Genomic DNA, 72089 nt, shown 5'->3' with positions numbered 1-72089 from the left:
TGCCACCGACTCGGCTGTTCGGCTCAAACTTCTCTTCTCGAGGGTCGCCCCAAAAGTTTATTCGTTCATCAGGGACATATCCACCTACGAGGAGGCGCTTGCCGCCCTCCGAAGACAGTACCTGCGGCCAGTAAATCCAGTTTATGCACGGCACCGCTTGGCCACGCGAAAACAGCGGCCTACGGAGTCGACTGCTGAATTTCTTCGCGAGTTACTGATACTCGCGCGGGACTGTGACTGCAAAGCGCTCACAGCGGAACAGCATAAGGAACTCTTGGTCCGAGACGCTTTTGTGACTGGGGTTCGGTCAGTGTGTATCCGCCAGCGGCTACTGGAAAAAGCTGATCTTACCTTACGCTCCGCGATAGAGTCGGCCGATTCGATAGAGGCTGCGCAACTGTACGCCGAAGAAGTCCAGCCGCGCGATTCCCCGGTTCCGAGCAAATTCGCCAACGCCGCAGCCAGTCGCGGTATCTCAAACCCCACGAATTCGCCAGGTATGAGACTCTGTTACTTTTGTGGGCTTCGGAAACATGCCCGGGAAAGCTGTCCGGCGCGCGAAGCGACTTGTTCCCGCTGTGGGAAGAAGGGCCATTTCGCCAAGGTCTGTAAATCTAAACCGCGCCCGGGGTCGAGCAGCGCCGCGTCTGAGACCTGGGGGCCGCCATTTTGCATGACCGGATGTGGACAACCATCTTTGCCGGCGTCACCTGGCCCCGCCCCTACCTACCCGTGTGCGACCTGGGAGCCGCCATCTTGCATGCCCGGATGTGAGCGGCCATCTTTGCCGGCGTCACCAGGCCCCGCCCCCGCCTCGCCATCTTGCATGCCCGGATGTGAGCGGCCATCTTTGCCGGCGTCACCAGGCCCCGCCCCCGACACGCCCCGTTCAACGCTGGCTTCCGTGACCCTCGATCAAAGCGCCCCGCACCAGCTCGCAAGGTCGATGATGGACATCCTGGTGGAGGGGCACAGGACTAGCTGCCTGTTTGACACGGGCAGCACTGAGAGTTTTATTGACCCGGCCACAGTGAAACGCTGCGGACTCGTTACACGGCCGGTCCGTCAGAAGATCACCTTGGCTTCAGGGTCGCATTCCACAGACATCCGGGTGGGTTGTGTAGCGACATTGGTGGTGCAGGGCACAGAGTATCGGAACTTTGCGTTCCTGGTCATGCCTCGGCTGTGCGCACCTGTGCTATTGGGGCTGGACTTCCAGAGCCATCTCGAAAGTGTGACTATGGCATATGACGGGCCCCACCCACCACTCACTGTCAGGAATCCTCAGTTTGGTGGGACTTCGCCATATACTCCGTTACCACACGCACAAGCCATAGTGGAAGCTATTCGGCACTGGAGGCACTATCTCGCCGGCAGAAGGTTCACCTTGCTGACCGACCAGCGCTCGGTTGCGTTCATGTTCAGCAGCCAACAGCGGGGCAAAATCAAAAATGATAAAATTTTGCGATGGAGAATAGAACTCTCCACCTATACTTACGATATCCTGTACCGGCCTGGCAGGCTCAATGAACCGTCTGATGCCCTATCCCGGGGACCGTGTGCTAGTGCCCAGCTCGACTAGCTGTATGCCCTTCATGCCCAACTTTGCCACCCGGGGGTCACCCGGTTTTATCACTTCATTAAAGCCCGGAACCTGCCGTACTCCCTGGAGGACATCAGGACGATGACCAGGGACTGCCAGATCTGCGCTGAGTGCAAACCGCACTTCTACCGTCCTGACACTGCGCAGCTTGTCAAGGCCACCCGCCCTTTTGAGCGACTGAGTATTGACTTTAAGGGCCCCCTTCCCTCCACCGACCGCAATGTCTACTTTCTCAGTATTATTGACGAGTACTCGCGATTCCCCTTTGCCGTTCCCTGCCCCGACACTACTACCACGTCGGTCATCAAAGTCCTGCGCCAGCTCTTCACACTGTTCGGATATCCCTGCTATGTCCACAGTGATAGAGGGTCCTCCTTTATGAGTGACGAGTTGCGCCGGTTCCTGCTTGCTAGGGGCATAGCTACTAGTCGCACCACGAGTTATAATCCCCGGGGGAATGGCCAGGTGGAGAGGGAGAATGCCACAGTGTGGAAGGCCATACTTTTAGCCCTTAAGTCACAAGGGTTGCCGGTCTCCCGATGGCAGGAGGTCCTCCCTGAGGCACTCCACTCTATCCGCTCCCTGTTGTGTACGTCCACTAATGCCACCCCTCACGAACGCTTATTCTCTTTTCCCAGGAAGTCTGTCACTGGGACCACCCTGCCAGTTTGGCTGACGTCCCCGGGGCCAGTGCTGCTGCGTAAACATGTGAGGAGTAATAAGTACTCACCACTGGTCGAGAAGGTTCACCTCCTGCATGCTAATCCCCAGTATGCCTACGTGGTCTTGCCTGATGGGCGGGAGGACACGGTCTCTGTCCGCGACCTGGCGCCCGCCGGGGCACCAGACCACTACCCCGAGCAGTCCCCGGTAACTATGCACCCTGTACCCGAGGTGACTCCACACGCACCGTATGCGTCTGTTCCAGGGCCCTCGCTCACACGCGAGGGGTCCCTGACACCTCCTGTTGGGACAGAATTAACCCACTCTCCGCCTTCGGAGCACACACCACCTCCGGCACCTGTGCCGTCATCACCTCCGGCTCCTGTGCAATTGCAGCCGGAGCTACGTAGATCGCAGCGAACGATTCGACCACCTGATCGACTTAACCTGTAAATATGCTTGGGAATTTTTTTAAACAAAGGGGGGGTGAATGTGGTGAACTAGATATACCTGTCTGACTGCTCCTGTGGCTCCTCCCAAGACCCTGCTGACTACCCCTGTGGCTCCTCCCACAGACCCCTGTATAAAGGCGACTGTGGCCTGCTGCTCTCCCTCATTTTCCCCAGGATGTAGTGTTGTTCTTCAGTCAATAAAAGCCGATATGTCACTTCCTAAGTCTCGGCGTGAGTTATTGATGGTGCATCAGGGCCCAACACCTCACCCCCAATCAAATCATTGTCTGGACCTATCAGAATCAGGTTTATTATCACCGGCATGTGTCAGCTGCATCCCTTCACCCCATCCGTATGTTGTCTATCCCACTCAGTATGGGACAAACCATGACATTCTCTCTCTTCCCTCTTCCCATTGGGCAGAAAGCACACACTACCAGGCTCAAGGATGGCATCTGTCTTGCTGTTATTAGACAATTGTGTGGTCCACAGTACGAGAGGATGGACTTAAACTCACAATCTTAACTCATTTTGGCCCTTATGCATCCTAAGGCATTCTGCAATCAGTAATGACTTCAGGACTAAATGTTCCTGCATTACTTTCATGATATCAGCAAAGCTCATTTTGGCTTATTTGGTTGTTGCAGTTGAATTTCTGGGAATACTGCTTTTTCATCCAATGTGCTCAGCAAAACTGGTACTTGTTTCTCATTGGTATTTCCTTCTGCTTTAAAATACTGCTCATTTCGCTGTGTATACATGAGCCAGCTATCAAATGTGCCAAGCATTCTGATGTAGCCGGCCGTTTCTTCTATTTTTAAATTTATTTATGATTATTATTGCCTGGTAGTCACTGTTCATGACCAATGAATTTGTCTGTTTTCAGCCTTTTGTTTGACTTGACCTTTTCTATCTCCTTCTCTGAAGAAGCATGTACTGTGCTTTTATTTTACTTAACTTTTTCTCACAGTCCTGGCTAAGATCCCCATTTCTAACTTGGATCTTGACCTCAATCAGGCCTAGGTTTAGGCTCTCCCCCCTTGCAGCACTCCTGCCCACTCCTTTTGGTGAGTGCATCTGGTACTGGTGAGTGCTGGGATAAGCCTCTCTAGTGACTGGTTGCCATGGCAACAGTGCTGTGATGTAGGCGTGGAGAGGCCCAAAACAGAGCGGTGGATATCTGAGCTCCCAGGGACTCCTACAGGATGTGCTTGATTGCAAAGGATGTTGATGAGGGTTAGAATGCAGAGTATGGAATCCAATGTCATGCCCACTACCAAGACCTGGGAACACTTCAGAACTGCAAACTTCCTCACTAACAAGACATTAGACTCCAGCAGCAACCCAATACAATTCAAAACGAGGACCTGGATTAGGCCTCTGATAAAATGGCCACATGATCACAGTCCAAAGGCAGTTTTGAGCACAAATGCAGAATGATCCCTCGCTGGATACCCTCAAGAGGATGGGCCATAGATGACAGAGATAGGTAGGGCAATATCAGTTTGTGGCAGGTCATATCCTACGAGAGAGGACAGAGGTTAAAATGTCCAAACAAAAGAAAATTATTCCAGAATTCCCACAAATGGATTGTGGGTTTTGACACATGGATATGGAGATGGGATCTGTGCAGAGTACTTTCAGTGTGGCTCTGATCTAGGGATAGAGAGTTGGGAACAGTGCATGGTGTGACTGAAGGACAAAGAGATTGGAACTGTGCATGGTCCTCCTTGTGTTGGTCTGATCCAGCCCTTTCTGGATTGAACCTACATTTGACAATCCCACTGCCCAACAATTAGTACCTGTAACGGATAATCCATGGGCGCATATGTCCCTTCTGTTTTCTTCAATGGTATGTGGAGCATAGGGGATTTCGGGTATGGTACAATGGCTTGTTTCAGTTCACTGCTGCTCATCCTTGGGAACTCCATATGGACAATCTGATGTACAGCATCAATGGAAATCCTGTGGGATGAGATTACAAAGTAGCTGAATTGTTACACTGACCATGACTGTGCCTCTGGTGTGTTTTGACTAGGAATATTGGGTCTGGAACTCTGCACGGTTTTCTTAGGTACACAGGTTTGGCATTTTGGCGGGGGGGGGGGGGGGTGGTTCCTGCTTTATCTCAAGACCCACAGGGGAAGATGAAAGAAAAACATAAGGGGAATATATAACTGCAGAAGTAAAATGATTGAGTTACAGTTATCGGTTGTAGGTGAGTCGGGCAGGATTTCTTGCCTGAAAATATGTTGAATCTATGGATAATTCAATCCCTGTCTGTCATTCAGGGATGTTGTACCGTGATGTTGTACCAAAGTAAATTAAACTACAGTAAATAAACACCTATCTAAATTATTTCTTGTGCCCGAACAGTGTCCATATCCCTGCATTATCTTCATATTCATACACTTGTCTAAGCATTTTCTTAACCACCCCTATGGTATCTGCCTCCACCTTCACCCAAGGTCATACATACCAAGCACCAGTTGTAGATATTAAAAAAAAACTTGCCCCACACGTCACCTCTCACCTCTATAGTATCTGGTATTAGACAATTCCACCTTAGGGGAGAAAGACTCCATACCTTTCAGAATATTATGATTTTCTATTAGGTATCCCCTCAGCATTTATCACTCTTGAAAAAACAACCCAGTTGGTCCATCATCTTGGGGATTATACCTCTTATCCTGACAACATCCTGCTGAATGTTTTCTACATTGTCTACTTTGCCTCTACATTCTACTTACAATGGTGTGACCAGAACTTGGTCCAGCTGGGCAGTGGGATGTGAATATATCAATATTTTGTGGTTTTTATGGTAAGAGACTTTGAGACATTTAGATGTGCAGAGAGTGAAGAGGTGGGCATTGTGTAGGAAAAAGTGATTAGTTTATTTAGACATTTAATGACTAGTTTAGCTAGTTCATTTTAGGCTGATGGGCTTGTCCTGTGCTGTACTCTGTTCTGTATTATATACTCTCGTCTCCCTCTGTCCCATAACTATCCCTTCTCCCCCTTGCTCTCAGTAATTCTCTTCCATTTCCTGCTCCCCTATCTGACTCCTGCTCTTCCTCCCTTCCCTAATTCCAATTCCCACCTTTTTGCTCTTCTCTGGGGTGTCACATGGAGTGTGGATGTCCTGTTTATGTGTTTTAGTCGTCATCCATTGCCACATCAGCACCTTCTCCATCCAATGGGAATACTCTGCAGGGCTGACATTTCTGTACACCATGACAGTCTGCCTCGGTTTGCCAGGTAGGGACATGATTGTGTTTGGAGATACATATTTTGTTTCAGAATCAGAATCAGGTTTAATATCACTGGCTTATGTCATGAAATTGGTTAACATGATGGCAGCAGTGCAATGAAATACGTGATAAACAGAGGAAAAAAACTGAATTACAGTACGTGTATATATACATCACTGCAGTGCTGATTATCATGGGGCATACCTATTGCCTTGATCTTAGCCACCACTTCTCTCTGATGCCCTTGGGATGGGGAGAGGAGAATTACCCACTTCCTACCCTGACCCCTCACTTCTCTCATTCTTTCTGGGGAGTGATGGAGCAATACTTGGTCCTGAGTGAGAGGTGGTGAAGAGGGAGGGTGCAGGAGTGAGGGTGGAGGGGTACCAAAGAAATGATGGGGAGTAAGGTTGGTGCACAGTGGGAGGAATGGGATTGAGGGAAATGTTGCTGTGGGAGGTGAGGTAAAGTTATAAGCCTGCTAAACCCTGAGACAGCAAGGCTGTTTTCTCTAAACAATCACTTTATTGCTAATTACTTGAGTTCTCTGTGTCCCATATTCTTCTCCATCCCATCTCCCTATCTATTCCTTCTCTCTCCTTCCTCTCCCTATCCCTTCCTGCTGTCTTTCCCCTTTGCATCACCATCACCACTTCCTCTCTGGATAGACAGGAAAGTTACAAGTCCACTGAATCTTCATACACAAGGTGAGGCTGTTCTTTCCAAGCAATCATTTTATTGTTTAATATGGAAGATCTACATCTTCTCTCTCCATTCACCTTACTGCCTCCTCTCCCTTTTCCCTGACACTCCTGCTCCCTCCCCTCAGAATCTTAACTACAGCCTTTTCCCTTCTCCCTCCCCTCTCCATCAGCACCTCCAATTCCTGCCCATGCACCCCCTTAAGATCCACACAAGGTTACTAGGAATAGAGACATTGGAGGAGCCTCGTACTAGGTCATGAACTTGGCTGACTCTGGTTTGAGTCAGGGCCTGACATTGACACTTCACTCTCCAATTGGCAAACTCCCTTTTTTGTGCATAACAGCCTCCTCATGACCTGATCCACACAGGGTCACTAAGAATAAAAAGTAGCCTTGTACCAGGCGGACTGTGGTCACAGATAGGGCTTGACTCTGATGCTTCGCTCTCCAGTCCCTCATCAGTCCTACACTGATCTCTAGACAGTCCTATTCTTCTTTCTGTGGGACAGCCTCCTCATGACACAATCTTGTGACCTTCTGGTCTTGGCTACCTGCCACAGGGCTGCAACCTTGAGCTAGTGCACTCTCAGCGGACTCTGAAAATCCTCCATTACTCTGACGAGATAGAAGGATGCCCTGTAATCTGGATTGTTATGGGGTTTGCACACTGGGTGGCTGTTCAGGAGCGAAGAGGGAGGAGAAGCCTGCTCTGTCTGCAGCCATCTCAGAGGTGCTTCTGCGACTTGATTGTGACCTGGGCCGGATAGTTTGCCCCATCTCATTTCTGACTTGGGTCATTTTTTATATCATTCCTGGGTATAGGCCCTCTCACCTCAGTGAGTCCTTTCCTATCGGACAGGAGGTGCCAATGATGGGCGCTGTCCTGGGCTCAGAAGCAGAAGAGCATGCCTTTCTGGTGGCCAGCATCTTGATGAGCCTCTTCAACATCCTCTCCTTAGCCTCCACATTCTACCAATAATGGAGTGACCAGAACTGAATGCAATGCTTCAGTCAAACACGAGGAAATCTGCAGATGCTGGAAATTCAAGCAACACACATAAAATGCTGGTGGAACACAACAGGTCAGGCAGCCTCTATAGGGAGAAGCGTTGTCGACGTTTCAGGCTGAGACCCTTCGTCAGGTCTTGGTCCGAAACGTCGATAGCGCTTCTCCCTATAGATGATGCCTGACCTGCTGCGTTCCACCAGCCTTTTGTGTGTGTTGCAATGCTTCAGTTGTGTCCAAAGTAGAAATTCATGCAGCTGCACTGTAACCTTTAGACTATTGAACTCGAGGACATGATGAACAAATGCAAGGATGTTTGTGTCTTCTTTACCTCCCTCAGTCTGTATCCACAGTAGGGTTCGGGGATGATCAGAAGTGTAGAGAGTGGAGCAGAGGGAATGGGCAGATGTTCAGGATCCTTGAGTTCTCTCATTTCTGACAAGGTTTAATCCTGGTGGCAAACCCACTGACACTCATGAACAGTAATTTAGAATTATTTTCAGTGCATCGAAAGCTGAAGTGACAGGTTGATCCATTCGTTCTACGCATGTCCTGTTCTTTACAGTGTGGGACAGGAACAGAAAGAACTTCACTGTCAGATACTGCAACTGTGATGCGATATTTTGGAGGGAGCTTTCCTCTGTGTATCTGGCCCTCAGAGTCAGAGATGGGATATTATACAGGGAGCTTCACTCTATATCTGCTCTCAGGAGGGTTTAATGGGACAGTGCTGAGGAGCTTTGCTCTGTCTGACCCAGGGAGTGTTCATTGGATGAACATAGCTGATAATACAGAATCTGAGGCCACAAACCAGGCACGCCCAGGATCCTCTTCAGTTTGCGTATAAGGAGAAGGTGGGAGTGGAGGATGCTATCACGTATTTGCTGCACAAATCACTCTCTCACCTAGAGGGGGTCAGTTGTGCTGTGAGGATTACATTCCTTGACTTCTCTAGTGCCTTTAACACCATCCAGCCCAAGATCTTAAGGCACAAACTAACGGAGATGGGAGTAGACTCTCACATGGTGGATTGGATAGTGGACTACTTGACAGATAGACCTCAGTATGTGTGGTTGGGAGACTGTAGGTCTGACACGGTGGTCAGCAGCACAGGGGCGCCGCAGGGAACCGTACTCTCTCCGGTCCTGTTCACCCTGTACACATCAGACTTCCAATATAACTCGGAGTCCTGCCATGTGCAGAAGTTCGCTGATGACACGGCCATAGTGGGGTGTGTCAGGAATGGACAGGAGGAGGAGTATAGGAAACTGATACAGGACTTTGTGATATGGTGCAACTCAAACTACCTGCGTCTCAATATCACCAAGACCAAGGAGATGGTGGTGGACTTTAGGAGATCTAGGCCTCATATGGAGCCAGTGATCATTAATGGAGAATGTGTGGAGCAGGTTAAGACCTACAAGTATCTGGGAGTACAGTTAGACGAGAAGCTAGACTGGACTGCCAACACAGATGCCTTGTGCAGGAAGGCACAGAGTCGACTGTACTTCCTAAGAAGGTTGGCGTCATTCAATGTCTGTAGTGAGATGCTGAAGATGTTCTATAGGTCAGTTGTGGAGAGCGCCCTCTTCTTTGTGGTGGCATGTTGGGGAGGAAGCATTAAGAAGAGGGACGCCTCACGTCTTAATAAGCTGGTAAGGAAGGCGGGCTCTGTCGTGGGCAAAGTACTGGAGAGTTTAACATCGGTAGCTGAGCGAAGGGCGCTGAGTAGGCTACGGTCAATTATGGGTAACTCTGAACATCCTCTACATAGCACCATCCAGAGACAGAGAAGCAGTTTCAGCGACAGGTTACTATCGATGCAATGCTCCTCAGACAGGATGAAGAGGTCAATACTCCCCAATGCCATTAGGCTTTACAATTCTACCGCCAGGACTTAAGAACTTTTTAAAAGCTATTATTAATGCTTTTTGAGATAGTGATTTAGATGCATATCATATTTTTTTACTGAGTTAAGTATTGTATGTAATTAGTTTTGCTACAACAAGTGTATGGGACATTGGAAAAAAGTTGAATTTCCCCATGGGGATGAATAAAGTATCTATCTATCTATCTATCTATCTATCTATCTTCACACAAAAAACACTTCTATGGTATGGGAGAGCACTGTGTGTCCCAGAGATAGTGGAGAGGATGGTGAGAACTCACTGGCAAATAGCTTGAACAGTAAAAGAGGATTTTACTTAGTGCGTTGAAGAATAAAGTGACATGTGAACGGATCTGTTGTCTTCCTGAATTACTTGTTTGACGCAGTGTCTTTTTCAGTCTAATAAAGGCACAGTCATTTATCTTTGAATTTCCAAGATGGACTTAGTGGTGTGCTAGACTGAGAGAGGCTCTCAAATGCTCCATTCTGAGCATAGCCTGGAAATATCTGTCCTCAACATCAATTCACTGTCTGTAGCCATGGCAGGGCAGGGCAGCTGTGTGATGTCACGGTGGGGAGATTGAAGAAAGGGGCCCAACACCTCACCTCTTCCCTTTAAATCATTGTCTGGACCTGCCATTTGCTCCAACCACATCTTCCACCCCATTCAGTTCGCGACAAGCCATGTTATTCTCCCTTCTCATTGTGCAGACGATAACATCTCCTGAAAGCACATAGTACCAGGCTCAAGGACAGCATCTACCTTGCTGTTATTAGACTATTGAATGGTCCTCAGTACGAGAGTATGGATGACTTTACAACCTATCTCATTATGGCCCTTATACATCCTAAGGTGTTGTGGAATCAGCAATAATTTTGGTTCTAAATCTTACTGCATTACTTTCATGATATCAGCAAAGCTGATTTCAACTCGTTTCTTTGAAGCAAGCTATGCTTTTCCACCCAATGCACTCAGCAATTCACTTAGTACTTGTTTCTCATGAGATATTCCATTTCTTTAAAATACTGCTTAATTTGCTCCATATACATGAGTCAGCTATCGAATGTACAGTATTTAGCGTTCTGATGTAACCAACCATTTCTGCTATTTTTAAATTTATTTAAGATTATTATCATCCAGTATTTGTTTATGGACTGATGAATTTGTCCGTTTTTGACCTTTTTTAAAATTTGACCGTGTATCTTCATTTCTAAAGAAGCATAAGTTGCATTTTTATTTTACTTGACTGTTTTTTGCTGCACTTTTTTTAAAACTTGGAAGAGCTCACTGCATTTCAACAGGTAGGTGGTCGTCTTGGTACATCTCAGAGGCTGCTCGTGCCACACAAGATGTTGGAGAGTATTTGGCCCATATTGTTTGGCACATCTCGTTAAAGGGTACAGCAAACCTCCTCCCACCCTCCGCTTATCCTGGAACAAAATTAAAACTCGTGGCCCTTATCCTAATGCCCTGCCAGGGGATGTAGAGACTAGTTCTCGTAGCCTGGCTTTCCAGATGACCCATATTGAGACGAACACCCTCCCATGTCTTGGCTAAGATCCCTGTTGCTGACTTGGGTCTTCACCTTACTCAGGTCTGGGTTTAGGTCCTTCCCCTTGCACCACAGAGGGGAGGACTACCTCCTCATCTCCTATTGGACAGGAGACTCCAATGGTGAGTGCTGTCCGAGTCCCAGATGTGGAGGGTCTGGTTGCCATCGTAATGGAGGTCTGGTGTAGGAATGGCAAGCCCTGAATCACAATTGTGATATCTGAACACCAGGGACTCCTGTGGAATGTGTTTGCATGGTTGTAAGGAATGTAAATGAGGGTTAGGATGCAAGTGATGTAGTCCATTGTTTTGCTCACCGGTAAGACTTGGGAGTATTGGAGAATAAAGTTGCATCGTTTGCAGTGTGGCCAGAACTATGTGGCCAGCCTTGTGTTTGCTATTTGCTATGTATCCAATTTATTGGCCAGAATGTAATCTCTGTATTGCCTCTGTACTATTGAACGCATCAGTGCCTTAAGAATGTAGCTAACAGTGAAAGTAAGCATGTAGAGATAACGGTGGTAGACAGGATCGTGTGATGGTATGAAAACCAGTCAAGGCCGGGAAGGGGGACACGTGTTCCAAGGAGTAGACTAGAACAAGTATAAGCTACTAAACAAAAATATTGGTGGTGAATCGAGAAGCTAATGTACTGGTGATAAGCGGTTGCAAGCAGATAGGGCATGCTAATGTAACTGAGATAAATTACTAAAAAGAATACTGTGTATTAGGCTTGGCAGGCAATTAGTGACACGTTCATTAATTGTCTCAGCTTTTGTTTGCAAATAAAGGCTTAAATTTCTTGAAGAATCTTCTGCATCTCCTGGTTATTTCAAGAAACCACGACAAAATTGGTGATTGCGGCAGGACCGGAAAGAGACCCGCGGAAAGGAAACGGCAGATTGGGGACATTTCCTGGTCCTCTAGGGACCCCCATGGGGCTAACAGAATTAAAGGTGCACCCAAACGAAAGGTAAGCGCTTTTTGCGACAATTTGGACTAAGAATTCTGTTGGTTTTGGGGAGGTCTCGGGGACTCAGAAGTGTGGCACCTCTGCCGAAGGGTCTCTCCGGTCCAAAAAGTCTGGCAGAATTGGGGGTTAACAGGAGGCTCAGAGGATTGATCAAGAACACTGCAGTGGGGGTAAGTACAAATAAGCTAATAAGAAGTTAAGTGAAGAAAAATTCCACGTGGTGTTGGTAAGTCCCTGTGGATACGGCTTCGTATGAAACGAAGGTCTGAACGGGCAGGGAAAGGGAAAATAGAGAAAATCCCTGTGGATACCGCTTCGTACGAAATGAAGGTCTGAACGGGCAGGGAAAGGAAAAATAGAAAAATCCTCGTGGATACCGCCTTAAGAGATAATCTGAATAGACGAGGTGCAAAGAGAAAGTTTTGTGGATACCGCCCTAGGTAGGGGTCTGCACGGGCAGAATGGAATAGGAAACAAGGACAATCCAATAAATAGTTTAAAGTGCTGGTAGATAGACGATAGACTAGGCATAAGAATGAGAGTAAATAGTATTATCCAGTAAACGAACTGTGAGTCTCTGAAAATACTTTAAAGAGAGAACAACATGACAGATAAAGGAACGGCAGTAGAGATTCTAAGCAAAAAATTCCCGGTAAGTTATAAGTGAGATCACAAAAACTTCAGAAAAATGGGAAAAAAGAACCAAGAACCTGGTCACAAAATGGCCAAGAGAAGGAACATTTTATGTAAACTTGTGCGAAGAAATGGAGGCGCTAATTAAAAATTACAAACCAAAAGATAAATCTAAGAAAAGAGACCAAAAAAAAGAATGAGAAATGGAAGTGCTAAAACTTTTCAAAGCGGAGAGAGAGAGGCTGAGGAGGACAGGTAGAATATTGATTACAAGCGAGGAAGACTCTAAGGTGCTGGAGAAATAGCCTGTTAGAGAGAGAGGAAGATACAGTGAGAAGCTGGCTTCAGCTCCATACCCGGATGTGAAAGAAGCAGAAAGGCCCCCTCTCTATTATGAAGAAAGAACCCCTAAGCAGTGCCCCATGCTGACAGGTACAGAAAACATGCAAGAAGTACAAGTTTGGGATAATGAGGAGGAAAAAAGACAATACGAGAAGAAAAAAGCGGTGATATGAAAGGAGATACAGGCAGAAAGGATAAAGGTGTGGAACAGGCAAAGAGAGAAATGAGAGAAGAGATTGAACGGATGAAATACTTGAGAGAGGAAAAGGAGTATGAGGAGTACCGGTTATACTATAGAAATGAACAGACTAGAAAGGAAAGTGGCTCATCAGGGCAGGAAGAGCTGAGGGATTCAAGAGGAAGTGGAAAGAAGGTAGGAGACGAGAGGCTTGGAGAAACACAAGAGAAAAGGGAATCAAGCACGAGTGAGGATCATGAGGAGTCCCTGCCACATGTGTACAGACACGGACAGGAAGAAAGAGAAGGTGACTCATTGGAAGAGCAAGAGTTAAGTGGTGAGAGAGAGGATGCGAGAATTTGTGGGGAAGAGGTAGGAGGCAGAAGCCTAGAAGAGCAGAAGGAGGTGGTAGGGAAGCGACTAGCAGAAGTAGAGAGAGAGCTTGAGAAGTTACTGAGAGGGAATTGCCAGAGGAGATGTGAAAAGTACTTCAGGGGCCGACCAAGTATTGAATCAGGACAGAAAGGAAGGACTCCACAGGGAGACGGAGGGAAGAAGAGGACCCCGGAGAAATTTGTGTGGGAGGCAGTAAAGACATACCCAGAGACGGATGAGGAGTCAGGCGAGGAGGAGAGCCAGGGCAGGTGGGAAGAAGGAGGAAGAATGATGCCGTTGTTAGTAAAAGGATCAGGACAAGTGCAGTATATCCCTTGGGGATCCCAGGACCTAGAAGGGCTGAAAAACACTCTGCCCAGTCTACATGAAGGAGCAGGGAAATGGATTAGAGCCTTTGAAGAAGAAACGGCGGGACAATTATTGTCTATGGGAGATTTAAAGGCACTATTGATCAGGTTGATGGGAACCTCCAAATTTAATGAACTAATGGAAATGGCTGGCATAATAAACCTGAACGACCCGAGAACTAATGGAGACGGGTTTGACAGAGTGAGGCAGAGGGTATGGCAGGCCCTCAGGAAGCTTTATCCACCCAAAGTGGACCCCAAAGCCTTAAAGGGGGAACCACTGGGAGACACTGAATGCCCAGCAGCCTATGTAGAAAACCAGTTGAAAAGGTGGAGACCGGAGACTGAGCAAGAGGTGGAAAATAGCTTATTTATGACCTCACTGTTCGGACATAGCATTTTGGATGCAATGCCTCCGCAAGTTAAATCCAAACTGGAGGAAGTGGTTGGGCTGACGTTAATGACCCCACAAGAATTCAGAGACCATGTAGTCCATGCGGTTGAGAAATACCAGAAAGACAAACGAAGGTTGGCTGAGCAGCAAGAAGAGGTGCAAAGAAAGTTGATACAAATGCAGCTTGAAGAACTCAAAAAGAAGGAAAAAGAGAAAAGCAAAAAGATGCTGCCAGCAGCTACCGGTCCGAGTACAGCCATCGAACTGGATGAAGCACCGCTATATGGAGGAACTGATCACACTGTAAGACAGGGGCCGGAAAACCCCATGCCAATAATCAACGTCTTTGGAGGAGCATTCCCACAAATGCCCTATCAGGAACAGACTAAATTCGAACAGCCCAGACAGGACTGGAAGTCCCAAGAGGAGGACAGAGGAACTATGGGGAGAGGGGACCAGTGAGAAAACAGGGGGAAAGAGAGGTAGAGAGATTGTGCTGGGGATGTAATCAGCCAGGTCACATGAGAAGAGATTGTCCGTTTACACCATGGCCTGTCACACACCAGGAGGAACCGATAAGAGGGGAACTACAGTTTAGCCAAGGACCAGCCCCCACAGGCCCAAGTGGACCTGTGAACCCCTATGCAAGGTATTAGGGGTGCCCCGAGAACTCGAGTGGGAAGGGACATTACCCAATGATAACAAGGGAAGCAAAAGAGAAACCCATTGTTCAGGTTATTTTAGAAGGGCAACTGACACCTATGATGATAAATACTGGAGCCACATACACTTGTGTACAGCCACAGTATGTCCTTCACCTTCCCATGTCAGGAAAGCTTATTAAGACGGTAGGGTTCTTGGGGAAAACACAGTTGACACAGTGCATGGCTCCAGTGCAGTTGAGAATGGGAAATAAAGGAATTGTTTTGCCAGTGCTAGTATCTAAAGGAACTCTGATTAATTTGTTAGGCAGAGATGCCTTATTGAAACTGGAATTAAAATTAGAATACACCAGAAATGGACTGAGTGTGGAAAGTGCAGGTGCTCAATCGATATTGCGAGAAGACAAGAAAGCTAATGTCTTTTGGATAGGAGGAGCAGATCAGATTCAGGAAACCTGGGGAAAATGGAGAAAGGGCGTGCAGGCTATATTACCCAGGGCTGTAACACCCAAATCTGAGCTACATTGTACAGTGATTTTTGACAAGACTCAGAACAGGGAGTTAGAGGAGAGATGGCACGTGGAGGCATGTACCCAACAGCACCTGGAAGGGGAGGCTGTGATACTTGGAAAGCAAGGGGCAGCTTTGCAAGTTAAGTGGAACACCTTTTTAGAAAAATGGTACAGGATACCGGAGGCTGCACCCCACGTAATGTTGTTGGTAAACAAGGGATATCAGTCTAAAGACTTAGGACCCTTAGTTAAGAGTGCTGAAACCGTAATAGTGTGGAGGAAAATCACGCCGGAGGTGTGGATATCAGAAGACAACAATTGCATTAAAATAATGATAAGTGTAGATATGGTAGGGACAATGAAAGAGGTCGAAATAACTCCCCAACCACACATGCCATTGCTGGGAAAGGAGAGAGGCCAGCAGAAAGATAGAAGGTTAGATGAGTTGCCATCTATTCTGTGGTCACAGCATGACACGGACGTAGGGAAAATAAAAACAGCTAATCTGGTAGAAATAAGGCTGAAAAAGGGAGCAATTCCACCCTGGAGACCACAATACCCTCTTAAGACCAGAAGCAGAAGAGGGAATAGCATCAACAGTGCAGGGGTTGCTTGAAGCAGGAGTGCTTAAAAGAACAAACAGTCCATGCAATACCCCATTGCTGCCGGTCTTAAAAGCAGATAAATCTAAATGGAGATTGGTGCATGATTTGCGAGCGGTAAATGACGTGGTGGAGGACTGGCCAGTGGTAGTCCCCAACCCACACAAGCTTTTGACTAATGTTCCGCCAGAAGCAAGTTACTTTTTAGTGAATGATTTGTGTTCGGCTTTCTTCAGCATTCCTCTGGCCGACCAGTGTCAGTATCTGTTTGCATTTACTTACAGAGGTGCTCAGTATACCTATACCAGAATGCCGCAAGAGTTTAAACATTCACCACGTGTTTTTAATCAGGTGTTAAAGGCAGACCTAGAGGGCATACCATTGGAAAGTACATTGTTACAGTATGTGGATGACCTGTTGATTTGCTCCCACAGCGAGGAACATTGTGAGCAGGACATTATAACTCTGTTGGAGAAGCTGGTGCATGGAGGACATAAAGTATCCAAAAAGAAACTGCAATTTTGCAAGCAGCAAGTGGAATACTTAGGCAGGGTAATATCCAAGGGAGTGAAGGCGATAGCACCAGATCAGATTGAGGCAATAACTAAGGCCCCAAAACCCCAGACAGTAGGGCAGATGATGACGTTTTTGGGAATGGCAGGGTACAGTTCAGATTGGATAGGAGAATATGCTGAGATTGTGGCACCTTTGAGAAAGATGATGAAAGAAGCAGGACATACAAATTTGAAGAATGGCTTACAGTGGAATGAAGAGGTGGAGATAGCAGGAATTAAGCAGGAATTGCAGTCTCAGCACCAGCATTAGCTTTGCCTGACTATGAGAAGGTTTTTCATTTGTATGTATCCAACCGACAGGAAGGTTATGTCACAGCGGTTCTAACACAAGAGACAGGCACAGGAAAAGCAAAGCAGCCGATAGCATACTACAGTATGAGACTAGATGAGGTGGCTCAGGGGTATCCACCCTGTTATCAGGGATTGGCGGTGCTGTACTATGTGTATGAAAAGGCATCATCTGTAACCCTGGGCTATACTGTGACTCTGTACACACACCACAAAGTAGCAGAATTGCTGGAAAGAGGGAAATTTGTGCTGACGCCAGCCAGGATAGCAGCGTATCAGATGCTATTGACATTTCCAGACATAACCATACAGAGATGCACTACCAGTAATATAGCCGATTTTGTCCCTTTGGGCTATGAAGGAGAACCCCATGACTGTGTAGGGAAGATGATGGCATTTGCCAAATTGAGAGCAGATTTACGGTCAGAACCACTAGAGGATGCAGATAAAAAAGTTCTGTTCGTAGATGGCTCTTGTTATAGGGATTATGATGGAAATCATGCAGGGTTCTCAGTAGTGCAGCAGGATCAGTCGAGCTTTAAGATTATTAGGATGGAGTCCTGCCCCCAACCGTGTTCCGCCCAACTAGCGGAAATCAAAGCCCTGACAGCTGCGTGTGAAATGATGGAAGGTGAGAAAGTAGACATTTATACTGATTCGGCATATGCTCATGGAGTATGCCATTTGTTCGGGGCAGTGTGGAAACAGAGAGGGTTTAAGAAAAGCAGTGGAGATCCCATACAACATTGTCAGCAAATTCTAGACTTAAAAGCGATGATGAAACCTAAAGCATTGGCTATAGTAAAATGCCAGGCACATAAAAAGGGAAATGATGTAATAAAGGGAAATCAAACTGTGGACGAGGCAGCCAGAAAAGCGTCTGGATGTACATCAGCTGTCATTGCCCCCCAGGTAAGCCTAGCTCCAGAACCTATGGTAGAGGACCTAATTGAAATACAAGGTAAGGCAACTTTGGCAGAACTGACAATGTGGAGATGAAGGGGGGCCAAGCAGAACCCGGAAGGCTTGTGGAGCATGGAAGACGGTTTGCTGGTAGTGCCCACCCCTCTACTGACGATTTTGATTTCAGAAGCGCATGGGATTGACCATTGTGCAAGGGGGGAAGTGATAAAGAAAATAACGAAGGATGGTTTTTGGTCGCCTTATTTACAGGCTTCAGTGGACTTTGTCTTGTCACAGTGCGAGGTATGCGCACAGAATACTGTTTGGAAGGGAATTACAACCCAAATAGGTCACATTCCCGTACCTGAAGGACCATTTAAACATCTAGTGATAGATTACGTAGATATGGTAAAGACAGTGAGAGGGAAAAGATACATGCTGGTAGTAATTGATCGATTTAGCAGATGGGTGGAGGTGGTACCTTCGAAAGATCAAGGGGCAAAGACAGTGGTAGAATTTCTGACAAATGAAGTGATCCCAAGGTTTGGAAGTTAGCTCAGACAATGGTTCAGCTTTTATCCAGAAAGTGGTCAAATTGGTACTACAAGCGCTGAGGATAAACCAAAGATTTGGATGTGTATACCACCCTCAGTCGCAGGGCATGGTAGAGAGAATTAATGGAACCTTGAAAGCCAAACTGAACAAAATCTGTGCAGACACTAAACTTAATTGGGTCGATGCTTTACCGCTAGCATTGATGAGTTACCGCATGCAAACTAATCAATGGACATGCCTGACACTGCATGAGATGCTCACTGGGAGGCCCATGCCAGTGCCCCAGTGGAGAGGGCCGTATAAAGGACCTAGTTTGGAACAATTGGAAATAGAATTGAAACAATACATGCAGCAGCTAACTATGATACATAGGTCTATTTATGCCCAGGAAAAACAGAAAGAGCCGGAGACCGTACAAGGGGAAGGACCGATCAAACCAGGAGACCAGGTTTACGTGCGAGTTTTTCGGAGAAAGTGGAATGAGCCGAGAATGGAAGGACCCTTTACGGTGACCAAGGCATCACCCACCGCAGTTCAGGTAGAAGGACGCTCCACCTGGTACCATCTGAACCACTGCACAAGGGCAGTCCCGCAAGGACAGTCAGGTGAGGAGTCTGAGGTAAGTGATGCGGAGGAGCAGTTAGCAGGAGACAGACAGGAGGAACAAGAAGCTGACACTGCACCTCAGGAGTTTGATCAATTAGTAAGGGAAATTTTTGGTCCTGAGGACAGGCCCGAAGACCCTCAGGATGTGGCGGTGGATAGTAGTGCTTCTTCAGATAATGGGGATGACCTTGGAATGACCAGTTGTGCCCCTGGGGACAAAGCACCCACATACTCCAGTGCAGACTTGGAAACCATTAGTTTGGCAGATATGGAATGGGACTGTTCAGTCCCCACAGAACCTACAGAAAAGAAGTAAGAGGAGCACAACACTTACCTCCTCGCCATGGTTACAGACACATACTAATCAGTGGTATCAATGGGCAACTTACACAGCAGGAATGATGAAGAGACAGAATTGCTACCTGTGCTCAAGGGCAAGCCCTGCGCACCATGTAGTTCCCATGCCTTATAACTCTTCCACTTGCACGCGGTGGTGAAGAGAGTATAGGGAGCGATGTGAACGACAGTGTCCAGGTTCGATTAAGGCTTGTTTCCTAAAGCTTTGAGTTAAAACAGATCCCTGCTATCAAAGCTGTATGAGAAACGCACCAATGTGCCCATATTGGTGTATGTTAAATCAGGCTTCCCCGCAGTTTGATCAACGCAAGCTTGCCTCTGACTGAAACTACAGCAGACCATGGGCTATAAACAAAAGAAGCCAGACACCTACACTGGAACAGCTTTTAATGCAATATCAGTTGAGCTGTGAATGTTTTACGCGGACAGGTGCTCATCCAGTGGGTCATTTCAGAGGTAGCTGCACTCAGATGTGGAATGTGACCCCAGGCGAAAGACACGTAGTAGGTTCCCCTCCACTCGAAGGTGCATTGGACGCCCAGACCATCCCCTTAGCAGACACCTGGTGGCTGTGTGGTGAGGAAGGGGGTCTGAGATCCACGCTTCCCCTCAATTGGGCAGGTACGTGTACACGTGTTATGCTACTTAAAGAAGTTATAGTATCCCCTGAAGTACACTTCAACACTGATATCTCTGAACAGCAGACACTATTGTGGAAAAGGAGAAAATATGAACCCAACTCGACGATTTGGATAGATAGTATAGGACAGCCAAGAGATATACCTAACAAATTTAAGGCGAGGAATGAGATTGCTGCATGCTTCGAAGCACTTATACTCTTGATAGGAACTATTAAGAATGTTGAATGGATAAATTATATATATTACAATCAGCAAAGATTCATCAACTACACCGATGATGCATTGGAGGCCTTGGGACAACAGTTAGATGCAACAAGCAAAATGGCGTGGCAGAAAAAGGAGAAGTTTGTGTGATGTTTGGAGAGCAGTGCTGTACTTTTATACCAAATAACACTAGTCCAGAAGGATCGTTTACTAAGGCAATGTATAAGTTGAAAAGTCTCAGAAAGGAAGTTAAACAGAATGCAGAGTTCGGACATCAGAAATTTGACTGGTTAGAAAGTAGACTCAGAGGATGGGGAGTATGGCTGACTAAGATGGCAATGACTGTCAGTATTGTATTGCTGAGCTGTGCGCTTGTTCTGTGCTGTTTTCTTCTTTGGCTCAAGTCTCTTGTAGTGCGTGCTGCAACCAAACAATTTCCGATGCTCGTGGCGATTACTGAACCAAGCTTAGTGGAGAAAGAAGCACTGAAGAAGTATTGTTACAGCCTACCATGCCTGCAGGATGAACAAGAGCAAAACGACTGTGTGGGAGTAGATTGTAAGGGCTTCTGAGTTTTTTTCCCTGTCTCAGATACAAAGGGACAGGTTTTTGACTCAGTGGCCTAGGGTAACAGGGAGAGAATACTTTGAGGTCTTGGCGCAGAAAATTATAGTTTAACCCGAGATTTGGGAATAAGTGCTGGACTTTATTGGGGCTTTTGTGGGCGGACTCTTAGTCTTTCTCTGTGTGAGACCGTATGGGTCTCAAAGGGGGGATTATATTGGAGAATAAAGTTGCATCGTTTGCAGTGTGGCCAGAACTATGTGGCCAGCCTTGTGTTTGCTATTTGCTATGTATCCAATTTATTGGCCAGAATGTAATCTGTGTATTGCCTCTGTACTATTGAACGCATCAGTGCCTTAAGAATGTAGCTAACAGTGAAAGTAAGCATGTAGAGATAACGGTGGTAGACAGGATCGTGTGATGGTATGAAAACCATTCAAGGCCGGGAAGGGGGACACGTGTTCCAAGGAGTAGACTAGACAGGATCGTGCGATGGTGTGATGGTATGAAAACCAGTCAAGGCCGGGAAGGGGGACACGTGTTCCAAGGAGTAGACTAGAACAAGTATAAGCTACTAAACAAAAATATTGGTGGTGAATCGCGAAGCTAATGTGCTGGTGATAAGCGGTTGCAAGCGGATAGGGCATGCTAATGTAACTGAGATAAGAGACAAGGGTATGCTAATGTAACTGAGATAAGAAATTACTATAAAGAATACTGTGTATTAGGCTCGGCGGGCAATTAGTGACACGTTCATTAATTGTCTCAGCTTTTGTTTGCAAATAAAGGCTTAAATTTCTCGAAGAATCTTCTGCGTCTCCTGGTTATTTCAAGAAACCACGACAGGAGCACTTCAGAACCACCGACCTCCCCATCAACAAGACCTGTGACGCCAGCAGCACCACAATCGAATTTAAAACCAGGTCCTGACTATGGCCTCTGACAAAATGACCACACAAGCACAGCCCAATAGGATCATTGAGTGCAGTTGCAGAGTGATCCCTTGCTGGGTACCCCTGTGAAGATGGGCCACGGCTGACAGATAGAGGCAGAGCATTATTGATGCGTAGCATGTTGTATCTTAGAAGAGGAGATAGAGTTTAGAATGACGAAACAAAAAAATATTTCAGATTCCCACATGTGATTGGTGCTCTCTTTGTGGATTTGACCCAATAGATATGGAGATGGGATCTGTGCACAGTGCTCCCAGTGTGGTTCAGATCCAAGGATATAGAGTTGGGAACCATGTGCAGGACTCAAAAGTATTAGTGTGACTAAAGGATATTGGGATTGGTACTGTAAGCTCTTGACTATTGAACTCAAAGACACGACGAGCAAAGGCAAAGATGTGTGTGTCTTCTTTACTGCCCTCAAACTGTGCAGCCATAGTAGGGTTGGAGGATGATCAGAGGTGCAGAGAGCAGAGCAGGGGGTCGGTGGGGGGGTGGGGTGGGGTTTGAAGTTGTTTTCCTCTCCCATGAAGTTTAGTCCTGGTGGCATGGTAGCATAGAATTTTCCTTAGTACATCAAAATTGAAGCAACAGGTGAAGTGATGTTGATTCATTCCAAGTGTTTCATGTTCTTTACTGTGTGAGAGGAACAGAACGAACTTTACTCTCTGTCTGAACCTGTAACAATGTGTTGAGATATTGTGGTGTGAGTTTCATTCTGTGTCTCACTCCAGGAATGTGTGATGGAATGGTGTTGAGGGAGCTTTGCTCTGTTTGACCCACCTTGTGTGAGGGAGTGAGTGAGAGAGAGAAAAAGAACGAAAGGAAAAAAACCATAGCTGTTCTCCTCATACAGAAAACACCAGTGTCTTTTGGGACAGGACTGTGTGTCCCAGCAATGTTGGAGAGGATGGTGTCTCCAGTGACTGATCCCAGAGATAGGGGAGTGGACAGTTTAGTCTTGGTGACTCACCGCCCAGTAGCACGAACAGTAAAAAAGAATTAATGTGTTGAAGAATGAAGTGACATGTGAAGGGATCTGTTGTCTTCATGAATCACTCGTTCATTGTACACATCTGATTTCTGCTGTCAGATGTTTTCTAATCTGGGATTACCCCAGAAATGTCTGTCTGTCCTGAATTTCAGCTACCTACCTGCCTGCATTCAGGGCCGGGCTGCTGTGTGATGTCACAGAAGAGGGTGGGTGCTTGTTTGGAGGATGGGATGATTGAAGAAGTGGTCCCAACACCTCTCCCTCCCTTCTTAAATCATTGTCTGAACCTGACCTTTGCTTCCCAACCACATGCCCCGCCCCATCCAAGTGTTGTCCACCCCACTCAGTACTGAACAAGGCTTGTTATTCCCACTTCTCCCTCCTCCCATTAGGCAGAAGATAAAAATTCCTGAAAGCATGTATTCTCTGGTTCAAGAACTGCTTTATCTTGCTGTTATTGGACTATTGAATGGTGTCCAATACAGTCTGACCACCAGATATGTGGAATGATAGGGGCCTGTGCAGTGCCAGATTAGTTATTTTGCTGAAACATAGGTGGTTCAGTTAGGATAAAATAAATGAACTCTTCTAAACTACTGGATGATCACCTCACCCGACCTTTAAAGCACCCTGTAAATAGTACAAGTTGGGTAATAAAGAATAACAAAACAACAAATGAAAAGTCAGTGCCTTTTATTGAAGTATGGTGCAATGTATCTGTATTTACTTACATCAGAAGGTTGGTTATTGCCACGTCCAAAGTAAAGAGTTGGATTGTAGAAATAAGTGGTTATATCTTACATGTCTGAAAGTTGGAGTCGTCAGGATTGTCTCGTGTTTCATCTGGAAAGATGATTGAATCTTCATGACGGTTCTTCACCTTCGCTTATGTGGAGTTTAAACCATTTTATGAGAACTTTATCTAATTGTGAACTAGATAAAAATTGTGATCTAGTTGTAAACTGAAAGAGCCAAATTGCATATGCTTTTCACAGACACACTACTTACTGCATAGGTAAAGTATGGTGTTTGCATTTTACACCAGAAGTACTTCTTTTATTCAATGAAGATGTGACTGAGGCTAGATAAGCACAGGTTATAAAAATAAATGCAGCATTAACACAGAGGAACAACTTGCTTCTTTTAAAGACTGTGCCAACAGCTGATTCTGCAACATGATTGCTGCTGCAACATCTGGAGTGGAGACCATTAACTTCTTGTTTCGATGTTCCAATCTTTCAAGTCGCTTTTCCAGGTCCCCCTCTTGAGGACCCACAGGTTTCTACTCTCTATCAAAAGAGAGAGAGATCGCTTGAGTACAGAGGCCTTCCTCTGACAGGAGTTGGCGATGAGCAAACACACCACCTGCTGTCTTGGTGTTCCAGTCTCAAGGTTTCAGTCTCCTATGACATTTCATTTGCCAAAATCAGTGAGAAAGTGGGTCATCCATGGGACCATTCCCCAACTTCTGAACTTCCACCCTCAAGGGTGCAAGTCTTCTTGTTACAAGGGGGCATTGGGAGCGGACCCAAGTGCAGGACACAGTCACTGAGATAGTATAGTCTGAACAGTGTTTATTGAGAATTACTAGGGAAGGCAAGGAGTGAGGACCAAATGGCAACATGGATGTAAACGTTGGATACAACCTGGACTAGGACTTGAACTTCAAACTCGGGTCTTGACTGGGAACCTGGGTCTTGACTGGGACTCGGAGCCTGGGTCTTGACTTAGAACTTGGGCTTGGCTTAACTTGGAACTTGGACGTGACTTGACTTGGAACTCGGAATTGACTTGACCTGGAACTCGGAATTGACTTGACCTGGAACTCGGTCTTGACTTGACCTGGAACTCAGTCTTGACTAGATTGGAACTAGAGCTTGACTTGACTAGAGTTGGAACTAGAACTTGACTAGACTTGGAACTAGAACTTGACTTGACTAGACTTGGAACTAGAACTTAACTTGACTTGGAACTCAGACATGGACACAGAGCCGGGACTCCAACCTGGGACGCAGAGCCGGGACTCCTACTGCAAACCGCTAGCAATTCTCAGCTGGCCATGAAAGCGTCAGAATTCATACCTTACTCAAAGCAGCGGCAGACAGCCGGCAACTCAGCTGGACACGAAAATGACTGAATTTGCTAAGCAGCCACAAGCACTGAAGCAACCTAAGAGTCCACGATTCTCGGCGGCTCTGATAATGGTCCAGACTTCTCGTACTGGCTGAGGTCACATGTTTCTGGTAACGAGCTTCTTGCTGTGAGTTTCTGATGACGGTCCAGCAAAGGAATAGCTGAACCCCGGAGCTATTTATGTTGCAGGCTCAAAATGAGGATCAGGTGCCTCAATCAAGGCGCACAATGGAATGTGGGGAAAGAAGAAATAACTGGAATGCAAAATCCACAGACCGGACCGTGAACTGGGATGTGTAGTCCATGGACTGGACCATGACACCTCCAGGCTGTTCCTTGAGATAGCAAAATGCTAAGGTGAATATCCACTGCTTGCGAAGAACTGTAGTTTGAACTGTAGACCACAGACTCCGACGGAGCCACAACCACCTTGAAAAGAAAGGAAAGATTACGAGAAGAGAAGTAAGCTGTTTCATGGATGAACTGGAAGAAGCTGTCTGAATCTGCTGGTGCCACCTTTCCTCACTCCTCCCACCTCCTACCTCCTGAGTCCATCCAATGCACTCAGCAAAACTGGTACTTGTTTTACATTTGCTTCATTTGCTTTAAAACACTGCTCACATTGCACCATATACATGAATCAGCAATTGAACGACTATCATTACAAAGTATCCGCCCATTTCTGCTATTTTAAAATATTTATGATTATTATTACCCAGTACTCGCTGTGATTAGTAGCCTGTGATTTTGTCCGTTTTCAGATTTTTAAAAAATTTGACCATGTCTGTGTCATTTACTGAAGAAGCGTTGTTATTTTACTGTACTGTTTCTTGCTGCACTTAAAAAAAAATTGAACGGTTCATTTCACTTCAACAGGTAGGTAGTCATCTGCTGCTACCACACAAATGTTTGGAGGAGACCTGGCTCATATCTTTCATCCCATCTCTTTCGAGGGTGCAGCAAGCCACAGATGGCAGGGCATTATTGACGAGTAGCATGTCATATCCTAGGAGAGAGTGTAGAATGTTCAAACAAAAATAAATTATTCCAGATTTCCACATGTGAATTGTGCTCCCTTTGTGGTTTTGACCCAATGGATATGGAGATGGGATCTGTGCATAGTGTTCCCAGTGTAGTTCTGATCTAGGGATATAGATTTGGGAACCGTGTGCAGTGCTCTCAGTATTGGTGTGACTGAAGGATACAGGGGTTGGAACTGTGCACGGTCCTCCTCTTGTTGGTCTGATCCAGCCCTTTCTGGATTGAATGCACATTCAACAATTCCACTGCCCAACAATCAGTACCTGTAACTGATAATCCATGGGTGCCTGTGTTCCTTCTGTTTTCTCCGATGGTGTGTGGAATGTTGGAGATTTTGGGCACAGTACAGTGGCTCGTCTCGGTTCTCTACTGTTCATCCTTGGGAACTCCATATGGACAACCTGATAAACAGCATAATTGGGAATCCTGTGGGAGAAGATTACAAAGTGGCTGAAGTGTCACACTAACTATGATTGTGCACCTGGTGTGTTTGACCGGGGATACAGTGTCTGGAACCTTGTACGGTGTTCTCAGAAGTAGAGGTTTGGCATTGGTTGGAGAATTGGCATTATCTCAAGTCTCTCAAGGGAAAATTAACAAAAAATATTAAGGGAATATATAAATACAGCAAGCCTCCTTTCACCCTCCACTCATCCTGGAACAAGCTTCAACTTCCTAGTCCTTGCCCTAATGTTCAGCCATGGGATTGGAAAACTGGTCCTCATAGCCTGGCTCCCTGGATGCCCCTGCAATGAGATGAACATCCTCCATGTCCTGGGTAAGATCCCATTTGCTGACTTGGGTCTTGACCTCAATCAGGTTTGGGTTTAGGTCTCCCCCCCCCCCCACCCCCAGCACCATAGTGAGGAAGACTTCCTCCTTTCCTTTTGGACAGGAGGCTGTGATCATGAATGCTGTCCCAGTCTCTGAGGCAAAGGGACGGGCATCTCCAGTGACCAGTTGCAACGGCAGTGGAGGTCTGGTGTAGGCGGAGCAAGCCCTAAAACAGAACTGTGGTTTTCTGAGCATCCAGGGACTCCTGCGGGATGTGTTGGTGTGGTTGTAAGGGTGTTGTTGAGATGACAGAGTATAATATCATGCTCTCCGCCAAGACCTGGGAGCACTTCAGAATCACTAACCTCTTCACCGGCAAGACATAGGATCCCAGCAGTACTTCAATCCTCTTCAAAACCATGACCTGGATTCAGCTTCTGATGAAATGGCCACTTAACCACAGCCCAAAGGGTATGTTGAGCACAGCTGGAGAATGCTAGGGAGCTTCATGAGGACAGGCCATGGATGACAGATACAGGAGAGTATTATCAGCGAATGGCATGTCATAGCCTATGAGAGGGAAAAGATGTTTATAATGTCCAAATAAAAGGTAATTTTCCAGAATTCCCAAATGTAAATTGTACTCTTCCCTTTGTCATTTTCACCTCATACATCTGAAGATAGGATCTGTGCACAGTGCTCCCAGTGTGATTCTGATCCAAAGATACAGAGTTTTGAACCATGCACGGTTCTCCTATTATTGGTGTGACCGAAGGATACAGATCAAGCCCTTTCTGGATTGAGCCCACATTTAGCAATCTCACTGCCTGTAACTGACACTGCATGGTGGCATGCATTAGTTCTGTTATCTACGATGGTATGTAGAACATGGGAAATTCCAGGCATGGTACAATGTTTGTTTTAGTTCACTGCTGCTCATCTTTGGGAACTCCATATAGACAATCTCCTGTAGGAGGAGATTGCAAAGTAGTTGAACTGTCACACTGACCATGATTGTGCTGCTGGTGTGTTTTAACCATGAATACGGAGACTGGGACAGTGCATGTTCTCAGAAGCCGAGGTTTGACATTGGCTGGGGAGTTGGCATTATCACAAGTCTCACAGGGAAGATTAAAGAAAAACATAAGGGGTAAATATAAATGCAGAAGTAAAGCGACTGAGTTATTGTCTACAGGTTGTAGGTGGGTAGGGCAGGATTTTCGGCCTCAAGAAGTGTTGAATCTATAATCAATCCCAGTGTGTCTCTAGGGGACATCAACAGGAACAGGCCCTTCAGTCCACAATATTGTACCAAAGTAATTAAACTAGTAACAAAACATCTGTCTAAACTATTCCTTATGAATAAAGTGTCCATATCCCTCCCTTGTTTTCATATTCATGCACATATATAAGTGTGTTCTTAGGAACCTTTTTTCCATCTGCCCCCACCATCACCCAAGGCTGTACAGTCCATGGACCCATTGTATGTGTAGAAAACTTGCTCCACCCATCTGCTGCAAACTTATCCCTCTCACCTGAATTGCATGATATCTAGCATTAGACCAGGCTTTCTCAACCTTTTTGCCCTTGAGGAACCTTTGAAATAATTCTCAGGTCTTGGGGAACCCCTGCGTAAAAATTATTATATCTCCTGGTCACGGTACATTAGTGTGACTGGTAAGTTGTTTATATAATAATTCAAAAATAATTGTCAATGCTTTTTTGAGTCGACAATGAATGTTTAGCCAACTTTTCTTGGAAAAAAAAACAGGTAGTTAACCTCAGTTTACCTTTCTTCAAATTAATTTCTTTCCCTTTCAGAAATTTTAAAACTCATAAGGCAAACACAATAAAATTCTGTTAAATAACTGGCCTAAGCCAAAATGGGACTTAATTTTTCTTAAGGTCGGCTCGATAGATTTAATTTAATAAAGGTTGTAAATCGATTTTAATTAACGCCATTTGCAACATGAAAATTTATTGATAGTGTTGTATAGTGAAGTTACTAAAAGCCATAAATAAAAATGTAGTTTGACACAATTGAAAAAAAATATTTTTAGTGCTATGATCAGGGTTAAATATAGGCCTAGCATGTGAAACCTGTGCTTGTTTTTGCTGCACAAATACTCAATTTTGAGTCAAACTTGGGATGAGCAGACATGTATTTCACCATCAAATGAGATGATTTCTATCCTCCCTCTTCATGCTTGTTAAACAAGAAAAAGCTTGCTCACACATGTAAGATGTTGAAAACTGCAACAAAATGTTCATTGTTTTCCTATGAGTGGGAAGTAATACACCAGTAGAGTTCGTTCGTCCCATAAATCAGTCGGTGGCGCACAAAGGGAAGTTGGGGGAGGTAATTCAGGAGAGAGAGGCTAATGTCACAGTCCCAGTTGGTTGAGTCCATTCATTGCTTGGAACACTTCACATGCCTCATCAGCCTACCATGCTCCCCTCCGTGCAAAACGATGCTCAACAATTATCAACAGCCTCCCCTATCTTGTCAAAAACTGAGAATGGACTCAACCAAATATATACAGTCCTACTGCTCACTACCATACTGGGCTGAGAGATTTCTTAACGAGATTGCTAGCGGGGCTGCTTTTCACTGCCCACCACTGTGAGTGCTAGCATTGCACATTGTGCGAAGTTCAGAAAATAATGTTAAGTTTTTGTTAATCACTATCTCTTGCAGAAGAACCCTGGTTGAGAAACCCTGAGTTAGACAATTCCACCTTAGGGGAGAAGGATTCCTGATCTCTACTCTATGCCTCTCAGAATATTGCGAATTTCTATTCGGACTCCTTCAGCCTTGTCACTCCCGAGAAATCACCCCAAATTATCTAACTTAATCCACGTAGGTAGTACCTTCCTATCCAGCTGGCATCTTGGTGAACCTCTTCTACATCATCTGCTTTCCCTGCACATTCTACCTTTCATAGGGTGATCAGAACTAGGTCTTGCTGGGAAGTGGGGTGTAAGGGGTGTGAGTGTGGTAATATGTTTGTGGTATAGGACTCTGAGACACTTAGGAAAGATTAGTTTAATTGGATATTTAATGTCTAGTTTAATTAGTTTATCATGGGCCAATGGGCCTGTTCCTGTGCTGTACCATACAAACATAGAAAACCTACTGCACAATACAGGCCCTTCGGCCCACAAAGTTGTGCCAAACATGTCCCTACCTCAGAAATTACTAGGGTTATCCATAGCCCTCTCTTTTTCTGTTGTATGTTGTATGTTCTCTTCTCACCTTCTGCCCCACAACTATCCCCATCCCTCTCCCCCTCACTGTCATTCTTTCTCTCCTGTTTCCTGGTCGCTCTCTGTCCTCTCCCCCTCCCTCCTTTCCCTAATCCCCATTCCCTCACTCCTACTCTGCATCACTGGGATGTTCCATGGAATGGGGATGAACTGATCTGGGGCCCAGTTTCTGGTCTTTGTCTCCATCCATCACCTCATCAACACCTTGTCTGTCCATAGGGTCTTCTGTACACCTCGACAATTCCGTCTTATGGTACCAGGTAGGGACGTGTTTCTGTTTGTAGATACAGATTTCACTGCAGTGCTGCTGCTTATTATATGACATTCCCACTGATTCAATTTCAGCTCGCCTCTTCTCTCTGATCCTCTTGGGGAAGGGAAGAGGAGAATTACCTACTTCCTACCCTCACCTCCAGCCCGATTTCTGGGGGGAAAAGGGATCAATGCTTGGTCCTGAGCAAGAGACAAGCAAGCAGGGATGGGGGTTAGTGAGTGGGAGGGGTGCTGAGCACGGAGGAGGTGCCGAAGGAATGATGGTGAGGAAGTTGGGTGCACAGAATGAGGACTGAAGTTGAGGGAAAGAGCACTGTGGAGGTGCAGTAAAGTTGCAAGCCCACTAAATCCTGAGGCAAGGCCATTTCTTCTAAACAATCACTTTGTTACTTATTACATGAACTGTCCCTCTCCTTGCCATCCCATCTCTGCCTCCTCTCACTATCCCTATCCCTTACTGCTATCACTCCCGTTTGCATCATCACTACTGCTCCCTCTCCTCTCTCTATCCCCATTTCTAACTCTTAAAACCTGCAAAGGGTCACTAAGAATAGAACAAGAAATTGGAGAAGCTTTGTAAGAGGCTGTGGTCACAAACATAACCTGATGCTAATGCTTTGCTTCCCCGACCCACATCAGTCCTGCAGAATTATGATCCCACAGTGCTCTGTGGTCTTTGCGGCCTGCCAGGAAGCTTTGGCTGGTGTTCCCTCAGTGGCCTGCACGATGCTTCCACTTAACTAGCAAAGTAGAAGGTGGACCAGTAATGTAGATTGGTGGAGAGCACCTACACCAGCTAGGAAGAGAATCCTCTCCTGTCTGCAGCAGTATCAATGGCTCCTCTTGCCACACAAATCATTGGAGAGGTCTTGGCCCAAATGTTATGCCATGGTGGTGACATTCCCACCACCTAATTTCAGCCCACCCTTTCTTTGTGGTCCCTTTGGACAGGGGAAAGGCTGAGGGGAGTTGTCTTCTTCCTGTGCTCAACCTCACTTTCCCCTTTTGCATTATTTCTGGGGAGAGTAGAAGCAATGCTTACTCCAAGGGTGACATGGCCAGGTTGATGTGAGAGAGACAATGTGGCGGGAACAAGCACCACATAAATGAAAGGGAATACGTTTTAAATGCATTGTTAGGAATGTGTTTGAGGGGGTGGGAGCTGTGGGTGGGTCAGAAAAGTTCTAAGCCCACTCAACCCTGAGATACAAGGCAAGGCCATTTGTTCTAAACAATCACGTTATTGTTTAATATGGAAGATCTCTATCTTCCCCCTCCATCCCACCTTCCGGCCTTCTCTCCCCATTCCTTCCCTCTCGTGCTCCTTCCCCTCACAATCGGCACTATAGCCCCCTCTCCTGTCTTTCTATTCTTTCCTGCTATATGTCCCCTCTCCATCACCACTACTGCTCCTGGTCCCCTCCATCACCATTTCCAGCATTTACAAACCCACCTCCTTAAGTACCACATGGCATCACTAAGAATAGAGACATTGGAGGAGCTTGTACTCGGCCATGAACTTAACTGACTCTGGTCTGAGATGAGGCCTGACGCTGACACTTCACTGTCCAATCTAAAACTCCCTTATTTCTGTGCAACAGTCTTGTCGTGATCTGACTCACACAGAGTTGCTAAGAATAGAAAGCAGTATTGTACCAGGCCGTGTGTATGGACTCTGCTGACTGTGGTCACAGACGGGGCCTGATCCTGACACTTCGCTCCCCTGTCCCACATCAGTCCTGCACAGTCCTGTTCTTCTTTCTGTGGAACAGCCCCCTCATGATGCAATCCCATGTGGCCCCCTGGCCTTGGCAGCCTGCCAAGGGGTTGTGGCCTTGAGCCAGCGGTCCCTCAACAGATTCCACAATCCATCCATTCCTCCAGTGAGATAGAAGGTGGCCCAGTTATCTGGATTGATACAGGACTCGCACACCATCTGTAGTTGGAGCGTTGAGGGACGAGAAGCCTGCTCTGTCTGCAGCCATCTCAGGCAGAGGTTGCTCCTGTGACATCCTTGTTTGTAACCTGGCCCAATTATTTTCCCATCTCATTGCTGACTTGGGTTGTCTCTTCAATCAGGCTTAGTTACAGGCCCTCCTCTTCTCACCTCAGTGGATCCTCTTTCATCAGACAGTAGGCACCACTGGTGAGCACTGCCCTGGGCTCGAAGTAGAGGAGCAGGCCTCTGCAGTGACCAGCATCTTAGTGAACCTCTTCTGCACCCTCTTTAGCCACCTCTTTCAACCTATTAAGCAGCAAATAGATCTGAATGCAATAATCCATTTGTGATTTAAGCAGAATTTTATAAAGCTGCACTGTAACACCTCGACTATTGAACAAAAGGGCACAAGTAAGAGAGGGAAGTTAGTGTGCATCTTCTTTACCACCCTCAACCTGTGGAGCCACATCGCTGGGGGATGATCAGAATGGCAGAGAGTGGAGGAGAGGGAGTGCAAAGTCAGGGAGATGAAGTTCTTCCACTCTCATTACCCACAATGTTTAGTCTAAGAACTCACCAACAAACAACGTGCTCAGAAGCACAGAATTTTCCTTAGTGCTTTGAAGAATTAAGCAACAGGTGAAGGAATCCTTCGCCTTCTTGATACATTTGGTCCATGCATATTATGTTCTCTTCAGTGGGGCAGGAATGGAAGGAATTTCCTTCTCTCTCTGTCCTGTAACTGTGATTGGATGTTATGGAGAGAGGTTCACTCTGTGTCTGATCCCCAGAAGTATGTGATGGGATGCTGTGGAGGAAGCATCACTCTGTGCCTGGCCCTTGGGAGTCTGTGATGGGATGTTCTAGAGGGAGCTCCCCTCTGTGTATGCTGCTGAGAGGGTCTGGTTTTATTTACTTTGTATTGTTATGATCCCAGCCCCCTCCTTTGTGAGAATCGCCAGAGCCCTAGTGAAGGGGGGGTCAATGACCCAAGAGAAGAGAGAGATACGTGCGGTGTCCCTCGTTTCACGGCAAGGCAAAAGCTGGCGACTGTGGTCATTGTCTCGTGGAGACACCTTTGTGAATTGGGAACTGTACTACGTGTATACCCTCAGGGCAACGTGGGTGGAGAGATGGAGAGAGATTGCATCATCCCAACCTGATTGACATCTGAGACCCCGTGAGTTCAGATAAAAGAGGGGTTGTAAAGACGGCCCCCCAGACGCACCAGAAGACACGCTAGAAATCCTGCGACAGCGTTTAATAGCGACAGCCGGTGGGGGGGTTCGTGTGCGTCTTTTCCTTGCCTGGGATTGGCGACCTCACCACGAAATAACGGCTTTAGCTACCGGAGAGGCCACAAGTGACCGGCCACCCTCCAACGAGACTCCGACGGATCGAACTCCTAAAGGTTGGAAAAAACCCGCCGGGTAACTGTTTCATTCAATCTCTATTTCTCTCTCTCTAACAAAAGTGCACCACCGCGACACCCCAGAAGATGGCAGCTGGTGGAACTGCAGTGAACGCAAGAGACTTTTAGATATACAGCGGACAATATATACCTTACCCCTAGACAACAATAGAGCTTATTTCTTATTGAATATTACTATACCTGCGCTTTAGATTGAGTATTGACGACGTATGTTATCTGAATGTTTGTATTAACCTTACTTTTGTGCCCCTTTATAAATAAAAACGTTTGAAAATGGTACCATCAGACTTCAGTGGACCTCTCTATCTTTGCTGGTAAGTGATCCAGTTACGGGATATGTAACAGTATTTATTGATATAAAGTATGGAATAGGTGCTCCCTACTCCGCGATGGAATGGTGTTGAGGAACTTTGCTTTGTCTGAGTCAAGTAGTGTGTATTGATGGAAGACATCTATCCTCCTCATGCACAAAACACATCTATCTTATGCTAGACAACTGTGCATCCCGGAGATGGTGGAGAGGATGGCATCTCCAACAACTGTTCCCAGAGATGGGGAGAGGACTGTTCAGTCTTGGTGGAGAACTCACTGACATAGCATGAACAGTAAAAGAGCAGTTGCATTGAAGAATGAAAGGATCTGTCTTCCTGAATCACTTGTTTGACATTGATTAAATTGAGATGTGAAGGATATTGTAACCAGGTAACAGGAATCAAGCAAATCAGCAATATATTGTTGATTGGTGAGGGCCTGAAGGAGAGCAGATAAATCATCCACAGCTAGGTGACCAAGTCATGGAAAGAGAGCTGCCTGAAAAGGTAGGGTTCAGTCCCAGGTGGATACAGCCATAGGTGATGCTCCTGGCAAATGAGATCTGTGTTTGTGTGTGGGCCCAGCGAGGTAGCTTGTGAAATTACTGGGCTCAGGTTAAATTGTATATCCCATCTTTTTGTCATCCTTGTGGACAGAGCAAGGGATCAAGTCTACCCTGTAACAATGTCATTACAGATAATTTAAGTGATAAACACCAGCCTGCTGCTTCACATCTGACCACTTCTGATGGAAACTGTCCTGTGGATGAAATGTAATGAAGACACAGAGACGTGTAAGCAAACTTTGAATAAATTGTTAAATTATAACTAACTGTACTGTGTAATGAAGGCTGGTTCTGGGAGGAAGATGATTATATAAATCAGAATAGAAACATATTGGGAAATTGGATGGTGAGGGATCCAAGTTACAGTAAAGATGTCAAGTTCCACAACCTCGATGGTAAGGCAGACAAGAAAGAGAAGAAATTGGTCACGGCATCAGAAGGCAGCCACCGTAGCCTGAATGAGAGTGAACACAAATGAGCTGGGCCTTTCAGTGGTTGGGCCAGCAAGCGAAAGGACACTCCAGGAGGGGGTACCACTAGGGTGAGTTCCTTCATTCATTCAAATGGGGACCACACTAAACCCTCCTGCAGATCGATGAAAGGGACTGAGAGACTTGTCAGATTATTCTGACAATCAGCTGTTACGGCTATAAGCTGTTGCCTTGAACCTGAAACAGTTAACCTGTTGGTGTGCCATACCCATGCATTATCTGAGATTGGGTGAAGATAAGGATATAATAAAACTCCACTGGGCCAGGATGAAAGAAGGCAACAAGCGCATGAACAGTAAAACTGGATTTGAATGACTGGTTGACACTGAGAACAGATGTGTTCAAGAAGAGGATATGATCACATTTCTGAAACATTTTATTGCCATGCCAGCTTAGTCCTATAGATAGCTATTTAAGGATGAGAGTGTAGATGTTGGTGCACATAGTGTTATGATAGGTTGGTAATTGGGGAAGGGATCTGAAGTGAAGGGCATATTTTGCTGCTCTTTTTAATTAGACCCTCCTTTAAAGTTTGGCCTTCTTGGCACAGATTTCTGTCCAGAGGTCAAGAGAAGGGTATGTTAGGGATTATTGAGTTATGGAATAATGTGACTATATGAGATAATAATTCAAACAAGAACCAGTCTTCAGTTCTTAATGTAAATTGTAAATTGCAAGTAGTAAATTGAAGTGAAAGGGATGCCGTGGCAAAAAAATGGCATTGTCTGTGGAGCACTGGATGGCTCACAGCAGGTGGCTGGTTGCTGTGGGGTTCATTATTTGGGCCTCTATCAAAACGAGCAACAATCAGTTGTAAAGAAGTTTGAGGAACCTTGCAATCGAAACTGATAGTATCACTGAGTACAAATAGCTGGGAGATTTGTGTACTCAGAAAGGCAGCTCTCACATCATTGATCCAATTACAAATAAGAGAAAATCTGCAGATGCTGGATATCTAAGCAACACATACAAAATGCTGGAGGAGCATAGCAGGCCAGGGAGCATTTACGGATGTCCGGCTGAAGGGTCTTGCCCTGAAACGTCAACTTTATTCTTTTCCTTAGATGTTGTCTGGCCTGCTGAGTTCCTCCAGCATTTTGTGTTACGTTTCTCACAGTATAATTTTGGGTCTCTGGGATCCCTGTTCCCAGTTGTTTTTATAATATCCTGGGCTCAAGTGAGGAAAGCCCTGAGATTTGACTGAATTGGAACTGACTGGTCAGAGTGTGAAAAAACAACCTGAGGTTTGGACAATTTAAGCATTGGACCAGATTAAGAAGGTTGAAGGTATAGGTGTCAGGGCTGGAGGTGTGGAACAGACCAGTTGACTCACTGCAAGGTCTATACAGTGAACTTTAGCTTGCTGCTCCCCAAGGTTGACTTGTCTCTGCACAGAACTGAGGCTGTGGCCTGCAACTAACGAGCTTCTGTATTGGTTGTGGACTCATTTTTTGTGAACTTCAGTTCTGGATGCTATTTGCTTAATTTTATTTGCACAGTTTGCTTTTTTTCTCTACAGATTGGGTGTTCAATGGTCTTTATTTGTTTTAATGGGTTCTATTGGGTTTCTTTGTTTTGTGGCCACCTGTAAGGAGATGAATCTCAAGATTGTATGAAGTATCCATACTTTCATAATAAATCTACTTTGAACTTTGAATTCCTGTTACTTTTGATCTTAAGGGTACAAAAATGTGATGTACTTCTGAGCTTGTGAGACTCTACCGAAAGGGTCTTCAGAAGAATGCCTATGTGTCGTGATGAATAAAGACTGTTATGTCACCTGCTTCAGCATCTCTCCTATGACTTTGATTACAGTCACAACACTGCCTAAACCAGGGACAGCTGGCCCCAGTGTCCTCCTTACAGCAGGAGACCACCACAGAGAGCTGTTCCCCAAGGTAGGTCTCTCCAGAGTCCCAGAAGAAGAGATCTCCCCGGAGCAAAATAGTCCACAAGTAATCTTGCCTGGAATTGTCCAGCTCTTGTACAGAATGTTCTGTCCAGATGGCATGCGATGGAAGTTTATCAGTGTCCCTCACAACTGTCAGGTCCAAATAATAAACTGATTCAACAGGTTTTTGGTTGCTCCAGGCTCCCTGCTTTGGCGTCACTTGTTTGTGAAAGGTTGACCATTCCTGGTGCGAGGGGTGGAGGTGGGAATGATAGACGAGGTAAGAAGTTGGTGGGACTGGCAGATTATGCAAGTGTGTCTGCAGATGCTGGAAATGTTGAGCAACTCACAAAGTGCTGGAGGGGAACAAAAATCATTTTGGGCTGAGACTTTATCTTGGGATGGGTGGGGGAGGGTATGAAAAAAAGTGGAGAGATGATAGGTGCAAGAGTTAAGGGGCTGAAAAAGAAATCTGCTAGGAGACTACTGGACTATGCAATAAAGGGAAAGTGGATGAGCACCAGAAGAAGTGAAGTGGTAAGAGGTGACCCAGAATAGGGAATGGTAAAAGAGAAGTGGGGTTGAGGAAGAAATTCTCAGAAGTTATGTTCATGTCATCATATTGCAGGCTACCCAGAGGGAATATGAGCTGTTGTGTCTCCAAGCTGAGTTTGGTCTCATCATGGTATTAAAGGAGACATATTGAAAATGGGTTTGGGAAATTGAATTGGAATGTGTAGCGACCAACAGATGCTGCCTTTTGTGATGGACAAAGTATATGAGCTTGAATGAGCTCCTCATTCTGACCCCCTTTTCTTCCTCTATTCTTTCTGAGTAACTTCTTCCTTGCTTCCTGTTCCATTACATTCAACTTCCTTGATGCAAGGGAGGTAAGAGGGTAGGGGAGGGTTTTGGGAGGGAGGCATATGTGGGAGGAGAGGAAGACAGAAAGGTGTGAAGGTAAGGCATGGCAAGAAAAGGAGGAAAGAATGATGGGTTTGTAGGGAGGTTAGAAATCAAAGGATGGGAGACAATTTGTCACAAGGATGTGGGTGTAGAGCAGGAGTGGTGGAGGGAATTAAATGAGGAATAACACTGGAGATTTAGTTACAGAGGACAAAGAAATGTTGGGGAAAGTTAGTATTTGGCATCGGTCTTCACTGTGGAAGACGCAAGTAGAATGCCAGAAATGTGAGAGTGTCGGGACAAAAGTGACTGCTGTTGTTATTACTAAGGAGAGGTGGTGGTTGGGAAGATGAAAAGTCAAAAGGTAAATAAGTCACCTGGACCAAATGCACTACATCCCAGATTCTGAAAAATGTAGCTGAAGAGATTTTGGAGGTGCAAATAATGATCTTTCAATAAGCACTGCAGTCTGGAATGCTTCCTGAGGACTGTAAAATTGCAACTGTCACTCCACTCTTTAAGGATGGAGGTAGAAGAATGAAAATAATAGGCCAGTTAGCCTGATTTCAGTGGTTGGAAAATTGTTGGAGCCTAGTTTTCTATGGTATTATAAGAAAGGCACAAGAATGAATAGATGATTGTCTGATTTGCAGGAGGCAAAGAATGGGAATCGAGGCCTTTTTCCGGTTTGCTGCTGTTGACTAGTGGTATGATGCAGGAGTCAGTGTTGGGACCGTTGTTCATGTTGTATGTCAATGATTTGGATAAAGGAATGGATGCCTTTGCAGACGATACAAAGATAAGTGGAAAGGTAGGTTGTGTTGAAGAAGCAGAGTGTCAGCACAAGTGTGGGAATGGGCAAAGTGGCAGGTGGAATATACTGTAGAGAATGAACTTTGGTAGAAGGAATAAAGGCAAAGACTATTTTGCAACTGGGTAGAAAATGCAAAAATCATTGAGTGCGGAGGCATTTGGAAGTCATGCAGGATTTCCTAAAGGTTGACTTGTAGTTTGAGTTGGTAATAAGGAAAGCAAATGCAGTGTTAGCATTCAATTCAGGAGGAATAGAATAGAAAGGCAAGGATGTAATTCTGAGGCTGTATAAAGCTTTGTCAGACTTTGAGCAATTTCGGGCTCCTTATTGAGGAAAGGATGTGTTGGCATTGGAGAGAGTCTGGAAGAGGTTCATGTAATAATCCCAGAAATGTAAGTGTTAACATACGAGTTGCATTTGATGGCTCTAAGCATGTAGTTGCTGGAGTTTAGAAGAATGATGGGTGATGTCATTGAAATCTATCGAATATTGAAAGGTCTGGGTAATGTGGATGTGGAGAGGATGTTTCCTATTGAGGGGAGTCTAGGACCAGGGGGCCAAGCCTCAAAATTGAGGGATGTCCACTTAGAACAGAGATGATGAAAAAATTCTTTAGAACGAATGTTATGAATCTGGAATTCTTTGCCACAGACAGCTGTGCAGGCTAAGCCATTAGGTATTAAAGCAGAAGTTGATCAGTTCTTGATTAATTAGGGTGTCAAAGGTGACAGGGAGAAGAAAGGAGGATGGAATTGTGAGGGATAATCAGGCAATATAGAATGGCAGAGCAGAGTTGATGGGCCAAATAGCCTAATACTGATCCTAAGTCCTATGGCCTTCTTGGCATCAGTACCTCCTTGTGCAATTGGATTCTTGGTTTTCTAAGTTGCATACCCCTGCCAGATCAGATTCACATAATCTCCTCTACAGTATGCATCAGCAGAGGTGCAGCACAAGGGTGTGCGTAGCCTCCTGTCCTACTAACAATATTTATGACTGTGGCTAAGAACAGCTCCAATGCCATTTTGAAGTTTGCTGATGACACCATTGTCGTTGGCTGTGTCAAAGATGGTAACAAATCAGGATATTGGAAGGAAATGGAAAATCTGGCCAATTAGTACCTCAAAAAGAAACTCTTACTCAATGTCAGCAACACCAAGTAGCTGATTTTTGACCTTAGGAGGAAGAAACCAGAGGTTCATGAGTCAGTCCTCATTTAAGGATCAGAGGTGGAGAAGGTCAACAACTTTAAATTCATCAGTATTATTGTCTGGCAGAGAGTAAGTATATTGACTGGCTGCAACACAGTCTGATATGGAAACAAATGCTCTTGAATGGAATAACCTAGTGAATATGGCCCAGTCCATCATGGGTAAAGCCCTCCCTACATTGAGCACATCTACTTGGAGCATTATCACAGGAAGGCAGCATTAATCGGGGACCCCACCACCCAGATCATGCTGTCTCCTTGCTGCTGTCATCAGGATGAAGGCACAGCAACTACATGGCTCACACCATGAGGTTCAGGTACAATTATTACTCATCAACCATCATGTTCTTGAACCAAAAGAGATAACTTGTAGGTTTTAGCAAATAAAAACAGCGGAAGCATTTTATGGTAGGAAAAACCTTAACTCATTTATTGTACTCCAATAACTGGACACAAAGCATGGTAACAATACTTTGCTAATTACATCATCACATCAGATCAGCCTCTTAAAGTGACCCTCAACTTAATGTTGGTGGTTGTGAATTATGTACATTTCCACCAATTACATTACCCTACACAGCACCCCCCTTCAGATTTTACTAAAACCGGCATTGTGAGGATCTTATGTTCCATTGGTGGAGGTGCAGCAGAAATCTCTGGCTCATCAGGAGATGTGTTGACATGCTTATGGTCATGTTGTGATAGCAGGGGCATGGTTCCAGAATCATCCTAATTTTGGTGGACCAGTTTAAGATGGTATATCAAAACATTCAGGTTTATCCCTCTTACTTATTCTTTAAAAGTCTTTTCTCTTTTCCCAAAATCTGGAAAGGGTCATCATAAGGGGGCCTGACAGAATGTTGGTATGCATCATGATAGATGAAACAATTGAGGCAGAATGTAGGTCAACAGCAGTCCAAGAGAGCTATATGCCATAATAGGAGGTAGGAATAAGTGTAAAGCAATTGAATTTACTGAGGAGAGTTGAATGCTGTTGAGGGGCCGACCAGATGGTCATGATTTCAGGAATTAAATTACCTGGCACTTGTAATGGCTGCCCATCTACCAACTCGGCTGTGGGTGACAGCAAGTGCTGTTTTGAAGCTGTTCTAAGCCCCACAATGACCCAAGGGAGATGATCATGCCAACATTCATCTGTCTGGGAAGCCATCAGAGCAGCCTTTAAGGAGCAGTGAAACTATTTGCATAGGCCATTGGATTGTGGGTAAATACACTATGGTGGGATGTAGCCTAATGTTGAGATTCTGGGCCCTTGCAGCCCAGAGGCCTCGGTCAAAGGAAACTGAGGTGCTGATGAATGCCCAAGCCACATCTGCAGCCATTGTTGGTGCTAGAAGGATGACCACTGGCCACCTGAAGGTACAGTCTATGTGGTAAGGAGGTGCATGAACCTGGGGGGTTGGGATGGGTGTGGTTAAAATGTAGCTCGGTGTCCTCAAAAAGTGTAAACAGTGCCTGAACATGGTTAATTGTTGCCTCCTGGCACTCCACGCGGCTGCAGTCCTTTCTAAGGCCATGCCACGCAAACTTTTGTGCAACCAGTTTCTGTGAGGCCTTCTGGCTCGAATGCGCCAGGAAACGTATGGAGTCAAAAAGTCCACCTCCAGTTCATGGGAACTATGGGGTGAAGGTGACCGGTTTGAGACATTGCAACAGTAGAAAAACCTCAGCTTCCCCAAACTTAATGTCAGCTAACTGCAGGCCCATGACTACCATTCGATAAACCTGGATCACTGGGTCAGCAGCTTGGTCGGCTGCCTTGTTGGCATTGTCAACCCCTATGAGTATGGCCTCAACAGCTGGCTCTGAGGGGCAATCAGCAACAGCCTCATTTTTCCCCTTGAAATGTTGTACAGTATATCACTTGTCAACTCTGATATTTAGTCCGGTTGGCATTGCTGCCGTGCAGACCAAGGGTTTGATATTTTGGCCATCACATGCATGAGGAGTTAGTGGTCAACAAACGCTGTGAAGTGGCACTCCTCTAGAAGAAAACAAAAATGGTGGATGGCCCGATAGAGACCAAGAAGCTCACAATCAAATGTGCTGTACTTCCTTTTGGAGGACAGAACTGCTGGCTGAAGATAAAAGGCTGCACACACCTCCAACCAGCTGTTCGTGTACAACATCCACAACATAGTTTGAGGCATCAGTAGTAATGGCTGTAGGCGGGTTGGGGAGTGGGTGCACCAGTAGGGTTGCATTGGAAAGAGCTCATTTGGTATCATCAAATTCCCTGGTCATTTTCCCTGACTAGTAAAGCACTTGATTAGGAGTATTGCCTTTAAGCACACTATACTGGGGAAGCACAAGTTCAGAAGCTCGCATAATGAAGTGGTGACAGAAATTCTGTGCTAAAAAAATTACAAGTTTTTAGGCAGTGTGGTGTGGGTAATTCATAATAGTGGTTACTTTTGATGGGAGCAGATTTTGCACCTTTTGTGGAGTTAAGATGGCTTAGAAAGTCAATAGTTGATAACCAAAACTGATATTTAGCACAGTTAATAATCAACCCGTGTTGGCTTAAGTGCTCAAAAAGTGTGCAGGGATAAGATACATGTGCAGATTTGGATGCACTAGCGACAAGTATGTTATCCACGTAAACAGAAGGAAAATGTAAGTCCTTTAGTACAGAGTCCACAGGAAAGCCTGTGCTGCATTTTTCCAGCCCAGACAGCATGTACTCAAGAGGCCAAACAGGATTATCACAGCCATTTTGGGAATTTCCTCTGAGCACACAATCATTGATAGTAGCTCCTAACTAGATTGACTTTGGAAAAATTTAAATTTCTGGCTAAATGTGACAAAAGATATTGGGAGTGTGGGCTTATTAAGGCATTGGTAATTACCACATGAGGCACCTGCCATCATACTTAGGGACCTATATAGAGTGGTGAAGCCCAGGGGCTATTCAACTGGCATACAATGCCAAGTCTTTCCATGTTGGTAAACTCAGCCTTCATGGTTGCCAGCTTTTCTGGGTCCAATCTCTGATAATGTGGGCATGGACTGGTAGGCCAGTTGTAGACATGTGGTGCTCAACCCCATGTTTTGTGACTAGTGGAGAATGTGGGCTTGGTGAGGTGTGGGAATTTGCCCAGCAGTCAAGTTAACTCACATGTTGTGGTGCATGCGTTTGACAGAGGTGTTGTGGAGAACTTACTGGGGGAGCAGGGTAACAACCCAAAGTCCTTGAGATCCACAAGCTGGCATTTCTTAAGATTGACCAAGAGTCCTTGGGCACACAGGGAGTCACCAAATAGAGGTCTAGCCACTTTAGCCAGGACAAAGTCTCATGTGTAATGCTGGCCACTGGAGTGTCACCAGTCATGTCCCTTAAATCTGGACCCTGCTGCTATTAGCAGCCTCCAGTGATGTCTTATTGCTCTTTGCCTTCTCATCAATAGGCAATGCTGGCAGCACACTCACCCGAGTACCTGTGTCATACAGGAAGCATCACCCTGAAAGGTTGACTGTAATGAATAGTAGATGACCCTGGCAGCTGGAACCCAAGCTGTTCAGTCCTCCGATGTCCTGATGCACTGGCACTGTTAAATCTGCAAGACAGTCAACACTTCCTAGTGTTCTTACCAAAGCGAGTGTGGTAAAAATGCAGGCCGATAAAACAGAACGGTAAAACCTTGACCTAATTCCTACTAAAAGGGTAATTGAGACTCTGTCTCTTTCATGAATTTCTAAGTTAAAAACTGTGCGGAACTCTGGCTAGCGAGAGTTCGGGACAAAAACAGTATGTGTGTCTGCTAGGTCCTTGTTTGGCGAGAGTGTTCTGTGACGAGGTGGGGACAAGGGTGCTGGGAGAGGACCCACATGCAGGACACAAACACGTCTTTCTTAGGTACAATAAAATAGCGTTTATTACTCGCTACACAGAAGATCGGGAAATCGAGGACAAAGAGAAACACGAACCTCGGACTAGGGGACTAGGGACTTGGACAGGGGGAGCATGGACAGCCGCGGACCTGGGACTTGGACCCTGGGGACTGAGACCACCACGGCCCTTGGGGAGCAATAGGTAGAAAGGGGGAACCCCTGCCAGGCAGCAGCAGTCTGGCCGGATCTGCCCGACGGAGGCAACGGGTAGAAAGGGGGAACCCCTGCCGGGCAGTGGCAGTCCGGCCGGACCTCCCTGACAGAGGCAATGGGTAGGAACATCGAGTCAGGACTCCGCCTTCCACTCAGGCACCGAGCCGAGACTTCTTCAAAGGGCAGACACGGACAAGGGGCATAACGTCGAGTCAGGACTCCGCCTTCAACTCACCCCTGTTAGATTGACCTTGCCCGGACCCACTCTGGCGACGGAAGGCGAATTGCTGGCACTCCGATGTGGGCTGGATCACTGGCTTGTCATGGCGGCGGCAACTTGCGAAGGCTTCTTTAACACTCTCATGCCGAACGGCTAAAGCCAAGGGCTTATAAACTGCCGGTTCGGGTCGAGGGTAGATTACCTTGATTGCCAAGCTCAAGGGACGCGTGAAACAAAATTAAAAGGGAACAAGGCGTCAATGGTCCGGATCGCAACCTAACTAAATTTAAAGGGGAACCGATCCAGACCATGACACAAGGTGCCTGTACAGAACAAACTTTTAATATATCTGGATAGTAAAACCTCTGATTTGACTACAGTTGAGTATTGTGGTCACCTCATAGGATGTGGAAGCTGTAGAGAAAGTGTAGAGGAGATGTACCAGGACGCTGCATAGATTAGAGAACATGTTTTTTGGTGTTAAGTTTAGGGAGCTAGGGCTTTTCTCTTTGGAGCGAAGAGGGATGAGATGTGATTTGATTCAGGTGTACAAGATGATAAGAGGGATAGGTAGAGTCAATAATCACAGCCGTTTTCCCTGAGTGGAATGGCTAGTACCAGGGGGCATAATGTTTTGGAGGAAAATATAGATGGGTATCAGAGATAAGGGTTTTTTTTAAATCACAGAGAGGTAGGTGCATGGAATGTGCTGCTATAGGTTGTGGTAAAGACTAACACATTAGGGACACTTAAGAAACTCCTAGATGAAAGGAAAATGAAAGGCCTATGTGGGAAGGAAGATTTAGACTAATCATAGAGTAGATTAAAGTATCACACAACATCATTGGCCAAAATTCCTGTGCTGTTCTAAATTCTATGTCAAATCTACCAGAGAGGGCTGTGTAGAAATAAAATCATGTTCCCTGGTGTATAGAAAGTTACAGAGGAAAAAGGATTAGCTAGGATGAGAGAATGACTTGATTGAATAGGGTAAGATTGTGAAGAGTACACAGAATCAATGGGAGGGATGAGAGAGAGCAAGAGATGCATGGTGCTCCATGTAAATGGTCCCATTTCCTCCAGCAGGGAGTCAGCCTGGCTCTGATCCACTAAGAGTCCAGAACATCTTACCTAGTTGATCTTGGCAGAGGTTGCTGCCCAAGGAAACCTCCTAGTACTAATACATCCTCCGCAAGTTACTGGGATCTGACACTATCAGGAGCTTGTCGTTGGCTTAGGCTAAGAGGATGAACTCCATGCCTGACTTAGCAGAACCAGACCTGTCAACCTCCTCTTCCAAAGTCACAGGAATGTTTCCATGCTGATGGTGTACAACTGGCCAGAAATGGGGCATCCCTGATGTCCTCCTCTCTTAAGGAGAATGAGTGCCATCAATGATCCATTGGCCTTGACGAGGCATTCTGCGGCAGAGTATAAGTGCTGGACCTGGGCTACAAAGTGTGTTCTGAACCCAAATGCCTGCAAAGTGCCACCAGGGAATTGTGATCTACCCAGTCAAATGCTTTCTCTTGGTCAAAGGATAGAAATGCTACTGAGGACCCAGCCTCCTGGAGCAGGTGGATCAGGTCCCGGACCAAGTGGTCTGGCCTGGGACTTTAGGATTGGTTGGGGTGAGTTACCTGTCCTTGCACAAGGCCAAAATGGATTGTCATAGCCCAGGCAAAGATCTTGTAATTTGTGCACAAGAAGGAGACAAGCCACCAGTTCTTCAATAGGAGGAGGTCTCTTTTCTTGGTCAAAAGGACCACATCAGCTCTCCATTGCTAGGCATACTACAGGACAAGAGATAATCGTACCCCAGGACATCCCAGAAGGGGGGCAAGCCAGGGGACTTGCCCCCTCCCAAGCCCCAAGAGTTCCTGGAGGGCCAGAGACATCTTATCAGGGTTAGGGGAGTGTTTAGCCTCTCCTTGTTCAGCCTCTGACCTGACCATCTGCAAGCCCTCCCAAACCACACTGCATGTGTTCACACTGGGTGGTTCTGGTGGGAAAAGGCCCCATAGAAAGAGTGGACTTCCCTCTTAATCACCTCAGGGTTCATGATGGAGGAACCCTCAGCAACCAGCAGCTGGTTGTTAAAGTGCCAGTATGCAGACCCCACTCACGAGCGCAGGGGGGCAAATTACACCAGCACGAGGTGGTAGTCTGAGTATAGTGTGGTGAACTACATATAGTGTGGTCTGGACACGCCCCCCACTGACTGCTCCTGTGGCTCCTCCCACAGACCCCGGTATAAAGGCAATTGGAGGCACAGACCCTCCCTCAGTCTCCAGGATGTTGTGTGATGGTCACTTGCTGCTTGTGCTTTCTTCCAGCCAATAAAAGCCTACCTTAACCCACATCTCAGAGTTATTGATGGTGCATCATATAGTACTGGCTGCATGGAGGCTGCTAATAGAACATAGAGCATATAACAGCACTGCACAGGAACAGGCCCACAATGTTGTGCCGAACCAGCTAAAAAGCAAATCAAAAACACCCAAACGCTAACCCCTCCTACCTGCACCCACGCTTGTCCATACCCCTCCATCTTCCTTACATCCATGTATCTATCCAAACACCTCTTAAAAGCCTCTAATGTATTTGCCTCTACCATCATACCAAGCAGTGCGTTCTAGGCATTCATGACTGAGTGAAATACTTACTGCTTACATTTTCTTTGAATCTACCCTGCTTCAGCTTCAATGCATGCTGTCTGGTATTAGAGATTTCTACCCTGGGAAATAGATACTCTGTCCACTCTTTATGCCTCTCATAAATTCATAAACCTCTATCAAGTCTCCCCTCAGCCTCTGTTACTCCAGAGAAAACAACCCAAGTTTATCCAGCACCTCCTGATACCCATACCTCTAAACCAGGCAGCAACCTGGTAAACCTCTTCTGAACCCGCTCCAAAGGCTCAACATTCTTCCTCTAGTGGGGCAACCAGAACTGTATGCAATACCCCAGATGTGGCCTAACTAAAGTTTTATAAAGTTGCAACATACCCTTTTGACTTTTGTACTCAATACCTCGACTTAAGCATTTCATAAGCCTTCTTAACCATCCTATCAACCTGTGTAGCCACTTTCATGGAGCCATGAACTTGGACCCCAGGATCTCTCTGCTCAGTTACACAGTAAGGGATCTTGACCTTAACGATGTACTGCCTTCTTGCATTTGGCCTACCAAGGTGCAACACCTCACATTTATCTGTGTTAAAGTCCATCTGCCATTTCCCTGCACATATCTGCAACTGATCTATATTGTGCTGTATTCTTTGCCAGTCTTCTACACAATCCACAACCCCACCAATCTTGGTATCATCTGCACATTTACTAATCAACCCATCTACATTTTCATGCAGATCATTAATATATGTAACGTGCTGTAAGGTTTCACTGCTAATGTAATGGCTTCTTTGTAATGTTCACTGCTGAGGTAATGGTTTTTCTGTAGCAGCAATGTTTGGGTTATGGCTGGGGATAACAGGATGCATGTTAATAAGAGATTGTTGCTGCGTCTTGTGAATCTGGAAAGATGTTTTTTCGTGGTCTTTTGTCGAAGAGAGATGAAGAGGGAACATGCATGTGGAGAAAGCTGGTAGACCACTGGAAGGAGCAGACTGGGATCTGAAGGTCCGAAGGTCGGCGACGCTCGGAGAAGACCGAAGGTGGAAGAATGACTACTGAGTGAGCTCCAACGTGAACTTTTGACTTGAATTGGGCCCTTTTTATTTTCATTACTATATTCAGATTAAGATTCATAAATTTCGATCATTTAATTGCAGATGGTGTACTGTCTGATATTTTGCATTGTGGGTTTGTAACTGGAGGTACTTTACACAGCATCCACACAAATGTGATTTCCCAGTTTGGCGGGGCCGAAGGCTGATTTCCCCTAGATAAACACGAGCTGGGCGAGCCTGAAGGCTACAATTGTGGGGGCTTTGTCCTGGATGGATTCCGTTGGAAGCTGTGTGATTGCTCTGTTTAAATCTGTGCTGGTATGGATGCTGCTGGGGTAGAGCAGTGGTGTGCCTCCTTGGGGTTGCCGGTAATTAATGCGTGCGTGTTGAGTGGGGTGGATAGTCGTACCCCGGATGAATTGTGAATTCTGTTTTTGAGTATGGTTAAAGCTGTTGGCAAAGTTGAAATGGTAGTGCGAAGGTTTGCTAAAATGGCAGGCTCAGACCTTGTTTTAGTTCAAACTAGTGCTGACATAACAGCGGTGGGACTGCCAGCATCTATCAGTGCCCCAGCTGAGGCTTCGCGCTACGATTTCAACTTTGCCAACAGCTTTAACCATACTCAAAAATTGAATTAACAATTCATCCGATTGGCCATGACAAAATTAATAAATCTTTTCAAAAATTCTATACCTCTTCATACCAATCAGAATTTCCTGTTGATTCTACCATAATGCATGAATTTTTAAGGAAATTGAATATTCCGAAATTACCACTTAATGAACGTTTAGCATTAGATGCATCCATCACGGAAGAAGAAATAAAGAAAAGAATTTCTTTGATGAATTCTGGTAAAGCACCTGGTTTGGATGGGTATACAGCAGAATTTTTAAAATCTTTTTCAAATCTACTTTCTCCTTGGTTATATAGAATCTTTAAGGATGCCTTATTTGTAGGTAAATTACCACACATGAAGCATCTATTTCTTTAATTTCTAAAAAAGATAAAGACCCCACTGAATGTGCATCATATAGACTGTATCCTTGTTGAATATGGACTCCAAAATCTTTTCCAAAATATTGGCAATTAGATTGGAAAATGTATTGCCACAAATTGTCTCTGATGACCAGACAAGATTTATTAAAAATTGTTACTCGTATTTTAATGTTAGGAGGTTAATGAATATTGTATATACTTCTCCATTTAAAACTCCTGAAAATGTTATTTCGCTTGACACCGAGAAGGCATTTGATAGAGTTGAATGGGGATATTTATTTAACACGCTTGAGAAATTTAATTTTAGCTCAAAGTTTATATCTTGGATTAAATTGATATATCATACACCTTTGGCTTCTGTACTTACCAATAATCAGAGATCCCCCTTTTTCAGGCTTATCGCCTTGGAGCCTTTGGTAATCACTCTTTGTGATTCACCCAACATATTTGGCATTATTTGTGGGAATGGGATGCATGAGGTATCACTATATGCAGATGACCTGTTACTATATATCTCTAACCCAGAGAAATCCATCCCTGCAATAATATCACTACTTGCTCAGTTTAGTAGTTTTTCTGGTTATAAGTTGAATCTTTATAAGAGTGAGCTTTTTCTATTAAATATGCAAGCTCCAATCTATAGACAATCACCATTCAGACTGGTTACTGATGACTTATTTGGGTGTTAAAATTACTAAGAAGCATAAGGATCTATTTAAAGTTAACTTTTTACCCTTAATTGATCATGTTAAACAACTGCTTACTAAATGGTCCCCATTGTCCTTATCGTTGATTGGTAGAGTCAATACTAATAAGAAGGTTATTTTACCTAAATTTCTGTATTTATTTCAGGCAGTACCAATTTTCATTTCTAAATCTGTTTTTGATATTATTCTAAGATTTCTTCATATACATGGCAGAATAAAAATCCAAAGTTAAGTAAGAAATATTTACAGAAATCAAAAAAGGATGGTGGTTTGGCATTGCTGAACTTAAGATTCTATTATTGGGCAATTAATATTCAATATTTAATGTTCTGGACACAAGATCTGGATGAAATTCAATGTCCATGATGAGTAAACCTCGAGCGTGAGTCTGTACAGGGGTTCTCATTGACTTCTATTTTAGGGGCCTCGCTTCCCTTTGCACTTACTAAACTGAATAAACAAATGACTAATCCAATAGCTAAACATACAATACAAATATGGTTTCAATTTCATAAATTTTTTGGATTGAATAAATTTATCCTATCAAGTCCTATTATATCTAATTTTTTCTTACAACCATCCAGAATTGATCAAGCTTTTCTTTTATGGAAAACAAAGGGAATAACATGTTTTCATGACTTATTCATGGATAACTGTCTCATGTCTTTTGAACAGTTGTCTAATAAATATAATTTGCGTAGATCACATTTTTCCAGGTATTTACAGATTAGAAACTTTTTGAATATTATTTTACCTACTTTTCCAGTATCACATCAAACTGAAATTACAGAAATTTTTTAGGTTTAAACCCCAATCAGAAGAGTTTAATAGCAATTATTTATGATCTAATTACGAAAATACGTCTAGGTACATCTGATAAAATTAAAAAATGAATGGGAAAGAGAATTTCAAGTATTTTTACCTATAGAGAAATGGGGGAAAATTTTCCAACTAATTAACACTTCTTCAATGTGTGCTAGACACGCTTTGATACAATTTAAGGTGGTTCATAGGGCCCATATGTCCAGGGATAAGTTAGGTCATTTTATTGCCATAGAAATCCTGTTTGTGACAGATGTAAGTCTGAGGTCGCTTCCTTGACACATATGTTCTGGTCTTGTCCTCTTTTGGAAAAATATTGGAAAGATATTTTTGATATTATTTCAACAGTTTTGCGTATTGATTTACAACCTCATCCTATTTTTGGATTACCAGTGATGGACTCTAGTCAATTATCCCCTTCAGCTTGCCGTTTGATTGCATTTGTTACATTAATAGCCAGAAGATCCATTTTATTTAAATGGAAAGATTCTAATCCCCTTACTACATTTCAATGGTTTTCCCAAACTATAACATATTTAAACTTGGAAAAAATTAGGAGTGGCACTATCAACCTTTTGGTTAAATTTGAAGAAACCTGGAGGCCATTTATTCAACATTTGCATATGATGTAAGCTGACCTTTTCCGAATCCTTCTCAATAACCTTTTGTTCGTGTCTAGAGGAGCAGAGTTAATGACAGATAATGATTTTAACTGATGAAACATGGCAGCCCAGCTTTTGTTTTGTTTTGTTTTTATTTTGTTTTTTTTTTAGTTTAGGGGGACTTTTTCCCCTCTTGTAAAAACTTTTTTCTTTGAACCTTTTTCATGTTTAGTTACTGAGAGATTGGGAGGCTTAGATTACACATGTTACTCGGAGTCTGTTTCTGTATACGTTAACTGTTATTAATGTAATCCCAATCTCTTTGTATCATTATCATTGTTATGTTTATCTACTCGAAACTCAATAAAAAAAGATTGATAAAGAAAGATAATTAGTCCCCATCCCCCAGTGAAGAGTGAGGGTTCTGAGTTGGCATCAGCCCTTACCTCTCTGGTGAATAAGTGGCCCAGTGCACAAGCAGAGGCTACTCGCCGGAAGCTAAGAATTTTCTCTGGAATAATGCCCTCCCCCAAGGGGGAAGAGGAGTATGAGTCATGGGTGGAGCAGACCTCTCAGTTGTTAGATGTGTGGCTGTGCTCTGATCATGAAAAGTGACAGAAATTGGTTGAAGGTTTGAAGGGGTTAGCGGCTGATGTAGTGAGGGCCGTGAAGGTTAACCAACCCTCTGCTCCCCTTGCTGAGTAACTAGACGCATTAGAGAGCGCTTTTGCTATGACGGAGCCCACTGGAGCTCAGGGGGGGGGTTTCAAAACATGCATCAGGAGAAGGAGGAGAAGCTTTCTGCATATCTTTTTCAGCTAGAGTAGTGGTCGCCAACCTGTCGATCGTGATCGACTGGTCGATCTTTGAGACTTTCCCAGTAGATCCCGAAAAAAAAAGAAAAAGAAATACACAAATACTGTTGAGATTGTTTCCGGGTTGTGGGGTTTTAGTTCCATTCTTTCTGCCCAGTGCACATGCGTGTCGCTCCCCCGCACTACACAGTGTAATTTAGTGGTCCCAACCACCGGGCCAGGAGGAAACAATGTGAGTCAGCTGCACCTTTCCTCATTCCCTGTCACGCCCACTGTTGAACTTGAATACACGTGAGGTTATCAGTCACCTAAACGCAGTGACACCCTTGCGCCAGGGATCACTGGTTGGCCTCGTGCGGCTGGCGGGAAGTGCCGTCACTACTGGCCTGGAGTACCGCCTCTGAACCTGTTCACCACTGAATGTTCGTGGGGAACCTGGTGCTAAAATATTCACAGATGACTTAATTTGGGCTCAAGGTTTCGTAAGTATCAGAGCAGTTACCGCGCTGCCATCTACTGAAACAAACTTTTGTCGGCCGATAGATCCTACAAGGGGGGTGGGCGGGCACCCTGTCGCACTCCTCACTCGGTCGCTCTCTCCAGACTGTGACCGCCGCGGCCCTGGCACGGGGACCTCCAGCCCTGACCTTGTCCTCTCACCCCACCCACGACCAGCCGCACCTGGCCAAGGCGTCTGGCAGCAGGCGGGCAGGAGGCTGGAGTTCGGGACCGGAGGCTGTCTAATGAGGCAATGAAGCCCTCGGAACTGCTTTGGCACCTTGAATCCAAGCACTTAGAGACAAACCCATTGAGCTTTTTCAGTGGAAAAAACGTGAGCAGCATGGGACAGAAGCTAAGTGCCAAGTGCCGTGAAAACTACATTGTGGAGTAGACTGGACATAGGGAACCTGCTTCGAATATTGCTGTATTCCGGTCGTGTTTAACACCTCCCCCACCGTCTGCCGGTCCGCAAGAATATTGTCAATATTAAACAGGTCCGCGGTGCAAAAAAGGGTGGGTACCCCTGGTATTTATACATTATTTCTACTTCCGGGTTGCAGGGTTTTACTTCCAGTCTTTTCTGCCTTGGTGCGCATGCATGTAACTAATCGATCTGGGGTCGATCTCGCCTTTCACTAAGGCCGAGGTAGGGGATCTTGGGCTTAAAAAGGTTGGTGATCACTAAGCTAGAGAGACAGCTAAATTGTTTGCGGTGCCGGGTAGGTCATTCAAGCGGCTGAAGTGGATAAGTTAAGGAAAGACCAGATAGCCAAGGGCGCTCAGTCCCAGGACATGATTGCTTGGGATGTCCGACAGTCCCGTAAAACGTGCTCCCCCCTCCATTTGTTCAGTTGATCAACGAGGTGCAGGAGGAGGAGAACACGTTGGGGCTGGGAGAGGACTCCATCAGCAGGTACAGTCCTCGGTAGTAGCCCCTTGTGTTGAAGTGACCGGGGCCAGCTCACCCTGGGAACTGGTAAAGGAGGTGGTGGCAGAGCTGAGAACTGAGATGTCCCGGGTGTTAACAGCGGGTGTGGACCCTCCGTATGATAGGACTGGTAGAGAGGGCTCCCCCTAAGGGGATGGACTATGCAGAGGGCTGCGGGTGGCCCGGTTCCACGAGAAGAGGGGTGGCCGGTAGTGCGTGCTATAACTGTGGGGAAGAGGGACATTTCCGGCGGGAATGTAAGTGGCAGGAAGCCCCTCGGAGAGCGAGCCCCTGGGTACCTAACTAGGGAGGTGTGTCGGGAAATTTAGAGGGGACCCAGTGAGGGAATGGCCTGGTGTCTCAGGGGAACACGTTCCCAGCAACGTACCAAGGAACTCTCGAAAGCAAAAGATTCTATTCCTGAAGGCTTAAGGCTGATTTCTACTTCTGCATAGTAGCCTATGCCGTAGCCTTCATAAGTGGTCTGCGCCGTTGTGGGCATTTATACCTGTGCGTTGGTGTGTGTCTCCATTGCTCTGCAATTCACCACCAAAACGCTAGTTGGTGGTGGGGTTTCTATGCCACTGTGCAGAGTTTCTCCGTGTACTTCAAACAATGGCGACTGAGCACATCATGTTGGAGTTGGAGCTAATAAATGTTGAACAAGGGTTACTTTTATTGAAATTACTGGAGGTCACAAGATGGTGCTTATGGAGTGAAGTGGTTTTAGGCTTTGCTCCAATCCTTTTACTTTTTTTAACCTACAAACACCCCCTAATTGATCTTTTTATACCTATTCTAAAGGGGTTTAAACGTATGAAATTTTTTTCAACTGTTTGAATCATTTTCAACTCGCTGAAATGTCTAGACCAAAGGAATCGAAACAGACGAAAGAACCGTTAACTTTAGAAGCAATTGCGAATCTTATGGACGACAGACTTGGAAAACTGGAGAGTAAATTAACCGCAAAGCTTTCTACGTTCGATAAATTTTAAAGACATTTGACGCAAAACTTCAAGCACTTACACTGGATTCACAAAAACAAGCAAGTATTTTAGTTCTTGAAGAAGCCGCTCACCAGAGAGATCATATAATTGAAACTTTGCAACAACAGCAAGCTTCGACTTCTCAACAGATGGATCGTTATAAATCTAAAATCACTGATCTTGAAAACCGCTCTCGAAGACAAAATCTCCGGTTAATTGGGATTCCGGAAAAATTTGAGAACGGTGATCTCACTGTTTTTTTCTCCAAATTTTTAATGGATGTCTTTGGCTCAGAAGTACTGGATTCCCCTTTAATAATTGACCGTGCACATCGCATTTCTCGTTTTCATTCAGATTCAAGTTTGAAACCACGACAAGTAATTCTCCGGATCCATTATCCCCATACCAAAGAGCGTTTGATTCAGGCTGCCCGGAAAAAGGGTATGATCAGCTTTCAAGATTTTAAATTCCGTATTTTGGAAGACTACAGTCCCGAAGTTTTAAGGGCAAGAATGGCTTTTAAATCGATTATGTCGGAAATTCATCAGGAAGGCTACGAGCAAGCGCTGTTATTTCCAGCACATTTGAGAGTTACTCTCAAAGATGGAACTTATCGGCTGTTCAGATCTCCAGCGGATGCTCAAAGATTCCTTGAAGAATAACATTTTATTGTTTCTACGGGTTGACTAATGTAATAATTAGTTTATAGATTTGGATCTTTTATAAAATGATGTTTTTTTTTACGTATGGCTTACATGTATTTCTTATACATGGTAAAAGTCAGTTTTTGGTTTATTCTGAGTTTGTTTTTTTTCATATTATTAATCTGTTAGTTTTGAAAGTAATTCATTAGGGTTTTCTTTTAAGTTCGTATACACTTTTTTAATATTTTTAATGTTTAAATATTAAGTTTAAAAAAAAATAAAATGTCGTTTCTTCTTCCCGAAAGACCTTGGTGCTTGGAAAGTCACATCCGTTTTGATGTGTCTGAATAAGTTTTAGGACTTTCTTTTAAAACACTAATACAATATTATCCATTTATGGGTTTTATCATTTTAATTTTTAAATTTTTTTATATAAGTGTTTTATATATATAACACTAATTTTATATTTTAATTTTTGTTAACCAACCCTTTCTTATAATATGGGTGCTTTGTATCTTTTATTCAACTTTTTTTTGTTTGAGTTGCCGTCTTGAGACATGGGGGTAATTTTAGTGTTAGATTGCTTGCTTGCCTCTTTTTGGCTTTTTTCCTGGGGTTTTGAGGGTGGAGGGAGGGGGATTTTTCTTTTTTCTTTTCTTTTTGCTTGCTTTATGCTTAGTTTTACTTCATGGGCTCATATGAAACTACAAAAATGGTTGCAGTGTCGTGACTTCCGGTTCCTCCTTGAACTTACTTCCCTCTTCCGGATTCATGAGTTCATCTTTTTTTTAACCTTATGTGTTAATTGTAATAAATATTGTCAATATGGATAAAATTATTAATTTTGTTTCTTGGAATACTAATGGTTTAAATCATCTGATCAAACGGAAAAAAATATTCAAAGTATTCCATAGAATGAATGCTAATGTTATCTTTGTACAAGAGACTCATGTAAGGAAGGTGGATAGTCAATGCTTCTTTAGGTTTTGGAAAGGCCAACAATAATCACTCGAATTCTCAAGCCAAAGTAAGAGGCGTTTCCATTTTTATAGATTCTTCAACCTCCTTTATACACTATGAAACAATTTCAGACCCACAAGGTAGATTTTTGCTTATTACTGGTCTACTTTTTAATCAAAAAATTGCTTTAGTTAATGTTTATGCTCCAAACACTGATTGTCCTGAATTTTTTAAGTGTCTATTTACATCCTTTCCCAATTTGAATCAGTACAGGCTGATAATGGGTGGGGATTTTAACTGTTGTTTAAACCCTTCGATGGACAGATCCAAGCCCACCCAAGCTCTTCCGAATAAATCGGCCTCTCTTATTAATTCCTTTATGACTGATTCAGCAATTTTCGAAATTTGCCGTTTTTACACCCTAATGACAAAGAGTTTTCATACTTTTCTCATGTTTATCATAATTATTCAAGAATTGATTACTTTTTCATTGATCACCGTTTACTTACGGACGTTATCGATTGTAAATATGACTCTATTACCATTTCTGACCATGCACCTTTGAAGCTATCTATTAAGATAATGGATTCATCTATTAATGCTAAATCTTGGAGGTTCAACTCTATTTTATTGCAGGACTTAGACTTTGTTAATTTTATTAAACAACAAATTGATTTGTTTTTCTCAACAAATTCTACAGCAGAGATCTCTAGTGGAATTTTATGGGACACTTTAAAAGCATTTATTCGTGGACAGATTATTTCATACTCTGCTGGAGTTAGGAAGTGAACTAATTCTAAAATATTAACATTGGTTGATAAATTCAAAGCAATTGATAAGATTTATTCAGTGACCCCCAGCAAAGAACTTTATAAAGAAAGAGTGGAACTTTAAATGGAGCATAGTTTGTTATTATCCTCTTCGATTGAAAATCAGTTAATTAAATCTAGAACCCAGTTTTATGTACATGGAGATAAGTCTGGCAAATTATTGGCTAATCAATTGAAAACTGCTTCTGTTAAACGACAGATTACTAGGATTCGTAAACAAGATGGCACTCTGACGATCGACCATAAAGAGATAAATAAAGCCTTTCAAGATTTTTATAATTCCTTATATCAATCAGAATTTGTTGAGGATTCTTCTATAATAGATGAATTTTTAAGGAAATTGAATATTCCAAAATTAACAGTAGAGGACAGTGTATTCCTAGATACACCTATTACGGAAACTGAAATAAAAAAGGCTATTTTTTCAATGAATTCCAGTAAAGCTTCTGGTCCAGATGGTTATACTGCAGGATTTTTAAAATCCTTTTCCTCTATACTTTCTCCTTGGCTTTGTAAAATTTTTAAAGATGTGTTAATTATAGGCAAATTGCCACAATCTTTTTATGAAGCCTCTATTTCTTTAATTCTTAAAAAAGATAAAGACCCTATTGAGTGTGCATCCTATCGGCCTATATCCTTGCTGAATACGGATTTTAAGATTTTTAGTAAAATTTTGGCTACTAGATTAGAAAATATATTACCTCAAATTATTTCTGAAGATCAGACTGGATTTATTAAAAATCGCTATTCATCTTTTAACATTAGAAAATTAATTAATATTATTTATACTCCTTCACCCAAAATACCAGAATGTGTCATTTCTTTAGATGCTGAAAAAGCATTTGATAGAGTTGAATGGCCATATTTATTTAATACATTGCAGCATTTTAATTTTAGTTCAAAATTTATATCATGGATTAAGTTAATATACTATAAACCCTTGGCTTCGGTCTTTACCAATAATCAAAGATCTCCTTTTTTTCAGTTATTCCGTGGTACAAGGCAAGGCTGTCCTTTAGGTCCTTTACTATTTGACATTGCTTTGGAACCTTTGGCTATAGCCATTCGTGAATCACCTAATATTTTGGGTATTACTTGTGGGGAGGGGGCATATAAGTTATCATTATATGCTGATGATTTGTTACTATACATATCCGACCCTGAGAGATCTATTCCTGCTATTTTGTCCTTGCTTGCTCAGTTTAGTAACTTTTCTGGTTATAAATTGAATTTTAATAAGAGCGAATTATTTCCATTAAATATGCAAGTTCCAATTTATAAACATTTACCATTTAAAGTTGTTACAGATTATTTTACTTATTTGGGTATTAAAATTACTAAAAAACATAAAGATTTATTTAAAGTTAATTTTTTACCTTTAATTGACCAAATTAAGCAACTTGCTACCAGGTGGTCTCCATTATCTTTGTCATTGGTTGGTCGAATTAATGCTATTAAGATGATGGTATTACCCAAATTCTTATATTTATTTCAAGCATTACCAATTTTTATTCCTAAATCTTTTTTTGATATTATTGACTCCAAAATATCTTCTTATCTGTGGCAGAATAAAAATCCTAGACTAGGCAAAAAATATTTACAGAAGCCTAAGAAGGAGGGCGGTTTGGCTTTGCCAAACTTGAGATTTTACTATTGGGCAGTTAATATACGATATTTAATATTTTGGACACAAGAATCGACTATAGCTGCTTGCCCACAATGGGTAAATTTGGAATGTAAATCTGTACAAGACTTTTCATTGTTTTCAATTTTAGGATTTTCACTTCCTTTTTCTTTATCTAAATTGAATAAACAAATAACTAATCCTATAGTCAAATATACATTGCGAATTTGGTTTCAATTTTGTAAATTTTTTGGTTTGAATAAGTTCATTTTATCAAGCCCTATAATATCTATTATCTAACCAATGTCCTGGTTAACCCAAACGCAGGACATTGGCATGGAGATAGAGTTGGGATGCAGACATGAGCGTTGAGCTCAGCATGAGCGTTGCTGGAGCTGAACGGCAAACAGGAGGATGAATGGAAAGGCAGGCGGCAGGAAATACTTATCTTGACACGGAGACACAGAGTTAACACAGGCAAACCTCAGTACTGAAACAAAACTTAGAATACACAACCCTAAGCGGCCGGGAACATGAATGACCACACTGGCTGAAACAACGATCTAGCAATGAGTAGATGCAAAGCCGGGGTATTTATGCTGCAGGTTTAGATGAGAATCCGGTGTGCCACAACAAGGAGCCCAGGAGAACACGGGGATAAGGGAATTAGGATAATATGGGGAATTAACGGTTGGGACCGTGATAGTACCGCCCATCCCCCCCCCCCCCCCAATGGGAGCCTCCTGGCGAACCACCAGGCTTACCCGGATTGTCGCGATGGAAGTCTCGGATGAGGGAAGGGTCTAAGATGAAGGAGTGGGGAACCCAGGTGTGTCGCAATCAAGGAGCCTGGGAGAACACGGGGAAAAAGGAATGAGGGGAATATGAGGAATAAACAGCTGGGACCGTGACAAAACCTTAACTCTTTGTGTGATGGGGGAGTATGTGTGAGTGTTTTGATCACACCTGCACACGCAAAACACCACAATTTTTGGAGAGGACTGTGTGATCCAGAAATGGTGGAGTGGACAGTGTGTCTAATGGCTGTTCCCAGAGATGACAGAGGAGATTATGTCTTTGGTGCCCGTTCCCAGAGGGGGGAGATGACATTGTGTTCAGTGCCTACTTCCAGCAGGGGAAAGAACAGTGTGTCTGATGCTCAGTTGCAGGTGGGAGAGGAGGACTCATGGACATTTCTATTGTTGATTGTTTCTCTTGTTGCTGCCAATTGAAAGAGGGTACAGGAAATTTAGGGCCCATGCCACCAGGTTCAGGAAGTTATTACCCCTCAGCCATTAGGCTGTTGAACTGTGGGGGGGGGGGGATAAGTTCCCCATCACTGACCTGTTCTCACAATCTATGGACTTAACTTTCATGGACTCTTCGCCTCATGTTCTTGATACTTATTGCTTATTTATTATTGCAGTGGTTTCCAGTTAATTGGGCCATCAGTTAATCAGGACAGCCACATATTTGGGACAACTCTTAAGGAACAAAAACCAATAGAGAAAATAGCTGGCACTCCCTTCATTTATTTGGGATACTCTGCCACTTAACTGGGGCAAAAGACTGTTGCTGAAGTTTCTAACTAGCAACATTTGTGTGAACGTTTGTGGCCTTTAAACACTACACTGTGCTTACAGCCACTGTTCCCTAAGGCTGTTCAAGCACACAGTAACTGAAATGCCCTTATGCACATAGCCTTTGTTACCATGCAGCTGGATTTTTCTTTTATGTAATGTTAATATAATTTTGAAATAGGAAGAGAAAATTTCATATAACTGGCAAATGAATACTCAGTATTATGATCTACGATGAAAGCATTGCCCCAAAAATATCACAGCAATACTGGACTGTGATTTCAAATTTGTCGTTTCTGAGAAAGTTAAGACTGGTTCAATTAAAACATTTGCTGATGTGTTGAACCACTTTCTTAGAAGTGAAGAATTTGAAGAACTGTTAATTGTTGTTGACATCATTGGAACATTTCAAGCTTCTATTGCTGACTCTGAACATGGATTCGGTCTTATGATTTCAATTAAATGTAAATCCAGAAACATTAGAAGTGGAATATTTGGATGAACTAATAACAACTGAGACATGTCTTTCATCTGGATACAAAATTAATCTGGACAGTGTTTATAGACAATGGATTTGTAATAAAGACAGACGAGAAAAAGTTACAAAACGTGAAAGATTTTCTTTGTTGTATTGCATTTCATTAAAATTCAAAGTACATTTATTATCAAAGTATGTATACAGAATACTCCTCTGAGATTCATTCCCCCACAGCTAGTCACAAAACAAAGAAATCCCATGGAACCTGTTCAAGAACACATCAAACACCCAACGAGTGAAAAAAGAACAAATTGCGCAAACGGCAAAAAGCAAGTGAACAACACTAAGAATATCAAACATCACATCAGGAGTCAATTAGTATTCAGTTCAGTGCTGACCGTTAACCCACTGCAGGCTGCAGGGCCATTCTTTGCTGAACTGCCTTGATCAAACCATTCAAAAATAGCAAAAAAATACAAGTAACCAGAACCCAGGAACACATGTAACACGAACCTCAAGGTGCCCCCACATGAGTTTGCAGCCAGCCTAGTAAGTGGGAAAGACAGATAGGTCAAACACGGATAGTAATAAACACTCGCCCATCCCCTGCTCTTGTCCTCATCAACTTTGCTCAACGCCTCTATCAGAGAGAAACAATGGAGCTGATCATGGGCTTGCATTCTGCTCCGGGCCTCTGAGCTACACTCTCGGCTCCCAACCTCAATGTACCTTGTTTGTGAAAGCAAAGCACCAGATCCCTCAAACAACCCAAAAATACGCCATCAAAACATAGATAGATAGATAGATAGATAGATAGATACTTTATTCATCCCCATGGGGAAATTCAACATTTTTTCCAATGTCCCATACACTTGTTGTAGCAAAAACTCATTACATACAATACTTAACTCAGTAATAATATGATATGCATCTAAATCACTAACTCAAAAAGCATTAATAATAGCTTTAAAAAAAAGTTCTTAAGTCCTGGTAGTTGAATTGTAAAGCCTAATGGCATTGGGGAGTATTGACCTCTTCATCCTGTCTGAGGAGCATTGCATCGACAGTAACCTGTCGCTGAAACTGCTTCTCTGTCTCTGGATGGTGCTATGTAGAGGATGTTCAGGGTTTTCCATAATTGACCGTAGCCTACTCAGCGCCCTTCGCTCAGCTACCGATGATAAACTCTCCAGTACTTTGCCCACGACAGAGCCCGCCTTCCTTATCAGCTTATTAAGACGTGAGGCGTCCTTCTTCTTAATGCTTCCTCCCCAACACGCCACCACAAAGAAGAGGGCGCTCTCAACAACTGACCTATAGAACATCATCAGCATCTCACTGCAGACATTGAATGACGCCAACCTTCTAAGGAAGTACAGTCGACTCTGTGCCTTCCTGCACAAGGCATCTGTGTTGGCAGTCCAGTCTAGCTTCTCGTCCAACTGTACTCCCAGATACTTGTAGGTCTTAACCTGCTCCACACATTCTCCATTAATGATCACTGGCTCCATATGAGGCCTAGATCTCCTAAAGTCCACCACCATCTCCTTGGTCTTGGTGACATTGAGACGCAGTTAGTTTGAGTTGCACCATATCACAAAGTCCTGTATCAGTTTCCTATACTCCTCCTCCTGTCCATTCCTGACACACCCCACTATGGCCGTGTCATCAGCGAACTTCTGCACATGGCAGGACTCCGAGTTATATTGGAAGTCAGATGTGTACAGGGTGAACAGGACCGGAGAGAGTACGGTTCCCTGTGGCGCTCCTGTGCTGCTGACCACTGTGTCAGACCTACAGTCTCCCAACCGCACATACTGAGGTCTATCTGTCAAGTAGTCCACTAGGACAACATAGGTCAAAGGCTCCAATTGCATTAAGCTTAGTAGTCAAATCATATATGAAAGAAGTAAAAGAAATAGCTTTGTGAACTGTCGACAGGATGTCACCATTGGTTGTGTTGTTTGCTGGCGTCATTTTGATGCTTTTTAAAATCATACTCTTCAATTAGTAAATAAAATCAAATGTGTGTGATTTTTCAATTTTCATTCTAAATGTTCATAGTGTGCATATTACAAAAAAAGTTTTCCTGCTCAGAACAATGGTTAGTCTGCACAGCTGTAAAAGAAATTAGAGGGAACATTGCTTTCAACAAACAGTGTTTGTGTTTAAAAAGCAGTGATTTTTGTCAGTGATAGTTGGTGAGAAATAAGCTGTAAGACAATTCAGAATTGTTTTCAATAGACAATAGATGCAGAAGTAGACCATTCGGCCCTTCGAGCCTGCACCACCATTCTGAGATCATGGCTGATCATCTACTATCAATACCCGGTTCCTGCCTTGTCCCCATATCCCTTGATTCCCCTATCCATAAGATACATATCTAGCTCCTTCTTGAAAGCAGCCAGAGAATTGGCCTCCACTACCTTCCAAGGCAGTGCATTCTAGACCCCCACAACTCTCTGGGAGAAGAAGTTTTTCCTTAACTCTGTCCTAAATGACCTACCCCTTATTTTCAAACCATGCCCTCTGGTACTGGACTCTCCCAGCATCTGGAACATATTTCCTGCCTCTATCTTGTCCAATCCCTTAATAATCTTATATGGTGCAATCAGATCCCCTCTCAATCTCCTTAATTCCAGCGTGTACAAGCCCAGTCTCTCTAACCTCTCTGCGTAAGACAGTCCGGACATCCCAGGAATTAACCTCGTGAATCTACGCTGCACTTCCTCTATAGCCAGGATGTCCTTCCTTAACCCTGGAGATCAAAACTGTACACAATACTCCAGGTGTGGTCTCACCAGGGCCCTGTACAAATGCAAAATAATTTCCTTGCTCTTGTACTCAATTCCCTTTGTAATAAAGGCCAACATTCCATTAGCCTTCTTCACTGCCTGCTGCACTTGCTCATTCACCTTCAGTGACTGATGAACAAGTACTCCTAGATCTCTTTGTATTTCTCCCTTACCTAACTCTACACCATTCAGATAATAATCTGCCTTCCTGTTCTTACTCCCAAAGTGGATAACCTCACACTTATTCACATTAAACGTCATCTGCCAAGTATCTGCCCACTCACTCAGCCTATCCAAGTCACCCTGAATTCTCCTAACATCCTTATCACATGTCACACTGCCACCCAGCTTAGTATCATCAGCAAACTTGCTGATGTTATTCTCAATGCCTTCATCTAAATCATTTATGTAAATGGTAAACAGCTGTGGTCCCAATACCGAGCCCTGTGGCACCCCACTAGTCACCACCTGCCATTCTGAGAAACACCCATTCACCGTTACCCTTTGCTTTCTATCTGCTAACCAGTTTTCTATCCATGTCAATATCTTCCCGCCAATGCCATGAGCTCTGATTTTACCCACCAATCTCCTATGTGGGACCTTATCAAATGCCTTCTGAAAATCGAGGTACACTACATCCACTGGATCTCCCTTGTCTAACTTCCTGGTTACATCCTCGAAAAAATTTTCCTCATTGAAGTTTCAAGAATCCAAGTGTGGAGATACCAAAAACAGCCGGAGTGAAAATGAGATGGTTTCACTACTTCAGCAAGTTAGGAGCTGTGAAGTATTGGAAGGTATTGACAATCATCTTGAATCTTACAATGTATATGAAGATTTGGAGGATGCAATTGTTGATATGATTGTACGAAGGAAGTTTATCATCTACACCAGGTGTCTGCGTTGATATTGTTCATTAATTTTGGCAACAACACTGGATTAATTCCTCCATCGATAACTATTAAGATCTAATGTGCAGTTTTATAGTACTGTAGTAGTACTTAGTGTTCATATTTGTTCTGTATTTCATCTATATATACTAATTTGTTACTCAGTTAAATGGTAGTTTGTCTTTATTATACCTTTTTAACAATTTCCATGAAACTTCAGCTAATTGGGCCAAAATGTACTGGTCCTAATGTGTCCCCATTAATTGGAATCCAATGTACTATTATTATTATTATTATGACTTTTTTTTCTTTCTTTTTGATTTTGCACAGTTTGTTGTCTTATGCACATTCTTGTTTGTCCTGTTGGGGGCAGTCTTTTATTGATTATATTGTGTTTCTTGTATTTACTGTCAATGCCCACAAGAAAAAGAATCTTGGGGTTATATATGGTGATAATAAATTTGCTTTGAACTTCAAATTGAAGTTTGCCGCCCTTTGTCCCTCATTGTAGGCCTAGTGGAAGAGTTACCCTGCGACTCCCATGTGTATTCGTCCTCTACAACACACTTTCGATCTCCAAAGGGAAATTGATGAGCACTTCCTCTTCCCATCACCGAGAATTGTGCTACCAGCTCTCCGACATGTTCCCCCCATGTGTATAATAAAGAACCTCAGTGCCCAGTGGGCAATGTGAGTGGTTCACCCAGAACAGGGGAGGTCCTGAGGTGAACTAGTCATGCACACTCAGTGTTGAGCAGCAGTTCAGTAATAAAATGTTCTAATATAAACCCACGCCAAGTTTGTCTTCCTAACATGGTGTCAGCAGTTATGATGGAGAGAAGCTGGCCAGCGAGGCAAGAGAGCACATTGTTCCTGAAGTTCAGCGGACACTGGATTCACCAAGGGAGATTCAGGTGAGAGGCCAGAGTTCCCTTCATAGATAACCTAAGTCCTCTTGCACCCATGCAGTTTACTGGCCATCTAAATGATAGCTAGAAATACCTCAAATAGCAATTCAATATATATCTAGCTGCTAGTGGAGTGGGAGTGTCTGTTGAAAAATTGAATGTGTCTACTTTTCTACATGTATTTGGCAAAGATGTTTTGGACATCTATAACAGCTTTCAAATTGATGAGACAGTTTTTACATTGGACACATTGATAACAAAATTTGATTATTTTGTCCCAAGTAAAACCATCACATTTGAGAGATACAGATTCTTTCCTGTGACCAGAAACAAGGTGTTAGCTTTGACCAATATGTAGCTGAGCTTCACATACTGAGTAACTCCTGTGAATTTGGAGATTTGAGAAACTCACACATTAGGGACAATAGTTTGTGGAATTTCAGATAATAGACTCAGAGAAAAACTGTTGTGTGGAAAAGATTTGAATCTGGAAAAAGCTGTGAATATATGTAGGGGAGCGTAAACCACACAGGCACAAGCTGAGGGGCAAACACAACAGTGCGTGCTGTGAAAACAGAGGGGCAGTGCACAAGGAATTTCCCAAAGCATCAGCAAAGCAAAGAGTAAGGCTCAAACAGCAAATGTGGAGGAGCCACATTCCAAAGACGTGTCCTACTTATGGAACTGTGGGAAGAAGAATCATTTTGCAAAGCTGGTGCACCTTTGCACCAAGTGAAAGGTGCACACAGTTGCTGAGGAAATGAAAGAAGTTTTTGTAGATTCTCTACAGTCATTCCAGTGACTGCGAATAAGAGTGTAATTCCATTCAAGCCTGACACCAGAGCTCAGGTGAATCTGTTATTCATGGATGATTACTAGACTCTCATAGTAAAGAGCAAGATTTACCCAGTGAAGTTAAAAGTGACAGGCTACAAGTAAAACATTCCAGTAAAAGTGGGCTATATAGTGACTTTAAAGCACAAGGGGTAGCACCTAAAGGCACAGCTACTGATTGTAACCCAGTGAAAAGATCTTTCACAGTTGCTTCACAGACCAAAGATGATCATACAAATCTCTTGGAAGAGTATGCAGACGTCTTTGAGGGGCTTGAATGCTTACCTGGTGCGCACAAAATTCTTATAGATGAGGCAGTGACTCCTGTTGTCCATGCATGCAGGATAGTTCTGTTTCCACTTAGAGACAAACTGAAGCAAGAACCAGCACACATGGAATGGATGAATGCATACAGAAAATGGAAGGACCAACAGACTGGATGACCTCACGGGTCATTGTGCAAAAAAAAAACTGGAGCATTGCAGATCTGCCTAGACCTAAGACATCTCAATAATGCCACCGAGAGAGCATTTTAAATTGCCAGTATGAGATGTCATGTCCTGGTTTGCGGGTGCCAACTGGCTTAGCAAGCTTGATGTGTCACGTGGGTTTTGACAGATGAAGCTTGATGAGACCAGTTCAAGACTATGTACTTTTAACACACCACAGGGAAGACATTGCTTTCTTTAGGATTCTATCCACACCAGATGTCTACTGTAAGACCATCCACATGATCTTTGAGGACATACCTGGTGTTGAGACCATGATGGGTGACATCATCATCTGGGGGTCCACCAAGTATGAAGATATATGATTGAGGTAAGTGCTTGATGTGACTTGGAATGTCGATTTAAAATTAAAGAAAGAGAGATGTGAATTTGGTGTTAAGACATTGAACTTCATAGAAGAGGTCATATCAGAGGAAGGAGTGAAACCTGACCCAAGAAAGACATCAGCCACGGAAAACATAGAGAGGCCCCAAAACAAAGAGGAGGTGAGATGTTTCTGGGGATGGTGACTTAGCTGGCTAAGTTCATCCCTCGACCGTCAACTGTGTCAGCACCACTTAGGTCACCCCTTGAGCAGCAAAATGAGTGGATTTGGTCTCAGAGAAGAAGTGTTTCCAGACGCTGAAAAGAGTCCTAACTGAAAAGCCTACGCTGAAGTTTTATGATCTGGAAAAGTGTAGCAGGATCTCAGGTGATGCGTCCTGCACGGCCTTGGAGCAGTACTGCGGCAGCAGCACCATGACACATGGCAACCTGTGGCCTTTGCATCAAGGGTTTTAATAAGTGCCAAAGCCACTTCATATTTTCTCTTCTTCTTTAGTTGCGTTTTGTTTTATTTAAAAAAAACTTCCCACTGACTTTTACTGCATTATATGCCCTTTCCTTGGCTTTTATGCAGTCTTTAACTTCCCTTGTCAGCTATGGCTGCCTAGCCCTGCCATTTGAGAACTTCTTCTAAGAGACGTATCTATCCTGTGCATTGTGAACTATTCCCAGAAACTTCAGTCACTTCTGTCATTATCCCTGCCAGTATTCCCTCTCCAATTCACCTGAGCAAGCTCCTCTCTTGTGCCTCTCCAATTCCCTTGTGAAACTGATACAGGTGACTTAAGCTTCTCCCTCTCAAACTGCAGTATGAATTTAATCATATTATGATCATTGTCTTCTAAGGGTTCCTTCACCTTAAGCTCCCTAATAAGATCTGGGTTATTATATAACACCCAATCTAAGATAGCCTTTTCCTGAGTAGGCTCAAGCACAAGCTCCACTAAAAAGTTATCTTCTAGGCATTCAAATTCTCTCTCTTGCGATCTGACATCAACCTGATTTTCCCAATCCCCTTGCATACTGAAGTCCTCCATTATGATTGTGACATTACCCTTATTACTTTCCCCTTCCAGCTCCCTTTGCAATCTCAACCCCACATCTTGGCAACTACTTGGAGGCCTATATGTGATTTCCATAGTGTTTCTTTTTACTCTTGCAGTTTCTTTATTCCACCCACAAAGATTCGACATTCTCTGACCCTACGTCACCTCTTTCTAAAGCTGTAATTCCATCTCTTACCAACAGAGCCACACCACCACCTATACCTTCCTGTCCTTTTAATACAAAGTATATGTTGCCAACTTAGGAATGTGAGTCAGCTAATCAGAATTGTGGGATGTGAGAGGAGGTTCTAGAGATCTGTGAGGAAGTGTTTTCTGAAGGACAGTAGTCTGGGTCATGATCTTTTGGTGGGAGATGTGGTAAAGAGGAGATTGGAGAGATGCCCATAAGATTCAATCCAATGGGAAGACATGATTGCAAAGAGTGCTTCACGAGACGAACGAGTCCAAGATGAGAAGCTCTACAGTGATTGGTGATGAGAATTCAGCTCTGTGGGTAATGTTTTTACCCAGCTTTCGGAAGAATGAGCTCCAATGGGTATGTGCACATTTAGACTGGTTTAACTGTATTGGGCCCTTCTGTTTTTTTTTTCTTTTCTTTCCTTCCTTTCTCTTAATAACTGATAAAGCTGAATTTAGTAAGTATGCTTTATGTGGTGTATGATCTGTCATTTCTTGCCAACTGATAATTGTGTATGGGCAGTATTAACACAGCGTTTGCTCAAATTGAGGTGTCTTGAATTGGAACATCATGATGTTCCTGTTTGGTTGAACCACAAACCATACCAACCGAGACATACATGTATATGAAAAGTGGCTTCTCCCCACTGAGTCATGTGGCTGTTAGCAGAGCTGGCTAATGAGCCAAACTTGTATACGAAGCCCAGTGAGAGGGCAACAAGTACATCTATGGAGAAGCTTTTGAAGTGGAGGCAGACCATAAACCACTGGTCTCAATTAAGTTCAAAGCACTGAATGTCTGTCCCATGAGGATACAGCACATGTTGATGAGGCTGCAGAAATATGATGTGAAGATGATCTACACACTGGGAAGATACATGTTTGCTGCTGATGTGCTGTCTTGAACAGTCAACAAGAAAGAAAAGGGCGACCAAGATGTTAATACAGATACACAGGCCTATGCTGATGTGATTGTTACCTCCCTTCCAGTATCTCCTGATAGAACAGAGCAGGTTAGGAAAACAGCAGCATCAGATGAAGCAATAAATGAACTCAAAGATATAACACAGGAAGGATGGCCAGCAGCTCAGAATGACTGTCCAATGTGCATTCGGGTTATTGGGCATGCAGTAGTGAACGATGTGGTCTTCAAGGGGAACAGGTTTGTGATTACTGTGTTGCTACGCAAGTAAATGCTCGAGAAGATACACAAAGGACATCTTGGTGAGGAAAAATGTAAATGTAGAGCTCATGAAGTGATGTACTGGCCAAGAATGAACCAAGACATCAGCCAAAGTTCAAAGGAAAATTTATTATCAGAGTAAGTACATGTCACCACATATAACCCTGAGATTCGTTTTCTGTGGGCATACTTAGCAAATCTAATGAACAGTAACTGTAAACAGAATCAACGGACAACAAACTGCAAATGCAGATATAAATAAATAGCAAAAAATAATGAGCATAAAAAAACAAAATAGTCCTTATATGAGTGTAGTTATTGCCTTTTGCTCAAGAGCCTGATGATTGATGGGTAGCAACTGTTCTTGAGCCTGGTAGTGCGAGTCCTGAGGCTCCCGTACCTTCTACCTGATGGCAGCAGCAGGAAGAGTGGCGGGAAAGGACCATTATCTTTTCAATCATTTCAGTTTCAAGATTGTTCATTGTTCTCCAGAATACGAGTGTAAAGGAGAATGAAATGATCAGTACCCTGGATCCGATGCAGAACACAATAAGCATAAACCACAATAAATATAAATATCAAAGCTAACCTAATGTACAAGTAACTGTTGAGTGTGGTCGTGTATGGATTGATGGATTCCCTTAATGGAGAACTCCAGTGCTGGACTTCATTTAACGTGAGGAGGCTGATGCACAGGCAGCCACCACATATGCCTTGACAGATCAGGACCAGGGTCCAGTGGCATGGAATGCAGTAGAACTGGGGAACCCTCACTACTACAGCTTCCTCTGCTTTCAGTGCTCTCCACCATGACAAGGTGATGATACTCTGAGAAGAATCATGCTGTATATACATAGACTGATGGTATATACAGTACATAGCATGACACTAGGTGCAGGAGTTTGAACAGAAGGTGACTGACAGGAAGTGATAAAGTGACTAAGTGACTTTTGGCAAGAGGAATTCCTCATGGTAGCAGCAGGGCATAGGAAAACACAACAGGATAGTGACTGTCAGTGTAGGTATGAGGTGAGGAGTTTAAATGTAAAGTGGCAGTGAATGGGGGGGGGGGGGATAAAGGATGTCGAGGGGCTGTGGAGGGGTGGGGCTGATATGGATGTGGTGATGGAGGGCAGTGTTAAAAACTGGCAAATCGTTCCATATATGGACCACCCTCTGGGTAAAAGTTTTGCTCCTCAAGTTTTTATTAAATTTCTCCCCTCTCACCTTAAATCTGTTCTGTCTAGTTCTTGATTCCAAAACCATGAGAAAAAAAAATTATGTTCATCCTGTCTGCTGGGGGTAGTGGTAGAGGCAGATACTTTAGGGACATTAGGGACTTAGACAGGCACATGGATGAAAAAAAATGGAGGGCTATGTGGGCTTCATGTACATTAATGAGGCTCAAAGGCACATGGCAAATTTCCTGGGGAAATAGAGGTGCTAGTGGGCTTTCTTGGCTGCTTTGTCTACATGGTTGGACCAGACAGGCTACTAGTGATGTTCAAGCTCACAACCCTCTCGGGCTCAGCACCATCGATGCAAACTGGAGTGTGTATGCTGCTTCTCCTCCCCCTCACAAGCTTTTTGGTTTTGTTCACATTGAGAGAAAGTGTGCTATCATAACACCATGTTCAACTCACAATTATCTGAGATATGGCCCACCCTGGTGGTATCATCTGCAAACGTAGATAGAGTTGGAGCAGAATCAGGCAATGCAGTGGTGAATGTAGAGCAGGGGCTTAAGGACTGAGCCTCGTGGAGTGCCAGGGTTTAGAATAATCTTATCAGAGGTGTTGCTGCCTGTCTGACCCATCATAAATTGGAGGACCGCTTTGATGAGCACCTCTGCTCCATCTGCCAAAAGTAGACCTTCCCGATGGCCAAACATTTTAATTCCGATACTCCTTCCTGTTTCAACACACCAGCCCTTGGCCTCCTCTTGAACCATGATGAGGTCACTCTCAGTGTGGAGGAGCAACTTGGTAGCTTCCAACCTGATGAATATTGATTTCTCCTTTTGGTAAAAAAAAATCTCTACTCTTCCTTCTATTCCTCACTTTGGCCTCTTACCTCTTCTCACCTGAGTATCACCTCCTCCTTCCCTTTCTCCTATGGTCCAGTCTCCTCTCCAACCCTTCACTGTGGAAGACACTACCAGTACGGTGGAAATTCCAGATGTCAAGGGTCATGAAGTATTTGATGTTACCATAACTAGACAGAAGATTCTTGGGAAATTGAAAGGTCCAAAGGTAGATAAGTTACCTGGACCAGATGGTGTACATCCCAGAATTCTGAGAGAGGTGGCTGTAGAGATTATGGAGGCATTAGTAATGATCTTTCAAGAATCAATAGTTTCTAGAATGGTTCTGGAAAGTTGGAAAAGTGCAAACGTCACTCTGCTCTTCAATAAGGAGAGAGGCAGAAGAAAGGAAACTATAGGCCAGTTAGTCTGACCTCAGTGATAGGGAAGATATTGGAATTGGTTATTAAGGGTAAAATCTCAGGGTACTTGGAGGTATATGATAAAATAAGCCATGGCCAACATGGTTTTCTTCAGGGGAAATCTTGCCTGACAAATCTGTTGGAATTCTTTGAAGAAATAACACACAGGATAGACAAAGGAGAATCAGTTGATGTTGTGTACTTGGATTTTCCGAAGGCTTTTGACAAGGATCCACATTTGAGGTTGCTTAGCAAGCTATGATCCCATGGTATTCAGGAAGGATTCTAGCATGGATAAAGCAATGGCTGATTGGCAAGAGGCAAAGTGGGAATAAAGGCAGCCTTTTCTGGTTGGCTGCCAATGACTAGTGGTGTTCCACAGAGGTCAGTGTTGGGACCAGTTCTTTTTACATTTTATGCCAATAATTTGGGTGATGGATTTGATGGCTCTGTTGCAAAGTGTGCAGACAATATGAAGATAGGTAGATGGCATGTAGCTTTGACTTTGAGAGAAAGACTTTGAGAGAGTGGATGTGGAGAGGATGTTTCCTGTGGTGGGAGAGTCTAAGACCAAAGGACAAAGCCTCAGAATATAGGGGCATCCTTTTAGAACGGAGATGAGGAAGAATTCTTTAGTCAGAGGGTGGTGAATCTGTGAAATTCTATGC

Source organism: Hemitrygon akajei, chromosome 10, assembly GCF_048418815.1.
Source record: "Hemitrygon akajei chromosome 10, sHemAka1.3, whole genome shotgun sequence".
Taxonomy (NCBI): domain Eukaryota; kingdom Metazoa; phylum Chordata; class Chondrichthyes; order Myliobatiformes; family Dasyatidae; genus Hemitrygon; species Hemitrygon akajei.
The sequence above is the reverse complement of the archived record's forward strand: the minus strand, read 5'-3'. Positions refer to the sequence as shown.